General features: G+C 45.1%; 1 protein-coding gene across 1 annotated transcript; it reads left to right on the plus strand.

Moving 5' to 3' along the window:
• Nucleotides 1-15,723: 15,723 nt before the first annotated feature.
• LOC310771269 (cadherin-20-like) lies at nucleotides 15,724-60,077 on the plus strand (the record flags this gene model as incomplete). The annotated part of the gene is made up of 11 exons (XM_083631897.1): nucleotides 15,724-15,948; nucleotides 21,459-21,753; nucleotides 22,007-22,126; nucleotides 29,521-29,688; nucleotides 35,094-35,281; nucleotides 36,273-36,526; nucleotides 44,278-44,414; nucleotides 49,802-49,923; nucleotides 50,512-50,629; nucleotides 53,635-53,886; nucleotides 59,062-60,077. 11 exons carry the CDS (start codon nucleotides 15,724-15,726, stop codon nucleotides 59,583-59,585), a joined length of 2,403 nt encoding a protein of 800 aa, XP_083488023.1. The 3' UTR covers nucleotides 59,586-60,077.
• Between the last annotated feature and the right edge of the window lie 12,012 nt (nucleotides 60,078-72,089).

The raw sequence follows: 72,089 nt of genomic DNA on the forward strand, positions 1-72,089 counted from the left end.
TATTGCCTCAAAACCAAAGTCCGGCAACACGCAGAACACAACTGTATCCAATCTATTTGTACGGCGGGTGTAAGCCTTTGTGACGAGGCCCGAGGGGAGTTGTTTTGCGGACGTCTACCACCATAACAAACTGAGTAGAAAAGGAAGAGAGGCCCTTCCATGAGCCCCATACGTTCAATTTGTTCTGCCAATTACAATCCCCTGCTCTGCCACAGTGATGGAAGCCACTGTTCAATGAGCTTGAATGCCACCTTACCGCAGCCCACCCCAACAAAGAGGGAGCCCCTGCATTCTCCCCCCTTTTTTTTTGACTGGGGCTCCAGTCAAGCATTGGCTGACAGATTGGCTGGGGCACTAACCAGTCAGGTCTTCAAAGAGACAAAGAGGATGGGGAGGGCAGGGGGGCGGGGGAGCTGGTGGCGAAGAAGAATGGCCTGCCAAATGAGAAAGAAGACATATTGAAAGGGACAGAGAGGGAGAAGGGGGGGGGGGGGGGGGGGGGACATATTGAACCGATGGAGAGAACAACCTTTGGACCATCTGGCTGGAGGGGCCACAACTGCCTTCATCTGTATTTTTAGAGCCATACAACACTCCAAATGACTGTGTCATACAGTACAACACTTCAAACAACTGTGTCATACAACACTCCATATGACTGTGTCATACAGTACAACACTTCAAACAACTGTGTCATACAACACTCCATATGACTGTGTCATACAGTACAACACTTCAAACGACTGTCATACAACACTCCATATGACTGTGTCATACAGTACAACACTTCAAACGACTGTCATACAACACTCCATATGACTGTGTCATACAGTACAACACTTCAAACGACTGTCATACAACACTCCAAATGACTGTGTCATACAACACTCCAAATGACTGTCATACAACACTCCAAATGACTGTGTCATACAGTACAACACTTCAAACGACTGTCATACAACACTCCATATGACTGTGTCATACAGTACAACACTTCAAACGACTGTCATACAACACTCCATATGACTGTGTCATACAGTACAACACTTCAAATGACTGTCATACAACACTCCAAATGACTGTGTCATACAGTACAACACTTCAAATGACTGTCATACAACACTCCAAATGACTGTGTCATACAGTACAACACTTCAAATGACTGTCATACAACACTCCATATGACTGTGTCATACAGTACAACACTTCAAATGACTGTCATACAACACTCCAAATGACTGTGTCATACAGTACAACACTTCAAATGACTGTCATACAACACTCCAAATGACTGTGTCATACAGTACAACACTTCAAATGACTGTCATACAACACTCCATATGACTGTGTCATACAGTACAACACTTCAAACGACTATCATACAACACTCCATATGACTGTGTCATACAGTACAACACTTCAAATGACTGTCATACAACACTCCAAATGACTGTGTCATACAGTACAACACTTCAAACGACTGTCATACAACACTCCATATGACTGTGTCATACAGTACAACACTTCAAACGACTGTCATACAACACTCCATATGACTGTGTCATACAGTACAACACTTCAAATGACTGTCATACAACACTCCAAATTACTGTGTCATACAACACTCCAAATGACTGTCATACATACAACACTCCAAATGACTGTGTCATACAACACTCCAAACGACTGTCATACAACACTCCATATGACTGTGTCATACAGTACAACACTTCAAACGACTGTCATACAACACTCCATATGACTGTGTCATACAGTACAACACTTCAAATGACTGTCATACAACACTCCAAATGACTGTGTCATACAGTACAACACTTCAAACGACTGTCATACAACACTCCATATGACTGTGTCATACAGTACAACACTTCAAACGACTGTCATACAACACTCCATATGACTGTGTCATACAGTACAACACTTCAAATGACTGTCATACAACACTCCAAATTACTGTGATACAACACTCCAAATGACTGTCATACATACAACACTCCAAATGACTGTGTCATACAACACTCCATATGACTGTGTCATACAGTACAACACTTCAAACGACTGTCATACAACACTCCATATGACTGTGTCATACAGTACAACACTTCAAATGACTGTCATACAACACTCCAAATGACTGTGTCATACAGTACAACACTTCAAACGACTGTCATACAACACTCCATATGACTGTGTCATACAGTACAACACTTCAAACGACTGTCATACAACACTCCATATGACTGTGTCATACAGTACAACACTTCAAATGACTGTCATACAACACTCCAAATTACTGTGTCATACAACACTCCAAATGACTGTCATACATACAACACTCCAAATGACTGTGTCATATAACACTCCAAACGACTGTCATACAACACTCCATATGACTGTGTCATACAGTACAACACTTCAAACGACTGTCATACAACACTCCATATGACTGTGTCATACAGTACAACACTTCAAATGACTGTCATACAACACTCCAAATGACTGTGTCATACAGTACAACACTTCAAACGACTGTCATACAACACTCCATATGACTGTGTCATACAGTACAACACTTCAAACGACTGTCATACAACACTCCATATGACTGTGTCATACAGTACAACACTTCAAATGACTGTCATACAACACTCCAAATTACTGTGATACAACACTCCAAATGACTGTCATACAACACTCCAAATGACTGTCATACATACAACACTCCAAATGACTGTGTCATACAACACTCCAAATGACTGTGTCATACAACACTCCAAATGACTGTGTCATACAGTACAACACTTCAAACGACTGTCATACAACACTCCATATGACTGTGTCATACAGTACAACACTTCAAATGACTGTCATACAACACTCCAAATGACTGTGTCATACAGTACAACACTCCAAATGACTGTCATACAACACTCCAAATGACTGTGTCATACAGTACAACACTTCAAATGACTGTCATACAACACTCCAAATGACTGTGTCATACAGTACAACACTTCAAATGACTGTCATACAACACTCCATATGACTGTGTCATACAGTACAACACTTCAAATGACTGTGTCATACATACAACACTTCAAATGACTGTGTCATACAACACTCCAAATGACTGTGTCATACATACAACACTTCAAATGACTGTGTCATACATACAACACTTCAAATGACTGTGTCATACAACACTCCAAATGACTGTGTCATACATACAACACTTCAAATGACTGTGTCATACAACACTCCAAATGACTGTGTCATACAGTACAACACTCCAAATGACTGTGTCATACAACACTCCAAATGACTGTGTCATACAGTACAACACTTCAAATGACTGTGTCATACAACACTCCAAATGATGGTGTCATACAACACTCCAAATGACTGTGTCATACATACAACACTTCAAATGACTGTGTCATACAACACTCCAAATGATGGTGTCATACAACACTCCAAATGACTGTGTCATACATACAACACTTCAAATGACTGTGTCATACAACACTCCAAATGATGGTGTCATACAACACTCTAAATGACTGTGTCATACAGTACAACACTGTCATACAACACTTCAAATGACTGTGTCATACAACACTCCAAATGATGGTGTCATACAACACTCTAAATGACTGTGTCATACAGTACAACACTGTCATACAACACTTCAAATGACTGTGTCATACAACACTCCAAATGATGGTGTCATACAACACTCTAAATGACTGTGTCATACAGTACAACACTGTCATACAACACTTCAAATGACTGTACAGTACAACACTTCAAATGACTGTCATACAACACTCCAAAAGGGAAGTCAACAAACCAATGGGTGACATCACGGTGTGTCACGCTCTGTCTGTATTTATTATACAGTCTTACAGTCTCTCTTTAGAATATAAATAATATGGAAACAGCTCATAATATGTAATGAAACAAAAATGAAAAATATCCCTGACCAGCGGTCTAGAACCCTTCTTGCTTGTGTGTAATATATTCTCATTTCTATCTAAACGTGCTTGACTACATCTCCCATAGATTTCACGTCCCTCCACTCTTCCACTGTTGATGAGAAACACGCAAGAGGCTCGACTCTGAAAAGCCTCTTTTTGCTGCATTAATTCCATGATTGCCTAAAACGAAACACTGCTATTCCTCCTCTGATCAGTCGCCCTCCGCTCTAAACAGGGATCAGCTTTCCATGACCGCGGCTAATCGTTCCGCCGTGCGCCTTGTGTGTATTGGCACGCACCTAATTTCTCAGGATCTTTTCGCCAATTTGGAAAACTAATTGCTTTGACTCTGACTGGGCAGGCAGTGAAATATAATGTCGCTTTAGCTGCATCCTTTAAAGCTCTCTCTCTATACAGATGCAGCCGTGTACGACGCCGGCTCATTAACATGCATTAGGGCAGCTTCAAAAAAGCCTGAGAGGGAAGGTGATATTTTATTTCTTTATTTATATATTTTTAGCATTTTCTACTTGGCCGGTCAGTGATCCAAGGGCCCCCCCCCCCCCCCCCCCCACACACACACACACACACACGCACACACACACACACACTCTCCTGTCACACACCCTGCTTCCCCACCACATGGTCACTGTATTCACTTGCAAATACCGTGAGATGAAGTCAGTGGCTTTTGTGGTGCGTGCAAGAGCCTTTCCCTCCACTCTCCCCTCGCTCTCCCCCCTCCCTATGGCTGACTTTGCCCTCCATACTCCTCTCTCTCTCTCTACATCTCTCTCCATGTCACTCTCTCTCTCCATCTCTCCACATCTCTCTCTCTCTCTCTCTCTCTCTCTCTCTCCATCTCTCTCCATGTCCCTCTCTCTTTATCCCCTCCTGTCTATTTTCAGCCCGATCCTGCCCAACCTCTCTCTCTCTCTTTTGATTTGTCTACCCCCCTCATCTAATTTCACCGTTTCCCCCCTCTCTCTCTCTCTCTTCATCTGCCTATGTCTCTCTCCCATGCTCCTTCCCATGCCTCAGGTTGTAGATTGCTGGATTACGATGGAGCCTGTGGGGAGGCCGTCCCACTGACTGTGCAGAGAGGGGGTAATGGGTCCTTTAGTCTGATTGGGTCCCCAGCTATAGGCGACACCAGGGATGAGGGTGTGCAGACAGCTAGGAGAACCAGAGAGAGAGAGAGAGAGAGAGAGAGCAAGAGTGTGTGTGTGTGTGAGAGAACTTTCCAAAGACAGTGAGGGAGCATGGACTCAAGGTGACTTTGGGGAAGCTGATGCACTGCAGGCACCCGCTCTCACAACTTTTACAAGGGAAATTTTGCGAGCGTACGGGGGAAAGAAGATAAGAAGAACGAGAGCGAAAGAGGAATTTAAAGTTACAGAGGGAAAAAGGTAAGGTGTGGAATTTTGAAAAATCCTTGACTTTCACCCGCATGCGGCCATGTTTTGAAACTGTGAGTGCCAGTGAGAAAGGCCAATAATGCTTTCAAACTGTTAGCAGGAAAGTGAGGATGATTTAAGGGTGACTGGGGATTTGTCAACTGTAACTAACTGAGCATTGAAAGGCTGTGTGTGTGTGTGTGTGTGTGTGTGTGTGTGTGTGTGTGTGTGTGTGTGTGTGTGTGTGTGTGTGTGTGTGTGTGTGTGTGTGTGTGTGTGTGTGTGTGTGTGTGTGCAGCTTGAGTGGAGATGGAAAGCAGTGAGATGAATAAGGCATGAGGTGTGTGCTCTGTCATTACTGCACAAAATCAATAGCTCAGTGACAGTCTTGGGCTGGCTAATTGATAAACAATGTTAACACAAAACATATACCTATATATTCTGTGCGCCTGGCTGTCAAAAGTAGGTGGGAGTGAATGAGAGAGGGTTTGTCACACATACAAAAAAAAACACGTTTGTGAACACCAGCTCACAGGCTCAAAGCGTGGCTCAGATTCCCCGCACGTCTGCACCGTCGCTACTTCAAACACGCTAAAGGAGAGGAATGCCGATCTGCTTTTAGGGACTTGTGTTTGGCATTCAGGCCCCATCCCTCAGACAGCGCCAAGGTGCTAATTTCTCAAGATGAGGACAGATTCTTTCTCTCTCTCTCTTTTCTTCTTCCAAGCCCATTAAGCTGTCACCCGTCTTGCACGTTGGGGTCGGCAAATAAGATGTTAGATGGACGAGTGCGCTCTCAACGGGGGCACTCAGGCTTTCTGGAAGTTTTCAGCCAGTGAATTAAGGATCTTCTGGATGACGAGTAGTTAGTGGATGGGTTAAATGCAGAGGACACTTTTCACCGGCCACCGTCAGCATGAGTGTGTTGTGGCCGCATGCATGTATTGTGGTGTTCGTGTGACAATAAAAGACGGGCTTGTCCGTTACGAGAGAGAGTTTTTTTTTTTTTAGCCGCGCTGTCTCCGTATAGCGACGGCGTCTCCCAGGGTCTTCTGTGTTGAGCCACATTCCTTTGCGGCAGTGAATAGGAGTGTAATGGAGTGTGTAGGAGAGCCTATGGAGAGTGGGATCCTCCAGTAGCGGGTAAATAAGCCCACTGCTCCTTCCCCAAAACAATCTTGCGCTTCTCAAATTGGAGATTGTGAGTTAAGAGATTATAATCTGAACGGAGCCCGCTGTCCCCGAGACCCCTGCGGTTTAATTTGCGACAGAGTGACACTGATTGCAAACTTTTCCAGATGAGGCTTATGCATGGTGACATCATCTCCATGCACCAGTGGCTGGGATCAATGCCAGTTTGTGTGATTTAATTTCTCCATAAATGACAAGGCTCCTTTTATGGCCTCCGCCAAGCAATGAATGAACTAAATGTGCATGGGGGGAGGGGGGGGGGGCGAGCGAGCAAGAGGCAAAGCAGGCAGAGAGAGAGAGAGAGAGAGAGAGAGAGAGAGAGAGAGGAGCGAGTGCCAGCCAGTTAATATGAGACAATGACACTGAGATTAAAAAAGACAGAGCAGCAGAAGATAGAATTACATTGTTGCAGATAAGGACGAGGAATAAAAGTGGAATAAAAACAAAACCGTTCTTGGTAGCACACAAGTGTTGGACAAGTTAGTTACTTATTACTGATTACTCATTTAAAAGCAATACAATTACTTGACTTATTACCTGATTTAAAAAGTAATTAGTTATGTTACTCATTACGTTACTGTATTATTTTCACCCTCTTCTGAAAAAGTAACATACAACCTGTTTAGCCACGCAGCTCCTTTTAGAACTGAATCCAGTTTATTGGAACAATAATTAACCACAGGAGAACAATCATACAAACTGCATACTTTACATACATATATTTATTTGCCTACCTAGGACAAAAAACTAATCATGTTCTGGCAATGCAGTAGCCTCACATAGCCTGGAGAAAGTAGTGCAGTAAATTTAAGTTACTTAAATTAGTAACTGTATAATTACTGGTTGGGAATTGTAATTCCTTACATTACTGGGGAAAGTATTATAATACTAAGTTACTGCCAACACTATTTGCAGATATAAGGACGAGGGATACAAGCAGGATAAATGAAGAAAAAACGTTTTTGGTAGCACACAAGCAAGTAGAACAGCAGCAGCCAGGAGCATCAAAGCGACCACGGGCCTCTGAAGCCAGCTGTGGCCCCTGGTCGGTCGACAGAGCCCAGGCCGAGGGGAGGGAGGGACGCTAATTAAAAACACCTTACAGTAAAGCAGCCGCGAGGAGGGAGACGCGCGGTGAGCCGCCGCAAAAAGGACCGAGCGAGGGTGGGGGGGGGGGGGGGGTCGACCACAATTAGAGAGCATGGCAGAGGCCGGTTCAAAGCCCGCCCCATGCCTGCTCTGTCCTGGGGGGTTAGGGGAATGAGGACACACACACAAGCGTGCGCTGTACACACACAGAACTCTATCCTCACACCCGCACACAAACAAACTGTGTGATGTTGAGAGAGTTAGGGCAGAATACACACCTCCTTTAGCCCCAGACCGCCATCTCTCTGTGAACTGGCTGAGGGAACTGGGTCCTCGCTGCAAGCGGAGAAGGTACGCTTTGTTGTGGGATTCAGAAGACTTTTACTGCATCTTCAGACACATAACAGACCAGAGGCCATGCTGGGGGAGCGGTCTGCTTGTTAGAAGTTAGAGCAGTAGGGTCAATCATGAATAAATCAGTAAATAACCATTCGAAAGATTTTAAATTTCTGCTTTGCTGAGGAGCGCAGCATGTGATGCTGGGCGCTAAGCATGAGAATGGAGGTTAAATTTAGCAGTGGTATTTAAGAAAAACCTTCTAGGCATCACAGAAGCACTTGTAATATTGTAAGCCAGTTTTCTCAAAAATAAAGAGTTTCTTTACTGTAAAGGGGGTCCACCCGCTATGCCGACCACCCGCAGTGCCGACAGCCCGCAATGCTGACGTTAGGTTTAGGCGTGGGGGGTGGGAGAGGTTAGGTTTAGGGTTAGGGTCTGGGGGAGGTTAGGTTTAGACGTGAGAGGTTAGGTTTAGGCGTGGGGGGTGGGGTGGGAGGGGTTAGGGTTAGGGTCTGGGGGAGGTTAGGTTTAGACGTGAGAGGTTAGGTTTAGGCGTGGGGGGTGGGAGGTGGGAGGGGTTAGGGTCTGGGGGAGGTTAGGTTTAGGCGTGGGAGCTGGGTGAGGTTAGCTCCAGCCAGTCCACCGACGCGCTGCACGCCGCCTCGCTCAGCTGGTTCTGCTTGCAGGCTATCGGCATTGCGAGCTGTCGGCACATGGACGGGGCACCCTGTAAAGTGCAATCGATGCGACCCTCGCCTACGTCAGAGATGCCAAGCGCCTTCGTGGTGGCCGCATTTTCCACCGTGCAAAATCAATTGTGGTTAACAAATTGGCCGTGACGTTTCGCCCTGCCAGGAGGGGGACATGGGAGCCCGAGTCGTCGGCCCCCTTTTTCACGGGTCCACCCATTTTTGAGGGTCCTTCTCGGGGGTCTAGGGGGCCTCTTTCAGAGCTAGGTGAGTGGACCATACAGACATGACCACTGTGAAATTAAGCCTTAATAACACTCCACATAGCACTTAGAAAGGGTGGGATAGGGGCTAGTCCATACTAATGCACCACCCACTAAGGTGGCTATTAGTAACGCCACTCAATGGAGGGGTTTTTAATTTACCAAAAGGTCATTTGTGTCTTATCTAGAATGGAGCTTTTAATTTTTAGTAACACTTTACCTCTCAATGGCTTTGTTTTGTGTGTTTCAATCATTGGCCAAGTATGCAACATACATGTAGGCCAGGATTTTTACTTTGGTTAAAAGCCCCAGCTCCCCTTTAGTATATTCATTCATTCATACATACCTCTGTTATCTCCGGCTTGGTCGGGCGTCCATACAGGCATGACTGGCTGTGTCTGGGGGTGGGAAGCCGGATTGGCGGTACTGTATGTGCCGCTGCACTAGCATCTCCTCTGCTTGGTCGGGGTGGAAGGGAAAGCGTGGGAATAGCGTGATCCTGCCACATGCTATGTCCTGCCGGTGAAGCTCCCTGCTGTCAGGTGAAAAGAAGTGACTGGCAACTTCGCATGTGTCAGAGGAAGCGTTTATATTTATTAAGCATTCTAAGTACACCAGCAATGCTGCAATGATACTGATACTTGCAATAAGGAGTATGGTTTGTACATGACATGAGTAATTCTATGGGTTAATACACTGGAATAAGGCCATGTGAATGTCAGAGCTTGAACTGACTGGTTAGTCTGTTGTACTGTAGTCTGTTTGAACTGACTGGTTAGTCTGTTGTACTGTAGTCTGTTTGAACTGACTGGTTAGTCTGTTGTACTGTAGTCTGTTTGAACTGACTGGTTAGTCTGTTGTACTGTAGTCTGTTTGAACTGACTGGTTAGTCTGTTGTACTGTAGTCTGTTTGAACTGACTGGTTAGTCTGTTGTACTGTAGTCTGTTTGAACTGACTGGTTAGTCTGTTGTACTGTAGTCTGTTTGAACTGACTGGTTAGTCTGTTGTACTGTAGTCTGTTTGAACTGACTGGTTAGTCTGTTGTACTGTAGTCTGTTTGGATCTGGTGAGTCTGTTGTACTGTAGTCTGTTTTGATCTGGTGAGTCTGTTGTACTGTAGTCTGTTTTGATCTGGTTAGTCTGTTGTACTGTAGTCTGTTTTGATCTGGTTAGTCTGTTGTACTGTAGTCTGTTTTGATCTGGTTAGTCTGTTGTACTGTAGTCTGTTTGGATCTGGTTAGTCTGTTGTACTGTATGTACCGGTAGTCTGTTTTGATCTGGTTAGTCTGTTGTACTGTATGTAGTCTGTTTGGATCTGGTGAGTCTGTTGTGCTGTAGTCTGTTTGGATCTGGTTAGTCTGTTGTACTGTATGTACCGGTAGTCTGTTTTGATCTGGTTAGTCTGTTGTACTGTATGTAGTCTGTTTTGATCTGGTTAGTCTGTTGTACTGTAGTCTGTTTGGATCTGGTGAGTCTGTTGTACTGTAGTCTGTTTGGATCTGGTTAGTCTGTTGTACTGTATGTAGTCTGTTTTGATCTGGTTAGTCTGTTGTACTGTATGTAGTCTGTTTTGATCTGGTTAGTCTGTTGTACTGTATGTAGTCTGTTTTGATCTGGTTAGTCTGTTGTACTGTATGTAGTCTGTTTGGATCTGGTGAGTCTGTTGTACTGTAGTCTGTTTTGATCTGGTTAGTCTGTTGTACTGTAGTCTGTTTGGATCTGGTGAGTCTGTTGTACTGTAGTCTGTTTGGATCTGGTGAGTCTGTTGTACTGTAGTCTGTTTGGATCAGTTGTGGTCAGTGGGCTTTGGGGCCTGTCATGTTTGTTTGCCTCTCTTAAGCACAGCAGTTTGATACAGTCTGTTGTTGTCAGATAGCGGCTAATGGAGCAGCAGGTGCACTTGGAATAAGATGATACAACAATATAGCCCGCCATTTTGTTACAGCAGCTGCTCCCCTCGACACTCACTGTCTCTTTCAATGTCTGTCTCTTCCTCTCAACAAACACCTTTTTTACAGACTTTTTTTCTTTTAAAAACACAAAAAACCAGTGTTTCCTTGTCAACAAGTTAAATTGTGTTATTTTCCCCTGAACACAAAGGCAGATTTTCAATTGTTGTGGGGGGGTGGGGGGGGTGAGCAGACTATCAGCTCGGTGGGAAAATACCTCTTGGTCTTAAGTCTGGCAAAGCCTTCTCATATGATGACCTCTCCACTCTCCACCTCTCTCCTTCATCCCTTCATCTCTGCATCCCGCTCAGAGAGGGCAGCCTGTGTGGCAAATGCCAGCTGCTTTTTCTTTGGACAAGTGAATGCCATAGGATTAGCAGGGGGAAGATTGTGTGGATTGTTTTGCCAACACAATTATGTAGCATGTCACCTCATTAGGCATGACAAAATGGAGCAAAATGCAGGGGTGCAAGGCGTGACCCCTGAGGGGGCGGAGCCGTGAGGGGGGCCCAGGAGGGGGGGGGGCGGGGATCAGGAGCTAATTTGACTTCATAATGGCAACGGGACCACTTGAATAGACAGAATAGAGGGGAGCAGCAGGGTCAAGTCTCACCCATCCTGCCAAGCCTACCTCCCTCAAGCTGGTCCCCAGTCTCGGGCCAGACACACACACACACACACACACACACACACACACACACACACACACACATGCGTACACACACAGTCTCAGCCCAGCCTCCCGCTGACAATGTGGCCACGCCCCGCACCCTTCACTGCCTTTTGTGCCTCTTCAACAATGATGAAGTGAGTTAGGCGATTCAGAGAGAAAGTCCCCAGCAGCACAATGCTCGCTCTCTCTCTCACAAAACATAATAGAGTCAAAGAGTCTCTCTTTCTTCCGCTGAATATTTTGTCCGCAAGCTTTCCTCCCCTGCTAACAGACTCCTTTCTTTCCTCTCCCCCCTTTTCTCTCAGTTTTTTGCCTTTTGACCATAAATCTTACCCCCCCCCCCCCCCCCCCCCCCCCTCCCATGCCAGCTTGTTAATGCAGGCAGAGTGGGCAGATGCAGCCGTCCTGCTACATTAAAAACAGGATGCAGTGTATAGGTGCGTAGCCTGGTAAAACCATCATGATCACATGACCTCACATTCTGTTTCATTCTGCGGTCTGGCCTCCAGCCTGTCCAGAGCTATTTCAGTGGGCGGGACCACATGCCTTGACAGACAACTCCTTCAGCCAATCAGCATCACCAAATCCAATCCAAATCCATTTGGAAAAAGGGGGAATGTCTTCTCCGCCGAGAAACTTCTGCAATAGCTGCACTTACGGCTGTGTTTACTCTACTAGCATTAACATTACTGCTTTGGGAGCCGCCATACTGTTTTGCCTGCGGCATCCCTGATTGGCCGGTTACGTTGTCAACTGCGAGGCAGGGCCCTGATTGGCCTGTGCACTTTGTAATTTATGGAAATCAGGGGCGGGCTTGAGGCTAGACATATCTGCACAACAAAACAGAATATGTGAGTTCACATCATCACGATGGTTTACCAGGCTATGTGCTGCATATGAAGAGGTACTGACTCGCAAAAATCGATACGTAACCTTAAAAAGCATCCGCAGCTGGCGAGGAAACTCATGTGGAATTGACCCCGATGATCTTAAAGATTTCTGTGACGTTCATTTAAAAAAACACTGCAGGGGGAGTTAGTATTTAGAAACATGAAATCCGACATCCAGGCAATTCCACAGGCGTGTTGGAAACTAGGATAAGGGAGGAAGGGAAAAAACGCCTAGATTGCAGCCTTCCTTGCCAAAGCCCACTGTCTCATTGTACACTTGAGTGGTCCTGAGCGCTGTGCAAGGCTGGAGGGAACTTGTACAACATGGTCTGAGCAAAGCTTAGCAGGGGTGTTAACAGAAACATACAATCTGAGAACATCACACCCCCAGGCAATTTACAGGAGGTGTGTGTGAAGGAGCTGACCTCTCCTCTCACCTCCTCATGACAGGAAGAGACAGGGGGAGAGAGCCAGGGAAACTGCCTGCTGGTTACACTTTTCTGTTTGGAGCTGCAGCCGCTGCACTGCTTGGTATTTGCTTTGCATCCTCCTACGAGGTATCTGGGTCGTAATTAAATGAAATTGGCTGCTTCTCCCGTGTTGGAGGGAAAGGCGCTAACCACTGCAAAAGCCCCATCTTAACAACTAATTTAGTCTATTGTTGAGTACTAAACTCAGAATTTTCTTCAAATGAGTGAAAAATCTGACAATGCAGATCTTGTTTCAACAGCGTTGTAGAATCAAGTTTAATTTTCTTGATAATAGTGCAGTGATCTGCCTTATTCTGACTTTTTTCAAGTAGGGATGCACCAATCCGTCCGTTTTAGTCCCGATACCGATAACTGGGCTTTGGGCCAATATCGAGTACGATCCGATACCAGTGTTTAATTAATAAGCTGAATGCCTCACTGTGTGGAAGGCACTGCATGGGATCAATCTTTATGTGTAAGGCAACATCAGGCTTGGCTTAAACTTGACTTTCCTAACTTTGTAAAGCAAAATGTAACAAATAAAGACAAAGATATAAATGTACTGAATTGTTATTTATTAAAATAATGGTAGCCGATACCAGATTGGCCCATTGTCACTGATCCAGATATTTGAGTCTGCATCGCACTGATATGATATCAGTATCGGTGCATCTCTACTTTCAACAGATTGACACTCATTTCTATAAAATTCGTGAAACAAGTGAAACTGCACTGGAAACTGGAAATTGTGGAGTTATATGTCACAAGAGTTTTTCCTCTTGGTTTGAGAAAATCAACATTTAAAGGCTGAATATGAGACGAAGTGACTTCTTCAAATGGATGCTTTGTGCAGTGTGGTATCCAGGTGTGTTGTTCTCCTCTCCCCTTCCTCTCCTCTCCTCCCCTCTCCTCTTCTCTTCTCCTCTCCCCTTCCTCTCCTCCCCTCTTCTCCTCTCCCCTCCTCTCTTCTCCTCTCCCCTTCCTCTCCTCCCCTCTCCTCCTCTCCCCTACTCTCTTCTCCTCTCCCCTTCCTCTCCTCCCCTCTCCTCCTCTCTTCTCCTCTCCCTCTCCTCCTCTCCCCTCCTCTCTTCTCCTCTCCCCTTCCTCTCCTCCCCTCTCCTCCTCTCTTCTCCTCTCCTCCTCTCCCCTCCTCTCTTCTCCTCTCCCCTTCCTCTCCTCCTCTCCCCTCCTCTCTTCTCCTCTCCTCTCCCCTTCCTCTCCTCCCCTCTCCTCCTCTCCCCTACTCTCTTCTCCTCTCCTCCCCTCTCCTCCTCTCCCCTCCTCTCTTCTCATCTCCCCTTATTCTCCTCCCCTCCCCTGTCCTCTCCCCTCCTCTCTTCTCCTCTCCCCTTGCTCTCCTCCTCTCCCCTCCTCTCTTCTCCTCTCCCCTTCCTCTCCTCCTCTCCCCTCCTCTCTTCTCCTCTCCTCTCCCCTTCCTCTCCTCCCCTCTCCTCCTCTCCCCTCCTCTCTTCTCCTCTCCCCTTCCTCTCCTCCCCTCTCCTCCTCTCTTCTCCTCTCCTCCTCTCCCCTCCTCTCTTCTCCTCTCCCCTTCCTCTCCTCCTCTCCCCTCCTCTCTTCTCCTCTCCTCTCCCCTTCCTCTCCTCCCCTCTCCTCCTCTCCCCTACTCTCTTCTCCTCTCCTCCCCTCTCCTCCTCTCCCCTCCTCTCTTCTCATCTCCCCTTATTCTCCTCCCCTCCCCTGTCCTCTCCCCTCCTCTCTTCTCCTCTCCCCTTGCTCTCCTCCTCTCCCCTCCTCTCTTCTCCTCTCTCCTTCCTCTCCTCCTCTCCCCTCCTCTCTTCTCCTCTCCCCTTCCTCTCCTCCCCTCTCCTCCTCTCCCCTCCTCTCTTCTCCTCTCCCCTTCCTCTCCTCCTCTCTCCTCTCCCCTCCTCTCCCCGCCCTTGTCCTCTCCCCTCCTCTCTTCCTCTCCTCCTCTCCATGACCTCATCCACAGTATAAGAGGCGCCCCTCATTCCGGCCTGATAGGATGCACTCATCGTCTCTCAGCAGTGGAGAGCTAATCTGGTGCAGAGCAGAACAGAAGCAGGATGTGTGTCATCCACATCTCATCTAGACGGGAGCGCTGGATCTCACAAAAGGAGGCCGGCGTCATGTCTGTAATGACATTTAAATCTGAGTGATAGATAGAAATCTCCCCGTGTTACCTCCGGCTTGGTCGGGCATGCATGCAGGCACAATTGGCTGTGTCTGCGGGTGGGAAGCCAGATTAAGCGTATGTGTCCGTCGCTGCACTAGTGCCTCCTCTGGTTGGTCAGGGCGCCTGTTCGGGGGGAGGGAGGGGAACTGGGAGCGTGATCCTCCCATGCGCTACGCCCTGACGGTGAAACTCCGAAAGAAAGCTGGCGACTGCTCATGTATCGGAGGAAGCATGTGTGCTAGCCTACAACTCCTGTCTACAACGCTACAACACTGATATGAAGGCTCTGTGCTGAAACGCGTCTGTTGACGTTGGTGTCTGACTCAGTGGCATGATATTAAATAACAAAAAACACATTTTGAGTGCTGGCTCCTTCTTCTATTAGTCTAACAACTCTCCCCAGATCAGCAGAGGGGGTGGAGCAACAGCTTAGCAGGGGGAATTGTCCAAGTTACAATTGGCGAGAAAACGTGTGGGAAAGCCGAGAAAGAAGGAACAAAAAATCTCACCTCTCCTCTTCTTTCTTCCAGGACGCCATCGGGTACCAGACGATCCGAGAAGCAGGCAGCGCTGACCAGTCGTGAGGAAAGAAGGGGAAAAGGTCTCATCAAGTGTCACCATGAGAGAGCCACCGCGTCTCCGGGGAGTCGGCTGCACCTTGCTCTCTGCTGCCCTCTGCTTGCTGACCCTGTTGCCTCAAAGTCTCCTGGGGAAGGCCGCGGCGATGGAAGAGGGGGAAGCTGGCAGCTCAGTGCGGCTGCAGCGGGTGAAGCGAGGCTGGGTGTGGAACCAATTCTTTGTCCTGGAGGAGTACACCGGGCTGGAACCACTGTACATTGGGAAGGTCCGTGCACACTACTAGACATACATGAACATACACACACAAACAGAAACACGTGCATAAAGCTACACACGAAAGACCATCGATACCGTATAGATTTTCCTGGCCTTGTACAAGCGCAGCCCACTCTCCAGGTCGACCTTAGACCTTTTCACCTTGTGCTGCAGAAGAATTTCAACTCTCAACTAACTTGCAATGTTCTGCAGCAGAGACCTATCCAGCAGATCTATAGGGAAGCGCAATGGGCTAGGGGTTATCTGCAGCCTGGCCAGAGCTAAGAGCATAGTAGAAAGGAAAGGAAAGGATCGGGGGTGGACAGTCAATTGCAAGCTAGGCAAGCTCCACTGCCTGAAAAAATAAAAATCCCAATTTAATCCCTGGATGCACTGGCTCTATACCACCATAGCCCCCCTTCTGTCCGCTTTGATCGGCAGCCAGACAATAATGATTGAGTTAATTGAGTCGAACCGTGGCTTCACTCAGTCAAGGCCTCTCCACAGAGGTAGATGGCACATCTACACACAACTGACATGTTGTGAAAAGACAGAACAGGCAGCGGGGAACACTCACAAAGGAAAAGACAGAGAACAGGCAGCGGGGGACACTCACAAAGGACTGCTTTGATCGCTCAGCCGCTTAAGTGGATTGAACATTTGATCGATAATCATAAACTCGGTCATCGCCGGCCGTAAGACACAACAATCCAGCAAACTGCAACAACAAGGTCTCTAAAACAATGCTTTTAGGTCTGTGTAGGTAAAGTGTAAGTCAGTGGTTCTCAAAGTGGGGTCCGAGGATCCCCAGGGGTCCTTGAGGGGGTTCCAGGGGGTCTCTATAATTCCATCCATAAGTAACACAATGACAGAATGTATGACTGTTTTGGTCACAGGTTTCATGCACTTTCTGTAATAAAACATCTAAAAACAAAAGTCTTATCGGATGGGCGACCCTGGGAGAAAATCATATCAAATGGGGGTCTGTGGTCTAATTTGTGAAAAAGTTAGTAAAAGTTTGAGAACCACTGGTCTAAGTGACAAAGCGGTCACATTTATGTGGTGCATTGTATGCATACATGTCAGATTTGAAATATAATAACTTCAATACGTGTCTTTTTATCACCTAATGACTAATAGCCTTCCACTGCGCTGAACTGAATCCATCAAACACCCTGTCAAAACGTGGATGTAAGCTCTCCCAATGCCCACATGTGAGGCCATTAAAATACTTTCTTTTCCCAAATGCCTGCAAATATGCTTTCCTAATCTGGAAATGTGTCTAAGAGGCTCTGATTCCAGACTTTGATTGAATTTGCTGTAGCCTTAATACTCTACACTGACTTTAAAATGCTGCTGTGGTAATCCCCTGATCCTCCGAAAATTCCCTTTGGGGATGTTACAAACCTGCCTAATTAGTGTTATGGAATAATTTTTTACTGCCAGGACTCGGGAATACAGAGGGAATGCTACATTCCCAGAAGTCATGTGTTCTGACTGGGGCGAATAATAACAAGTCCTAAGAGAGTGGAGCTATTGCAGCACATCTCTTGCAAAAACTGAACCGCATCGGTAGCATGAAAAATATCCACTGCAAAAAACATCCATCTTAACAAGTCATTAGTCTCATATTCAGCCTTCAAACCTTATTTTTGTTAAACTAAGAGAAAAGAGGTGAGCTAATTCCACTTGTTTCCACTGCAGTCTCAGGAAAGTTTAGAAATGAGTGTCATATTTTGAAACAAGTTCTTTACACAGTGACACTTGATTCTACAGAATTCTTGAAACAAATTGATTTGCATTGGAAACAAGTGAAACTAACCCCATTGGAAGATGTTTTCACTTATTTTAAGAACATTATAATTTTGGACTCAATCATGCACTAAACCAGTGGGGTCTGTCAGCAGGGACAGGGGTCCTTGAGGGGGGTGGGGTCCAGGGGGTCCCCAGCAAAAATTGGGGATAGTTTATTTTCTCTATAATACCATGCATAAGTAAGATGATGACAGAATGTATGACTATTTTGGTCACAGGTTTCATACACTTTCTGTAATAAAACATCTAAAAGCAAAAATCTTATGGGGACCATGGGACAAAATCGTATCAGATTGGGGTCTGTGGTCTAATATCCGTTTAGGGGTCCTTAACATGAAAAAGTTTGAGAACCACTGAACCACTAACGACTTGTGAAGATGGCGATTCTTTTTGCAGCGTCCGCCTTACCTCACCCACCTCTCCCTCTTCCCCATTTAGTGTTCCACCATTGACTTATTCTCAAGCGAGCACACACACACACACACACACTACCACCCCTACGCCCTCATCCCTCCAAGCCCTGAGTGAAATGAGTGATTCTGACAGGCCAGGCTACTAGCCAGAGAGCCACTCAGGACAGGAGGCATTGTTGGATATGACAGGGCACATAGAGAGAGATGTAGCCTGCCCCCTCTGTGCTAGCTGTTTCTCTCTCTCCAGCTCACCCTATACCTCGCCTTCCCTCTGCTGAGGCGCTGCAGACTTAGTATTCTGAGCCTTTGGGGACATCGGGGAGGCGGGCCGCCTGGGCTTTGGGCCGGGGCCGAGACCGAGCAGGTATAATTGATAGCCTGGGTGTCAAAGCACCTCCTTTCATTGGCTCGGGTGGAAAGGAGAGATCAGTGGAGGAGAAAGAGGATGAGGAGGAGAGGGATCGGCCTGAGATATATCACCACGAGACATGGGGCTGAAACCCACAATGGGCTGTTGATTAAAAAATCTATTCTGGGCTGAGCTGAGCTGAACCCAGAAGAAGCTTCGCAGGAGCGAGTGCAGGTGGGCACGTTGTCCAAAGAGATAGGAAAAGCTGTATATTGTCTGCTTCTCTGCAATGACAGCAGCTAAACTATCAGCGGAATAACAACAACGGCTGCTGTAGCTGCAAAGTTTCAGCAGCTCGACAACTTTAGCTTCGTCATTTCTCTCCTAGTTGCCGGGGACGAGGAAAGAAGTCTCGGCTCCCAGACGATTGGAGATCTCCGCCTACCAATCGTCTGGGAACTTCTTGTCAAAAATAGTAGTTTGAACGGCTGTGAGAAGGCCAATAACCAAACTCCATACTACGCCCCTTTGTCAAGTTACCCCCCATTATCCTCTGTAGTGAAACAAACTGGGGATACATTGGATCACTTTGTAACACGGAGAGAACTTTTTAAAACATTGAGAATGGATGTCCCGAGAAACATTAGGCTACATGATTCTGTTTTACCGTTTACAAGCACACGACTTCTGCATGTTACCGCCCCTTCTGCACGAAGGGCTGCCCTAAATTGGTTCTGCGATGCAGGTCTTTGTTTAAACTCTCAAATCGTTTCCTCCCAGTTTCAACAACAAAAGCTTTGGAGAAAGTTCTCAGTCTACTCTCTGTATAGTTGATCGGCGCAGATAGAGACTGGGACCTGAGTATACCAGGGACAAAGAAAGGAGCAATCTGAAGTACCTTGAAAGAAGAGTGTTTTAGAGTGGGCATTTTTTTTATAGTGGGCGGGGGGTTCGCGCGTGCAGCAGTGAGGGCTCGCTGTGCGCCTGTTGACTATGAGACCGACATCAATGTGGAGATTTAATTCCGCTCTGCCAGTGAAGGCAGCACATGCTCGTCATCATAGACACACCCTCTAAGGACAACATGAGGAGTGATTGCAGATCACGTGCTCATCATCATAGACACACCCTCTAAGGACAACATGAGGAGTGATTGCAGATCACGTGCTCATCATCATAGACACACCCTCTAAGGACAACATGAGGAGTGATTGCAGATCACGTGCTCATCATCATAGACACACCCTCTAAGGACAACATGAGGAGTGATTGCAGATCACGTGCTCATCATCATAGACACACCCTCTAAGGACAACATGAGGAGTGATTGCACATCACGTGCTCATCATCATAGACACACCCTCTAAGGACAACATGAGGAGTGATTGCACATCAACAGGCTGGTGTTTGTACTTCCAGGACACAAAGGACCTCTGATTGCACTGCAGGGTCCATGGCAACAACGAAAAGAATCAGGGAGCATGCTAAGATTAGATCTCTGCTCACAGCTATTAAGTTACACATGAGCACACATCACCTTTTTTGCAGAGTTAACTCACCCGTTGGTCCAATTAGGAAGGCATTTCATGACAATATGAATCCGTATCTGGGCAATATGTAATATATATTTCATATAAATAAATGTCCATTTTGCTGCCATTTACATGTAGCACTGATTGGCAACTCTATCCGCCTTATTTTTGAATGCCCCGCTGTAAAATGATTATGGGTGCAAGGTCCGGTCTAGAATGTGACTGACTTTCCACACTATAATAGCAGCTGGTTGTTAACGTTACTAACAGAGGGCGCTGGTACTGAGCGCATTTCCTCGTCAAACTCAACGGTGAAAAAGTTGGCTTGTCACAAAGAAATAACACTCGTTTGATGACTTATTTAAGAGAATGTAATTATGATATCTATCACATCCGCTAACCTGTTGCTCTTTGGTCTAAATTGTGTTTAGGGGTCCTTGACATGAAAAGAACCACTGCTCTAAACAACCGGTGTCACAAAGCTCTTTCCCAGGAAAAGTCCTCTAGTGCACAGGAAGTGATGCGCAGCAACAACAGCAGTGTGTTTGGAACACAGAAGAAGAACTGGGTAGTTATCATGAGCAGTGATTATACTGTAGCCACCATGGCTGAACAGAGAGAAGAGAAACTCAAACTGCACCCAAAAGAAAATCCAAGCTCCGCCCACACTGTTTGATTGACAGATGGCGTAGAAACACCACAGTGAAGAGTGTATGGCCCAATTCCAATCCGTCCCCTTACTGACTCACCCCCTTAGAGGCGCGTTCACGTGAAGGGAGTGAGGGCTTAGGGATGTCCCACGGTGAAATCGCAAAGTGAATGAATGAGGGCTCGGAGTGAGCCCTTTCTGCCCGCTTAACGTAAGGGAGCAGCTGTGGCCACTTACGGAAAGGGAATTGCCCACAATGCACAGCGTTGTGACGTATAAAACGGGGTTAGTCGCCAAGATAAATAGCCAAAGTCACAACCACTTCCGGCCTAAGAATACGAACCAATTAAGGGATTTCATGTGTCATTTTATTTTCTATAGACATTTCGTAAAATGCTAATAAGAATATTTTTACTTGGGAAAACCAAATTCGGCTATATTTAGATTCAGACTATATAACATTTGATGGGGAGAAATGCGGAGATTGAATTTCACCAGCCACTGTCAGCATGTGTGTGTGTGGGTGGGTGTGTGTGGCTGGCTGCATGTATGTGTTGTGGTTGTGTGGCAAATAAAGACAGGTTTGTCCATCCAGTTCTTCTTCTTCTAACATTTCACTGTGACCAAAACTAAACAAAAAAAAAATCAACCCAAATCTCACAGATAACCACTTTAAGAGATCATGAATAATGCATTTCAGGTGATGACTTTCATTTTCTGAAATGGTTTTTCAATTGTCCCTCTGTGCCCCTCGGCCCACAGCTGCACTCAGACATGGACAAAGGCGACGGCTCCATCAAGTACATCCTGTCGGGCGAGGGGGCGGGCACAACCTTCACCATCGACGACAGCACGGGGGACATCCACGCCATCCAGAGGCTGGACCGGGAAGTGAAGGCCCAGTACGCCCTGCGTGCCCAGGCACGCAACCGCCTCACGGACCGCCCTCTGGAGCCTGAGTCAGAGTTCATCGTCAAGATCCAGGACATCAATGACAATGAGCCCAGGTTCCTGGATGGACCCTACCAGGCCACCGTACCCGAGATGTCCAAAATAGGTAAGTGGAGGGGAGGAAGACAGACAGACAGACAGACAGACAGACAAATCCATATAACAGATAAAGGTACAAATGGACAGAGCATAATAAAACGTTGGTATGTTACGTTTCTGCAATCCACGGATAGCTACGTAGTTTCTGAACCAAAAATACCTCACATATCACGTGTATATTTACACCAAATAAATAAATCTGTCATCTTCTCTCTGTCTTTCTCCCCTCATTTTGTCTCTCTCCTCCCAACTTTCCCAAGGAACATCTGTGATCCAGCTAACTGCCACAGATGCTGATGACCCCACATATGGCAACAGTGCGCGTGTGGTCTACAGCATCCTGGAGGGACAGCCTTACTTCTCAGTGGACGCCAAGACCGGTAAGCTTGCTGCACACCCCAAAAGCTGATGGACCCCAAAACCACTCCCAACTGTAAACCTGTAAAACCTCTGTCATCTGTAACCAGGGAAACAAACTTGTAGTGGCAGATGGAATCCAAACTTTACTAGCCACTTGAATCACTTTATCAGCTAAATATGGTTTTGAAATAGAGAGCCGCAGGGATGACGTATTTTTGTAGTCAGAACGCGGAAGTCCCGGACTTCCTGGTTCTTCACTGTTTCTGTCTATGGGATTTTTGAATGGGTTTTTACCGCGATGCTTCAAATACGGTCTCTGGGCAACGCAAGATTAATCAAACGTGAACCAGAGTTCCGTCGGATAATCTTCACACATGAGGACCACTTTCATGAGTTTTGTAGATTGTTGTCTTTAGTGTCTTATAAGCCCATGCGGGCTGGGCACCCTGTGTGCATGACACTTGAATAAAAATATCTATCTATCTATCTATGTAGCATAAATGCGAGCCCTATAAGTAAAAAGCTCGAGCTAAACTAATCCAGAACTACACACTGTCGCATAGGCTTCCACGTCACGTCAGCACTCAACCTGGACTTTTGTTGATGTGTGCACTGATTACCCCGGGCTGAACGGGACTGAACCAGGTGAGGAAAAGAGAATTTCCGTGTTCGTCCTTTGAAGTGGTGACGTTATTGACGTATATATCTCCATCGACTCAACAGTGTAGTCTCATTTAGCCGTTTGCTAGCTAGCCGCCCTTTTAACGGCCCGTAAAAGCTTCAAAACTCGTAAAAGTGGTCCTCGTGTGTGAAGATGATATTACTAAACACTGGTTCGTGTTTGATTAAGCCAGCGTTGCCCAGAGAGATTATTAGAAGCATCGCGTCAAAAACCCATTCAAAACTCCCATAGGCAAAAGAACCAGGACTGTTAGCATCGATGATTTCCGGACTCGTTTCTGCGGCTCTCTATAGCTTTGAAGGAAAATTGATCCTGCCAAAGTGGCTGGGTAAATAGACCAACTCACCAGTTGGGTTGAAAGATATTGGCTTAAAATCAAATTGCGATTATTTAAGAGAATATTGCAGTTTCAAATTAAAATGTGATTCATTCATTCATTCACAAGTTTTTCATGTCATAGATTTTTAGAAATTTAAAATTGTTTAAAGAAAACAAGTAGGCTACAGATCCTGTACAGGACTGACTGACTCACCCGAAAATTACTCCTAATTACTAGTTACTAGAGTATACTAGTACTAGAGTATGATGAAAGGTTTTGATTCATGTACCAAAGATTACTTGCAGCTCTAAAACACCTTGTTCAGAAATCCTCTGCAATTTGGAAACAGGGTTACCACGTGTCTGGAAAGTACTTGAAAGTGCTTGAATTTAAAATATATATATTTAAGGACTTGAAAGTGCTTAGATTTATACTGTAAAGAGGTCCTTAAAAGTGCTTGGATTTAGCCTACTTGAATCTCTGAGTTTGAGCATTGTGCGCTCCGTCATCTCAAAATTCACCGATGATGCCATTTTATCCATCTGGAATACTGGGCCAAGCTTACCCATTCTTCCTATCTACAGTATCACTCTCTGCGTAGGCTACAAGCATACAGCTACAGTATTTGCTGAGCGATGCACTGTGTCATTGGCTCTTGTGCTCTCTCGTAGGCAGTCTTAGCTCAAATTATGTGGCTGGTCGCCTTGGTAACCATTGTTTTAACACGTATTACACTCATGTGAACATCTCTGTGGATTATTGGCCCGTAATTTTGAAATGATTTGTCATTGAAAAGTGCTTGTGTTAATTTCCCAGGCCGTAACACAGTCCACGCTTTAGGCCTCTGTGTGTGTACCAGGCTCTGTCCACGCCGTAACACAGTCCATGTTGTAGGCCTCTGTGTGTACCAGGCTGTGTCCACGCTGTAACACACCTGTGTGTACCAGGCTGTGTCCACGCTGTAACACAGTCCACACTTTAGGCCTCTGTGTGTACCAGGCTCTGTCCACGCCGTAACACAGTCCATGTTGTAGGCCTCTGTGTGTACCAGGCTGTGTCCACGGCGTAACACAGTCCACGCTTTAGGCCTCTGTGTGTGTGTGTACCAGGCTGTGTCCACGCCGTAACACAGTCCATGTTGTAGGCCTCTGTGTGTACCAGGCTGTGTCCACGGCGTAACACAGTCCACGCTTTAGGCCTCTGTGTGTGTGTGTACCAGGCTCTGTCCACGCCGTAACACAGTCCATGTTGTAGGCCTCTGTGTGTACCAGGCTGTGTCCACGGCGTAACACAGTCCACGCTTTAGGCCTCTGTGTGTATGTGTACCAGGCTCTGTCCACGCCGTAACACAGTCCATGTTGTAGGCCCCTGTGTGTACCAGGCTGTGTCCACGGCGTAACACAGTCCACACTTTAGGCCTCTGTGTGTACCAGGCTGTGTCCACGCTGTAACACAGTGCATGCTTCAGCCCCTGTGTGTACCAGGCTGTGTCCATGCTGTAACACAGTCCACACTTTAGGCCTCTGTGTGTACCAGGCTGTGTCCATGCTGTAACACAGTGCATGCTTCAGCCCCTGTGTGTACCAGGCTGTGTCCACGCCGTAACACAGTGCATGCTTCAGCCCCTGTGTGTACCAGGCTGTGTCCACACTGTAACACAGTGCATGCTTCAGCCCCTGTGTGTCACAGGCTGTGTCCACGCTGTAACACAGTGCATGCTTCAGCCCCTGTGTGTACCAGGCTGTGTCCACGCCGTAACACAGTGCATGCTTCAGCCCCTGTGTGTCCAGGCTGTGTCCACGCTGTAACACAGTGCATGCTTCAGCCCCTGTGTGTACCAGGCTGTGTCCACGCCGTAACACAGTGCATGCTTCAGCCCCTGTGTGTCCAGGCTGTGTCCACGCTGTAACACAGTGCATGCTTCAGCCCCTGTGTGTACCAGGCTGTGTCCACGCCGTAACACAGTGCATGCTTCAGCCCCTGTGTGTCCAGGCTGTGTCCACGCTGTAACACAGTGCATGCTTCAGCCCCTGTGTGTCACAGGCTGTGTCCACGCTGTAACACAGTGCATGCTTCAGCCCCTGTGTGTACCAGGCTGTGTCCACGCCGTAACACAGTGCATGCTTCAGCCCCTGTGTGTCCAGGCTGTGTCCACGCTGTAACACAGTGCATGCTTCAGCCCCTGTGTGTACCAGGCTGTGTCCACGCCGTAACACAGTGCATGCTTCAGCCCCTGTGTGTCCAGGCTGTGTCCACGCTGTAACACAGTGCATGCTTCAGCCCCTGTGTGTACCAGGCTGTGTCCACGCTGTAACACAGTGCATGCTTCAGCCCCTGTGTGTCCAGGCTGTGTCCACACTGTAACACAGTGCATGCTTCAGCCCCTGTGTGTCCAGGCTGTGTCCACGCTGTAACACAGTGCATGCTTCAGCCCCTGTGTGTACCAGGCTGTGTCCACACTGTAACACAGTGCATGCTTCAGCCCCTGTGTGTACCAGGCTGTGTCCACGCTGTAACACAGTGCATGCTTCAGCCCCTGTGTGTACCAGGCTGTGTCCACGCTGTAACACAGTGCATGCTTCAGCCCCTGTGTGTAGCAGGGAAGTGCCCTGCATGGCTCCTGTTTGAAGTGCGGGACTCTTCTTGTTAAAAGTTTAAATATTTCTCACTTCTGGCTCCCGGTGCTCTGAGCATTAAAACACACAAAGATCTAACTGTGTGACCTTTCCATTGAAAATAGCTAGAGAAAGAGGCAGACAGCTCTATCTGTGAAACACTCTTAACCAAAAAACTGCAGCGTGCTCCTGGCGGCGCGGGGGGCAGGCGGCTAGGGGGCCGTACTGTAGCAGAAAGCTCACAGGTTCGATCCATCAAAATGTGTCCATTAGCTATGTGTCTTGTCAGTGTTCTTCAGCAAAATTAAGCTTTTACCTGCTAAATGTCTAAAACATGAACTTCTAAAGGCCCAATTATACTCAACGTTTAAGACGGAGACGGAGACGGACAGAGCCTTCTGTCCGTACTCTGCGTTAATTTCGTCCGTTTTCTGTCCGTCATCTGAAAGCTTACGGATACGCATGAAACGGAGGAAAACCACATACACACTCATACATTTGACTCTCTACTGCCCACTGGTGGATGTATTGCTTAACATGATACCAACGTGAAAGACGCATGGAAGTATGTGGGCAGTGACGATTACACCGTTTGAAACGGACGCCCTTATTTACGGATGAAAATGGAGTATAATTGGGCCTTAATTGGGCATTTACAACACCAACAACTCAAGGCACCAGTTCCCATCAAGCCATTTATTTAGTAACACCCCGAAACATGGGCTGTTTACCACAGCAGATGTGCCCGTAAACGGCATCAAAACATGAAGGAAGTGGTAAAACCGTAAAACCCGCCTTTTGTTTAAAGGGGCCATATTATGCATTTCTTAATTTTGTATCATATATATGTTGTTACAATCTTGGATGGTCATATTAAACATGGGCTAAGCTTCAAATAAATATGTGAAAGTGTTTTAATGTTACCCCCATGAACCCCCCCTCGCGCCTATGAACTCTCGTAGACGAGATGACATGGATTTATGCTGATTTTGTGCGAGAACCATAGTTCTAGTGACGTCAGTAAGGACTTGTTACCATGGTGATGCCAACTTTGCCAAGCTTAGCCCGGGCCCGCGGCGCGAGCGCCCTGCCCCTCCCTTACCTGTTCTGACATTCCAGTAGACTGCCGCGACAGTGTGGGATTTCTGCATTCTGGCCTCATTTCAATCTAGTATTAAACATACTATTGGTTCATGTTGGAATAAAAATACTGCTTTTATCGATAAATATGCACCATTACTACTACAAAATGAAAAAATAATTTTGAAAAAGACCGAAATAACAACTTAAATCGATCTCTGTTTAGAGGGGGGAAATCAGCGTCAGGCTGCTTGGAGGAAAACGGCACACCAAACAAATCGTCACTCCTCGCCTTTGATCTCCAAGGCTGTGAGGAGTGAGGACGCTGTGTCTGCTGCAGCCAAACGTGCAGTGTCCCCTCCGTCTCCCTCTCCCTCTCTCTCCGTCTCTCTCTCTCTCTCTCTCTCTCTCTCTCTCTGCTGTTTTTGTTTGCAGTGGTTCTCAACGTGGGGTCCGGGTCCTCTGTCTGGGCAGAGGTTTGCGCAAACAGATTTTCACCCCGCTGCTCGCCTGGAGTATTTCGGAGGGTGGGGGTTCTTAAAGGGACAGGACCTAAACAGAGCGTTTCAGACAGAGGCTGAACTGAAGCGGGCAGTGAGAGCCAGTACAAGATAAACTGAGTTTTTTAAACTATGAATGATGCAATAAGTTACTCTACTGGAGGTCAACAATAAAATAATAATACATTATGTTAGCAAAATATGGGCCCTTTAATATGATTGGCTGCCTGGATCATCAACAGTATCGTTTTTGGCCCTCTGTAAGGTAAACAGATCATGGTAAATGGTCAATAGTAAATGGACTGCATTCATATAGCGCTTTTATCCAAAGTGCTTTACAATGTGCCTACATTCACCCATTCACACACCGAAGGCGGCAAGCTGCCACGCAGGGTGCTGGCACAGCCATCGGGAGCAATTTGGGCTTCAGTGTCTTGCCCAAGGACACTTTGACATGCGAACTGGAGGAGCCGGGGATCGAACCACCGACCTTCTTTCTGATTGGTGGATGACCCGCTCTACCTCCTGAGCCACAGCCGCCCCAGATCACTCAACATTATACTCGATATGATCATGGAAAAAGATATAACCAAATTGTCAAAATCATATCTAACAATAACAATAGGGTCAGACTTGGGTACTAGAGACAACATCTCATCATCAAATGGGGGTCTGTGGCCCTAATGTGGACTAAATGGGGGCATTGATATGGAAAAGATTGAGAATCACTGATCTAAAGAACTCTTTCTGTCATTAGGTTCACCTAGAGTATAATCTTAATATAATCAATATTCTAAATAGAACAGAATACAAGACATACAATTCATGTTTTTCTCAACAACAATATACTGTATACCTTTGCTTTGAAACCCAAAGGTTAATAGACCCCTTATACAGCTGTCAACATTGGAGCTGCGCGCGCATCCTGTAGGCAAAAAGCCGTGAGCCCAGCATTGACAGACACAGAGAGCTGTGTAAAAGCCCCGCTGCCAGGACTGCTCTGTGCCCATCTGTGACACACAGTTAGATTTTAGTTTTAAAATGCAGTTCTCGGCTTACTACCACAGCTTATCGCCTAGTGATAAGCAATGTTATGCATCGCAATTAACGTTGGTTAATGGGATATGTCTTACAGACCCATACGCATTGGCACCGTCAATGGATAAAAGACAAGAAGAATTGGCCAAGCCTAGACTGGCCAGCAATACATAGCGTAGATAATTATTCTGTAACTTGCAAAGATATATTGTTATGTTGATAATGCACACAACTCAATAATGACATAATGTAACGTTACTTGGTTGTTAACTAACCGAGCGAATTGGCTGAGCAGCCTACAGCTACAGGCAGCTTACCTGATTATGAAATGAGCACTACAAAGTCGGGCATTTTTAATGATATCCCCGTTCCAATCAGTTCAACTCAATAATTACATTATTTAACGTTACTTGGTTGTTAACTAACCGAGCGATGTGGCTGTTACTAGCAGCCTACAGCTACAGCTTACCTGATATGAAATAAGCGAGCACTGCAAAGTCGGGCATTTTTAATGATTTCCTCTTTCGGCTTGCAACCAAAGACGCCTACGGTTAGCATTAAAAGGAGTATGAGTTGACGGGATTCGGTAAAACTTTAGTCCTTGCTTTGTTGATAGTGTAACAGACTGTTCAGTGTTGTGTTCTATTGCGTGTGTGCGAGGCTGTGTATGTTCCCTCGAGTTGCCGTAGAACAGGATATGTGGGGAGAAGCTTGTTATAACGTTACAGCCTGGCTCTATCGTTTATTATTTTATTAACCAAGTGTGAATAGGCGGACCCGAATACTCTGCTACAATAGCTTTCCGATTCTGGCATTCCACTGCACAACACGAAGACATGTCTAGCTCGTCTCGTTTTCCAGCCACTGGAAAACTACTTGCCAGGGCTGCGCAGAGTCTGTCTTTCTGCATCCGTCATGCGCATCGACACTGCGTGATGTGAGTGTGACGTAGTCGTATAAGGGGTCTATATATTGTGACTTGGGGTGACCAGGACCAAAAGACTTGTTGCGTAACACTCTTGCCCCCCCCTCTTTTTTTAACCTTTTGTCCAGTCCGCTGCAAGTGTTGACATTCCAGGAAACCATCGCTCTGACACATGACCCTAATCTGTGTCACCAGCTCCCAGGGCACTGACCTTTCATTAACCCTCCCTCTCTCTCTCTCTCTCCCTCTCCTCAGGCCTGGTGTGTGTGTCCCTGGCAGACATGAACCGGGAGACCAGGGAGAACTACACGGTGGTGATCCAGGCCAAGGACATGGGGGGTCAGCTGGGGGGGCTGGCGGGGACCACCACGATCAACATCACCCTCTCCGACATCAATGACAACCCGCCCATGTTCGACCAGAGTAAGAGACCAACCTCACTTCCCCTTTTGTGTTATTCTTGTTTGATTCAATGGCTGAAGAAGGGAACACAACTGAAGAGAGTAGCCTGCTAAAACCGTACTGATCACGTGAACTCACATTCTGTTTTGTTCTGCTTGATCACTCTGGCCTCCAGCCCGCCCCCAGCAATTTCCAGAAATTACAAAGTCCACGGGCCAATCAGGGACCTGCCTTGGATTTGACAATGAAACCAGCCACTCAGGGACGCCACTGGCAAAGCAGTAATGGCGGCTCCCAAATCAGTGAGCGGTAACATTAATGTTAGTAGAGTAAACAGTGGAGTTATTGCAGAAATAGACTCAATAACAACACTTAAACAAGAACAATAACAACACTTAAACAAGAACAAGAGTATAGGCTTATGTGCCAGTGGAGTTTCTCAGGGGAAAATATATTTTTGACATTCTTCCGAGTGGGTTTGGTTTGGATTTGGCGACGCCAATTGGCTGAAGGAGTTGTCTGTCAAGGCAAGTACTCCCGCCCACTCGAATCGATGTGGGCAGCTGGAAGTCCAGACTGATGCGTAACGTGAAACAGGATGTAAGGTGAGGTCATGTGATAAGGATAGTCTTACCAGGCTACAGATGTGGTCAAATGTGGGACATCTGCAACATCTGTATGACATTTTGGTTGGTGCTTTTATCCAAAGCGACACACGCACAGACAGCACCATGAAAGCCTGCTTTGTAAGTGTGGGTGGCCCAGCTGGGAGTCAAAGCCCTCACCTCCCCACAGACATTGCTGCTGTCAAGTTCTGCTCATATCTCTCTTCTCTGCAAATGTCCAACTCCCTGTCTGCATATCTTTGTCTCTCTCTTGTATTTAAACTGCCTTAATTTTGTCATCATTCTTGTTACGCTGATGATGGCTAAAAAGGCTGAAACGTGTATGTTTCTTTGCCCCATTAACAAGAAAGGTTGAGTGTCGTTTTTTTCCCCCTTTCTGACTCCCTGTCTCTGCCTCAGCCACCAGCCTCCATGCCGCCATCTCCCCCCGGCCGGCTTTATCCTTAAATTCCTCCAGTCGCCCCATGCTGTCTCTTTGATTACCCCCATGTCTGCTGCCCTCGTTAGCCTTTTCTCCAGGTCAAGCTGAGCTGTCCACGGACATCTCAGCCTGGTTAACGGGTGGCTCACCCCTAGACAAAGAAAACACCCGCCACCCACTCCCACTCCCATGCCTCCTCCCCCAATTAGTGGCATCACGTAGCCTGAGCTTGAATGGGATGTGAGGAGCTTGAGGGGATGTGAGGAGCTTGAGGGAGTCCCCTCTGACAGGCGCAGTGTGGGAGCATTTCGCTCACGACTGTGGGGAGAGCCACAAATTGGGCAGCTGTCACCTCGCTTTGAGGTTAATCGGCAGACGAAACTCAAGCTGACCCAGGAGACGGCAGATAACCTGATTGCCACGTTAGTTTAGGCCTGCCGGAGCAGAGAGGAGAGGAGAGTCTGTCCGGAGCACAGGAGCGGCTGTGGAGGGAGGGAAGAGATCTGGCTCCCTCTAGAGGACAGATGAGGAAAACTGAACATGGCATAACAGGAGGGATAACAAATTGATTCTGTGTGTTCATTTCCCCCCTCTCTCTCTCTCTCTCTCTCTCTCTCTCTCCGTCTGTCTGTCTCTTACTCGTCTCTCTTTTTCTCTCTCTCTCTGCCTCTCTTGCACAGTGTCACATTCTCTGTCTGTCTCTCACACACTCTCTTCCACTCTATTATTAGCATAGGAAACATATGTTTACATTGCCAAAGCAAGTGTGAAATAAAAAGAACTAATGTACGTACAGTTAAAGTTCTACTAGAATAAATGGTAATACTTTATAACAACATTCAGTCATAAGTCATTTATAAGCCTTTAGTTAATTATGAACTAATCACTTACAAAACATGAATATACATTTGTAGATGATTAATAAATGCTATGTTAACATATCACAATGTGTTGTAAGTCATCTATAAACTTTTAGTAAATGAAGTGTTCCTCACCTGTTATGAATGATGTGTAAATAATTTACAAATACTTTACAAGGCTTTCTGCATCCCCTAATCTAAAGTGTAAACCATTCATCACACATAAATGTGTTACATACAAGGGTAGCTCTGTCAAAATGCGGAAGTGCACTTAAACCTGCATTCTTTCGAATGGCCTGCAGGGGGCGACCCATTGGTCTGTGGACTTCTGTTTTTTGACAGCTCACGTATGGCATTTTGGCCATTGCCATCTTGGATCTTGACACAAGTCCAGGGGTTTGCCACAGAGCACGGCCTGCTATTGGTCCGTGATCAGCGAGCTGTGTGATCAGTGGACAAGCGACCTGTCAATCACACCCCAAAACATAGTCTGCAACTTCAACGTAGTCTGAAACTAGCGATTGAGACCATAAACACATTAGGAAAGTGTTTACTGAGGCCATACTTGAGGCTTCAAAACAGAAGTTCACAAACCAATGGCTCACCCCCTGCAGGCAAAGAGGACACTTCTGCATTGGCTTCAGTTTTGACAAACAGAGCTACCCCCTTGTATGTAACACATTTATGTGTCATGAATGGTTTACACTTTAGATTAGGGGATGCAGAAAGCCTTGTAAATGAATTGTAAATGATTTACACATAATTTACAACAGGTGAGGAACACTTCATTTACTAAAAGTTTATAGATGACTTACAACACATTTGTATATGTTAACATAACATTTATTAATCATCTACAAATGTATATTTATGTTTTTTAAATGGTTAGTTCATCATTAACTAAAGGCTTATAAATGACTTACAAATGAACATTATTATAAAGTGTTACCGAATAGATTAATGTGTAAACAGAGATGAGTAACATTGTAACATTGCAATCAAACATTTAGGCCATGTCCACACGGAGACGACTTTAGGTGTATCCGCTAAAGTTTTTTGTCATATAGCCGTTTCGTCCAGATGGAACCGCGTTCTGGGACTATACGTTCTGGCCGTATACGCTAATTTTTCAAAACGGGTCCCAGAGTGATTAAATCTGAAGACGCCACCCTTGCATTTCCGTGTTTACAACCCATACGCATCTTTCCTGAAACGATGACGCCATAGCCCCACCTCTCTCCACCAGCAACAATAACAATCATGGCAGTAACGTTCGTGCTACAGCAGTGGGGATCTTGCAGCAAAATATAATGCTCCTCTATTACCACCGTCAGCAACAAGTGGACACGGAGAACAGCGTGTAGCCTACAACATCCTCAGGGCTCCACACAGCTGACTCTTCCCATCCACCCCTCCCCTCCCTTCATCGGATATTTCCCAGAAGGCTTAGCGGCGGCTACATTTTTACAATAACACAAACAAAATCAGGCTTAACGTGTTAGATAGAAATTATATTTATTTTTAATACAACATGCAATTCTGGAATATTTTAATATTGGACAAAATGAAATGAAATGAAATCTAAACCCTGAGTGTAACCAACATACTCTCTTGCCCTATATATAGCCCTCGTAAATACAACGTGAATAGGGAAGTGAGAGGTTTGAGGAACACTCGGTTGCACTGTGATGTCTGTGATATCCGCTCGTGTCCACTCCAACAAGACTTTAGCTTACTTGACACGACTTTTTCCAATAAAAACACATTTATGCCATGAGTTTATATAATGTATATTTATGTTGCATCATTTAGCCTGTGCTGTGATGTGCAGGAGCGGCCAATACGCTGGGATGTGTTTGCAACATGTCTAAAGATCATGGAAGTGGATGATATCAGGAATGTCACCGATAGTTAACGTTCTATATTGTAGGCTACAGGGAGACCATCAGCCCTGCTGACAGCTCTGCATTTGCCTGTATAGGTTTCATCATTTTATTCATCGACATGGCAAACCTCCCCGCAAAGCCAAGGGTTTAAGCTGCTGCTACAGTGAGATACACATTATAGACTGTGCGCCCCTAGAGGTTGTATGCCATTATTGACGAGATTGTCTTTCTCTGTTATTCTACAGCGGTTTCAGTGGTTTCATGTGGATACACACATTTCTTGAAACGTTTCCATGTTTATGGAAAACTTTTCTGAAACGAAAAAAAAAAAGATAGCTTCCGTCTCCGTGTGGACATGGCCTTAAGCAATAGTTCACGACAGGCCGTGGTATAGGCTCATTATACCACACCTCGTGTTTCGACCGACGCTGGAGGCGGAGTCACGTCTGTGACCTAGTTCCGGTGTCCATGGTCAACGAGCTCCATTTGAAGTCAGCAACTTATGTAGGCTAGTTGGTTCAGGCTAGACTGCTGGGGCTGTAATGTAACATGTGACATCACATGATTTTAGATGGGTCAAAGTCATATTTCCAGTGTATCTTGCACATTCTATGGCCTAATTATTGTCATGTCATGGTGTCTTTGGGTCATTAATAAACAAAATGAATGCTGTTATTCTTCTATGTTTTTTTGGTACCGCTATTTTACATTGAAGTCAACAGCGAGTGGCTTGTGTTTTCCCCCTAAAAGGGGGACCATATTGCCGATCTGATGTTTCTTTGTTTATGTAAATCTTATTTGAAAGTAAAAAATAAATCAGCAAAATTTAATATTAGCCATTAAAACAGTTTTTCCTGGATTATACATTCATATTTTCTATCCAATCAACACATTTTGCAGTTCATAGCCTATAGCAGTGGTTCTCAAAGTGGGGTCTGGGAAACCCCAGGCATCCAAATGTACCACAATAACAGAATGTGTTATAGTCTACTACTGTAAGCTACTGAGAGGTCTAACCGAAGGTGCCCTGGTTGACGCGCTTGCTTTGCTGATGTTAACCATGATACCATCTGTTGTGTTTTGCGTTCAGGAACGATAAATGGTGTTCTTCGGTTGCGGGAAAAAACATCCATTTATAGATGGTTTTCACGAAATGGTGTTGCTAGTGAACAGTTTGGAACCTATGTCCTGTCAGTTGTACTAGCAAACACTGCAACAGGAAGTAAGCTGGGGGAAATTTAGAATGTTTATTTTGTCGAGTTTAAACGGTCTATTGCTCTAGTGCACAAAGTGAATACAGTCCATTTCCAATGTCCAATAAAAACAAAACAAAAGTTACAACACGAACACGACCAAACAAACATGCACCTCCACAGCAAAGTTACAGCATGACCAAACAAATGTTACCCCCACAGCACGACCAAAACGAAAAACCTTTGCCCTTCTGGGGTCACACATCTGACAAACAACAGTGACGTTGCTACCTGAGAACCACTGGCCTACAGGGCATAGTTTCCACATAGGATATGGAAGTTAAGAGGACCAGAGAATTGTTTGAACTCTGGGTTTATTATAATTACTTTTACTTACCTCTCTCTCTCTCTCTCCCCCCCTCCCTCCCTCTCTCTGTCAGGACTGTATCAGATGAGTGTCCCGGAGGCGGCCCCAGTGGGCTCGGTGGTTGGTCGTATCTGGGCGAAGGACCGGGACATCGGGCCCAACGCTGAGATGAAGTACAGCATCATCGACGGAGACGGCCGGGACACCTTCGACATCCGCACCGACCCCACCCACCTATTCGGCATCATCACCATCAAAAAGGTACCAAGCCTTTTAGCTTCTGAGAGCAGCCTGGTCGCCAGAATAAAATGTGGGCTTTGTACGTTTCTAAAATCCACGGATTATATGTAGAACATCAATGTTTTGGAACCAAAATTACATTGCAGATCAAGTTTCTATCTAGCTGGCCAGCCTCCCCTCCCTTCCGCGAGAGGAGTAAGGCGGCGCAGGTCTCCATTGTGGAATTGTGATGGGCGGCACTTAGCGGCAGTGCCCTTGGAAAATAGTTTCCAACAATCCAACTTGCCATTTTCAGCATGTAGCAACGAGCTAGCGTGTAGGTTTCTGCCGTTAGCTTGCTAGCTAGTTAGCGTTGTTGTTTTCACTGAGGCGGCAGGGCAATATTTACAGCGACACACAGGGAGGAGGGAGCACTGAAACAGTCGCTCCAATTGGGAGCAGCTGTAGAGCAGGGGAGGGCTTATCCCAGTAGCCTGTTTCCGTGCAGCCAGCCAGACGACTCTCACGGAAGGGAGGGGAGGCTGGCCAGCGAGACTACTATCTAGAATAGATAGATTTTAGGGTCTGCTATTGAAATAGCGTGGTGGCCAGTAACCAAGTTGTTTTACTTGCCTAAACCTAACCAAGTTGTTAAAATTGTTTTAGTTGCGTTTAACGTTGGAAAGGCAGTGAGGTTTTAAAATTAACCAGCGTTTTGTTTCAAATTGACGTTGAGATTGTAGCTACTATCCGTGGTTTGTAGAAACGTAAAATGCAAATGTGTTAGAAACGCAAAATGCAGACGTTTTGTTTCAAATTTATGTTACGATGAAATTGTACATATCCCTAGTTTCTGGACATTTAAAATGCCAAAGTGTTATGCTGGTGACTGAGTATAAGTCTTTTTTTGTTAGCACATAGGCTACTGTAGCAAAACGTGTCCTCTCTACAAACATCTATGCTTTGCTTTCTGTGAATTCATACCAACGCCTCACTCTGAATCCTTGGACCTGGGTTTGTGTTTGCCTACCAGCCGCTGGACTTTGAGAGCAAGCCCAGCTACACTCTGAAGGTGGAGGGTGCCAACATCCAAGTGGAGCCCTCTCTGCGGCACCGCGGACCCTTCAAGGATGTGACCATTGTGCATGTGAGCGTGGAGGACGTGGACGAGCCGCCAATGTTCGGCTCGCCCGCCTACCTCATCGAGCTGCCGGAGGATGCCGAGATCGGCACGGTGCTGAAGACGGTCTCCGCCAGGGACCCCGACGTCGCCAACAACACTGTGAGGTGAGGACATGCAAGCAACTATTTTGAGGTGGTAAAGCAGGAAGTAAAGCAGGTGCAAGCAATACCATAATGATGGTTCCATTCCATGTAGGTGTTCCACTGCCAGGGCCCTCATTAATGTTATTGGTTACAGCTGCTTTACTTCCTGCCTGTCAAAGTTGTATCTTTAGACTGTGTGCAGTGTCCCCACTTGAAAGAGACAGATGCATCTACTCCAAATACTTTTGCTGGATTCCACTCAAAGACAGTTTTTTCCTTTTCCACCTTTTATTTTGGCAACTTTGGAAGTTTAGTTTGACAGTTCCTTTTTTCCATTTGTCATTTCCTTTAGCCATTAGATGTAGACATTTCAGTTAACCATTCAGTTATCAGCTATCAGTCAGTCAGTTAGATTATCAGGTGAAAAACCTTTGAATAGAAAACAGAAAAGAAACAATATAAAATATGCTATTGCAACAGCAACAGACAAATATTATGCATCTGTAAATATTTCAAAGACATTAAGCATCAGCACTGTATTCCCACATTAAATGCAAATAGGTAATGCTCAGTTTTTATCCTTTAGCTTAGCATCAGGTGGTAATGTATTTTAATTTGATTTTAACACTATTTAAAACCATATTTATTTAACACACTATTAAATTTATTGAGTCATTTTAAACAACCATTTTAACCATGACTAATTAAAACCATCTGCAATTATTGCACTATTTTTATACTTTTTATCATAAAAATGTTTTCACCAGATTTGTGATCAAAGTACCTCCAAACAAATAACCAGCACCTTCTATCATCACCAATTATCTGTGCTTTTACCCAGACAAACATCATCAGATGTGCAAATAAAGTTACGACCCACAAACAATATACTGTCAATAAATAGCCCAGCTTGCGCCTGAAGACAGTTAACTTGATGAACCACGTAAGTTGGTCAGAGTGGCATTAATAGCAGCAGCGATCACACACGGAAAAGTCTCGTCTTCTTAACCCTTTATGTTCCTCCTCTTACCGGCTGCAATATTTTTTTTCCGGATGATGGCGAAGGCTGGAGGCACCCTCTCTGCCTGTGATTGGCCTAGCGTCAAACGTTCATCCAATCACATTCGCTTGGCTATCCTGCGTCTCTTTCTATAGTCTGTGGTCAGACTCAGTGGGTCAGACAGACAGCAGTTTCGCTTGCTAGCATGCATGAAAGACGCCACTGTATTGCTTACGGCTCGTGCACATCTACAATGGCAAAATCGCTTTTCCGCCTCGTCGCAGCATTTTGTGGGCGTGGAAACCAGCTTCCAGCTTGGAGCTGTAGCCTGTAGAAACGTTTTCAGGTCGAGGTACACAGGAGGGTGGGGGAAGGAAATGTGTAGGAAGAGCTGTCATTGGGTAGCTTTAACGAAAGGTTCCGCCCTAGTCCCGCCCCGCGAGCGTGAAGCCGCTTGGAGACAAGCCGCCTCTAGTCTGCGACAGCGAAACGCTGGGCGGTTCCAGCGGCAGGGGGCGCGAGGTTGAAATGGACCAATCAGACGCGGAAATAGACCAAGACAGCCTATCAAGATGCAGCGTCATACAGGCTTTCCCAGGAGGCATGCCGCCGAGCGTTTCATGGTGTGCACGAGCCGTTACGCGGTGTTTGTTTGCTCAGCTCTGTTTGCTCTGCTAGCGCGATGCTTGCTAGCTGGTGCTCATCACTTCCGGAGTGCTTTCACTGTGACACTCGTGTTTCCTTTTAAATGGTCCGTGCAGCAGGGCAGACGTTCCATCCAGTTTGCTGTCAGTCGGTGAACTCCTGTTGCTTGATTTATTTATCCACATTTGTATTTCCATTTTGAAAGCTTTTATTATTTTGCTCAGAGTCTCAATATATTTCCAGTTTGTCTTGACATTGCCTAACCACCTCATAGCAGTTGCTGTGAAAAGGGCCTAGTATGACAACCAGACGCAAAAACACGAACACTGATGCTGCCAGATGGTTTGTTACACAGAGTCATCTAGAACAGGTGCATTTAAAAAATACCTGCAAGTGATTGGTGACTGTCTAACACGGGCTCACTTCTCTCTGTCATCAAACCTAAATCCCGCCCGTAGCTGCCTCTGGATGCTGATTGGTCCAGCCCACTGCTAGGACAGAGTTAAACCAATAGCTTGCAGCACGACAAGATGGATTTCTCATGCATATAGCAAGGGTATATAAAAAAAAAAAGGTGGAAGCATATATTTTTTAAATCACACATAGCATCTAGACTGGTTCTTGTAAAGCAGCTGGCCACTGTTCCTGAAATGGAACTTACTGTGCACCTGTGATGTGGCCAGCTGGGACAAGCAACAGAACCAGCAACAAGTGATGTCACAGGTGGAGAACGTCCAGGAGTTCTTATTCTTATTTGCAATTGCGACCTGGCAGAAGGCCCAGCCTATGGACTGTCCCATATGGCTGCAGCTGTAATGTTAGAGTATGGCCAGATGGGGGCAGCATCACAACGTCCGCTCTCAGAACTGACAACCAACAGGCCAGGAGACACCAGCCCCCATTTATCACCATCTGTGCTAGAGGAGAAGAGAAGGAAGGCCATGATGGGAAGACTAATGACTACAGAGCTGAGGATGAGGAGGGCAGACATAATAATGTTGATAATAACCTGCACATTCTCAAGACCCAACAATTAGTCAGGATATTAGCAGTAGTTTCCCTTCTTCTCTCAATTAGGAACAGAACAGATGTTTGCGGTGCGGGTGGAGAGCGTGGAGGCTTGACGCTCCACACTGCACCTCTCTTAATCTAATTAGACATAAAGCGTTTAATTAGCCTATTAATCATGTGAGCCAATCAATGGCTGCTGCAGTCACACTGCAGCCGGCCCAGCTGGCCGTCTGACGACAGCCTCTGTTATGGCTAAACGTATGTAGGCTACACACTACACGATATGGATGTAGGTGATGTATGTACACACCACACGATATGGATGTAGGTGATGTCAACGTATGTTGGCTACACACTACACAATATGGATGTAGGTGATGTATGTGTACACACCACACGATATGGATGTAGGTGATGTCAACGTATGTTGGCTACACACTACACAATATGGATGTAGATTATGTAAACGTATGTAGGCAACACACTACACAATATGGATGTAGATGATGTAAACGTATGTTGGCTACACACTACACACTACACGATGTAGATTTTAACGTATGTCGGCTACACACTACACATCGATGTAGATTATGTAAACGTATGTTGGCTACACACTACACAATATGGATGTAGATGATGTAAACGTATGTAGGCAACACACTACACAATATGGATGTAGATGATGTAAACGTATGTAGGCAACACACTACACAATATGGATGTAGATGATGTAAACGTATGTTGGCTACACACTACACAATATGGATGTAGATGATGTACTGTACTGTTAATAAAGTATCTTGTATCTTGTACCTGTGTGTGTGTGCGTGTGCACGCACATAAAAGACACTGCATCAACTATGTCACACACACCACCGATGACATCACAATTGCTCGGTGTCATTGCCAGTTTGGAGTGGAAGCTTCTGATGGAGAAGCAACAGAACTAACCGCCGGAAGATAACGAGGCACCTTTAAAAAATAAATCAGCATTATGTCCTTTTGTTTCGTTATCGTAACTGCAGATAGCCTAATTAAGTTCTGTCTGGGAGCAACATCCCATCACCCTCAGAGACTATCACACTCTTTATAAACTAGTCGTGTCTTGTTTATTTTATTAGCGACCTTTATCACAAGCTTGTCTTCAAAAGGCTTTACATAGCATCACATACAGCGGCGCTTCTCAACATGGAGCCTGGGGACCACCGGGGGTCCGTGAGGGGGTTCCACGTGGTCCACCAGAAAATGTAATCAGCATCACTCATTTACAAGAAGTTAACACAATTAGAGAATGTAGAAGAATGAGCATTTTGGTCAGACAGTAGGTTGATACCTGCAAAACAGACAGTGATGCGATTCTGGACAAATCATATCTAATAATAAAAAATATTCTCAGATTTGGGTCAGAGAGACATCTCTTCAAATTGGGGTCCGTGGCTCTAATGGACTAAATTAGGATATGAAAAAAAAAAGCTGTACTAGTTTACAAATACACAGGCCAGTCAGTGTAGAGCGATCTGCTAATGGACGGTGAGCAGAGACTGCAGCTAACATCATCACAGTACAGACAGATAAGAACAACAAGCAGGAGGTGACCTGAGGAGAGAAAACCATACAGCAGACCTCTCTCCATCTCCCTCCTTCCCTCTCTCTCTCTCTCCCGCCCTCTCTCTAGCCTTCTCTCTCCCTCCCTCTCTCTCTCCCTCCCTGCCTCTCTCTAGCTGTCTCTCTCTCTCCCTCTCTCTCTCCCTCCCTGCCTCTCTCTAGCTGTCTCTCTCTCTCCCTCCCTGCCTCTCTCTAGCTGTCTCTCTCCCTCCCTCTCTCTCTCCCTCCCTGCCTCTCTCTAGCTGTCTCTCTCCCTCCCTGCCTCTCTCTAGCTGTCTCCCTCCCTCTCTCTCTCCCTCCCTGCCTCTCTCTAGCTGTCTCTCTCCCTCCCTGCCTCTCTCTAGCTGTCTCTCTCCCTCCCTCTCTCTCTCCCTCCCTGCCTCTCTCTAGCTGTCTCTCTCCCTCCCTGCCTCTCTCTAGCTGTCTCCCTCCCTCTCTCTCTCCCTCCCTGCCTCTCTCTAGCTGTCTCTCTCCCTCTCTGTATTTCTGTCTCATTTCCATTTTACATGATCTGCCCTCCTCTGAGAGTGTGGCTGGCAGACATAAGCAAACCCACACACACACACAGACAGTATTCACCTGCTATACTGTATGTCTTAAGCCGTTTTCCCACATGCGTACCTGAAAATTACCTGTAAGTCAATATCGGACATTTCACACACACACACACACACACACACACACACACACACACACACACACACACACACACACACACATACACACACACACACACACACACACACACACACACACACACACACACACGTAGCAGCCCTCTTGTTTGTGGAGGAGTGGTATTAATAGCGATCCTCAAGGAGATCCTTTGGGGGCAGTGGATGTGCCAGTCATGAATAGGTCTGTTCCCAAAACACACACTCTCTGCAAACAACACACACACACACACACACACACACACACACACACACACACACACACACACACACACACACACACACACACACACACACACACACACACACACACACACACACACACACACACACACACACACACACACACACACACACACACACACACACACACACACACCTTTACCAGCTCAGAAACAGAGTGTAGAGTTGGCTGCCATTGATAGCACCTTTTCACAGCAACCACTTTGAGGTGGTAAAGCAGGAAGTAAAGCAGGTGTAACCAATACCATTAATGATTGTTGCATTCCCTCTAGGTGTTCCAGTGCCAGGGCCTTCATTAATGTATTGGTTACTTCCTGCTGTACCAACTCAAAACGGTTGCTGTGAAAAGGGCCTATATACAGTAGGCCTGGGATGTCATGGTTCTACAAACAGCTTTCTGTGCAGTGCGCTGTGTGTCTGCCTGTCTGTGTGTGGTTCTCAGAGGGAGAGCGGCCCCTGGTGGCAGGAGAGGAGCCAGCATGGCACGCTGCGTCGGCTGTGCCGGCTTGACACAGGGACCAGATACTCTGATTGAGCCTTATCACGACCCAAGGACCCTAAAAGAGAAGGATAAAACAACACTCACAGACTTCGAATCTCACATTGCGGCCAGACTTGGGGGACAGTTCTATTGAGGTGGGCAGGGTAAGTCACTATAAACCATCGTGTATTGTTTCATCTTGGTTTGAAAAATGCTTCCACCAGATTAAAGAAAACACATTACATGACTGATGCCCCTTTCGGTCATGTATGATGTAGTTACTGTCACTAATCTAGCTCTATTTTGACCCAAACAGGGGCTTGAGTTGAGCTATATGCAGCTGCTGCACAGAGCCATGATCTGTTTGGAGACCAATAATAAGGAAAACAAATGTGCACATTCACATAAAAAGAAACATCAGTCAACATCACATAATTGTCTTTAATTGTCTTGTCTTTAGCATTTTCCAATCAAAGGTGAAACATCACAGATATGATGGTTTATAGTGGGACTTACCCTGCCCGCCCCATTCACTTCAATAGAACTGGCCCCAAATGCAAAACTTGAACGCTGTGACGTGAGATTTGATGTCTTATCCTTCTTTTTTAGGGTCCTTGTCACGACCGAGGATGAGCCACTTCTTCTTATTGTGCCTTCAAAACCTACCTGCCTGCCAGCCAGCCGCCTTATCCAGAGATGGGAAGTAACGAAGTACAAATACTTCGTTACTGTACTTAAGTAGATTTTTCGAGTATCTGTACTTTACTTGAGTATTTAATTTTCTGACGACTTTTTACTTTTACTCGTTACATTTTAACACAAGTATCTGTACTTTTACTTGTGTACATTTTCAAAACAGGTTCGTTACTTTTGTTTAAATGCACGAGAATGTAATTTAAAAACGAGTAGAAACGGGAGAACGGAGCAGAAGTATATAGACGAGTTTCCCAGCGCTGCTGATAAAAGCTCATTCCAGCTCCGCCAATAGTATGACTTGGCACTCCTCCAGGGCGTGGACAAAGAAGCACAAAGAAGAGAAACACGGATTTTCTCTGAGGGGAGACACACGCAGACATTAGGAGCCGTGCAGACAGCCAGCACTTATTAGCGCTCGTCTTTTTGCAATTCATTCTCTATAAGTACGCGCTTAGTGCGCATCTCTTTCAAGAAGCATTTCATCGCGTTTAAAAGCTGGTGGTGTTTTTTTTAGCGCAGCGCTCTGGGCGCTGAAAGCTGAGGAAAGTTTAACAGGAAAAGCGCCTTGCTCCTCTTCACTCCTCCCACCTCGAGTCTTCTCCCAGGAGAGGAGGATTTTCATCTCGCTGCTTCCAGAGTTAGCGTTCTTTTTTAAATAACCGCATGGCCCCTTATGGTGTTGTTCTAACACATACTGTACATTCAGTTTGTGCACTGTCAACATTCAGCTAATATGGAATATGGTGGTGTTCTAACACCAGAGACAGTTCTGTCTTAATAATAAACCTTGAATTTGTGAATGTGATCAACCTGTGGACATTCAGTTCCTTATCCATTAGGTATCAGTATCATATCAGTCTTGAGTATTGTGATTCTGCACTTTGTAAGGGACACCTTGTATCCAGCAGTTAAACTTGTCTAACTATTTGCACATTCATATATCATGGACATATTAATGAGGGAGGACTAGATATGATTTTAATGGGGGTTTTTTGTGTGGAAAAACCATAGCACACTATTTAAAGTAGAGTTTTAAGATGTGTAAAACATTTGTAGGGGATCTTTTATCCTCAAATTATATTCTATGATGTGAGGTTCAGTCATTCAGAAAGATACGGTAAAAATACTTTTACTTTTACTCGTTGGGTACATTTCAGAGCCTGTACTTTTTTACTTTTACTTGAGTAAAATAATTGAATCAGTACTTCTACTTTTACCAGAGTAGTTTTTTACACAAGTAACTGTACTTCTACTCAAGTACAGAATGTCAGTACTTTTCCCATCTCTGGCCTTATCACACAGATACACATGTCTGTGTGTACGCCACCCTGAGCCAGGATTAGAAGCTCCACAACACACACTCTATTCATGGGAATCTGTGATATTGAACACAGAGCATCTTTTGTGTCACCAGGTATTCCATCGAGAGGTCCAGTGACCCTGGGAAGTACTTCTACATCGAAATCACTTCGGGGTCGCTGATGACGCTGAGGGCGCTGGACCGCGAGGAGATTGCCTGGCATAACATCACTGTCCTCGCCATGGAGATGAGTACGTCATATATACACACGCGCGCGCACACACACACATGCTCATGATCATAACAATGATAGCAGTGGTGGGTAGAGTACTGAAAATCAAGGGATCAAGGATACTTTATTTGTCACTTGCACAGAAATACAGAGTAAAACATGCAGTGAAATGAAATGGGATATGTCTATACACTGTGCAAGGGGGTGGGGGAAAGGTGGTTCCTCCTCTGGTCGTTAAGGGCGCCTGTTCGGACGGAGGGGAACTGGTTGGAATAGCGTGAACCTCCCACGTGCTATGTCCTACCGGTGAAGCTTCCCCTGTCAGGTGAAAAGAAGCGGCTGGCTAACTGCCCATGTCTCGGAGGAAGCATGGAGCCAGTTTCGGCTCTCCCCAGATCGGCAGAGGGTGGAGCAGCAACTAGGATAAATAAATTAAATTAGCACTAAAGGGGGATAAAAATGGGATAAAAAATCGGGGGGGAAATATAAAAAAAAGGGGGGGGGGACAATAAAAGACACAAGAGAGTAAAAGACATAAAGTGCTATGCATAAAGTGCAATATAGTATCGTACAGTATCCTGCAATAAATAAATACATCTAATTAAAAAGGCAGTAGCCTAGCACGGCCTACATAAGTTTAAAAAGGAACATTAAAAAATAAAATAATACAAAATAGAATAAAATACTGTTACGTGGTCCTACTGCTACTAGTGGCTTGCGTTTAGCCAATCTACTGTATACTCAAGTAAAAGTACAATTACCTACTCCAGTAAAATCAATAAAGTACCTGGTTAATACATAACCTATACAACTGAGATATGAAGTTTGCCCATTCTGAGAAAAGACCTGAAATAGTACCAGATGTATAAATAACACATTATGCTCACACAAATACAAAACTGACTCTTTTTTGGGACGGAAGTTGCATGGAATGTGGAGCAGTAAATGTCCTGAGGACCTGCACACAGCTGGTAGCACTGTGGGCCCAGAAAGTCACCTTGATTTGTTTGTCTCTTTGCTAGACACACCTAAAAGGGAGAGGGTAATTTAATTAATGACTAATTAAATAACATCCCGCACCGTAGCTAATTAAACATAGGAGGGAAACAACAGAGAGGGCAGAGGTGGGACAGGGACAGACGAACACACAGAGAAACAAGTGATAGAGAAACTGAGAAATAAGAGAGGAGATACAATTAGTTCAAAGTTGATTGATTCATTGTATCAAATAGGCAACATTAAAATAATCTAAAAATAACCTAAGAACCAAATAAACCATTATTTTGTTCACTCACTCACCATGGAGGAAGTAATTTACCCACATTAGTGTAATCGAATGGGAGCATACCTATGTTCCCCGGGTCCTATATTCCCCGGGTCCTATGTTCCCCGTTTTTGTGGGACCGGGGAACATAGAACCCTTTCTATGAAAAAGGGTCCTATGTTCCCCGCTTTTCCCAAATAGGGTCCTATGTTCCCTTTTTTAAATATTATGTGTGTTGTCTGCGCCTTCATCCCTATTACGACATGCCTCTATGGGGCGGAGCACATTAAACCCAATAAAGCTTGACATTGTATGCTTTAACATAGCCTACATGCCCGCAACAGCGGGGCTTACAAGCATTAACACATGTAGGCTAAGAGGAGAAAAATACTATTTCTTAGGTTTAAAGGCCCGCTCATGTGCTCCGCCCCATAGAGGCATGTCGTAATAGGGATGAAGGCGCAGACAACACTCACATATTAAAAAAAGGCCTGGTAATCCCCGAGACAGAACTCAGAAATGATGGTGGGAAAAAAATGACCTAGTCGGCAGGCCCTTTCCAAATGTTACGGAGAGTGTTGTCTTTTGATTGAATCACGCGATCATATGAGGTAGGCTGTTTTTGGCATTTCGGGAGACACATCGGACCAGGGAACATAGCGGGGAACATAGGACCCTATTTGGGAAAAGCGGGGAACATAGGACCCTTTTTCATAGAAAGGGTTCTATGTTCCCCGGTCCCACAAAAACGGGGAACACAGGACCCGGGGAACATAGGACCCGGGGAACATAGGGATGACCCCTAATCGAATAGTGAACTGTAGGTTTTTGGTACGGTACTTTTCCAAGTTTTTTTGGTGTTCGCTTCATTTCAAATCACGTCCATTGCAAATTACAAATTCTAGTGCAATGCGCTCTGTAAGCATCCAACCAGTTCAGAAACAAGACAATCATAATTATGCAGTATATTTTGTTATATTTTGTAACTAAAAGGACCTAGTTTAAACTCTCTGTCTCTCCTCTCATCTTTTTAGCATTTTACGATCTATGGTTGCCTACAGCTTTTGTAAATAAGTTACCCTCACTCTGAGTAGCGTACATTTTAAATGGGTCACGTTTTACTAGGCTTTCACAATCGAATCGAAATTCACAATATGAAGTAGCCTACTTCCGTTTCCAAATTGCAAGTGGATGCAAGCATCTTATCAGAGTGGTGACTCCTGAACATGGCATTCTGCTGTTTAGCCCAATTTCTGTATTCAAACAGCAAATCTTAAGCAACAACATTTCAGTTCCTCCTTTGCTAAAATATTGAAAACTCTCTGTCTGTAACCTACATTTTACTTTCACACTTTTCACACCAGTAATTTTACTGTTACCCAAGTCAAACTTCAGCAAAGTAACTGCGCTTCTACTTGATTTTTGATATTTCCCACTCCCAGATATACAGTACCACACACTAATTCTATAAACACACACACACACACACACACACACACAGCTCCATGTGCACACATGCCGACGCAGGCAGAAAAGCAGCGCTGCATGCCGCTTCGACCTACAGAGCCAAAGTCAGGCTATTGATTGATTGACCATTTGATGAAACCTGAGAAAGTAGTTACTGCCCACTAATTGCGTTTCTATTGCCTATTACACAGCTGGTTAAGGTATGCAAATTGCTGATTGGTAATGGAGAATAAATGAATTGTAATGTTAGCGGGGGAGAGGCGTAACGTGCTGCAGGCTCACTGTAAACCAGGGGAAGATGGAGAGAGGCACAGACAAAGCATCCATCCAGTCTGTCTCTGGATCTGCCAGGGTCCCCAAGGCTCCTTAAAATCCTGAAACGTTTGTGAATTGTAGAAAAAAAGCAGGGCCTTGACATTTTTTGAAAATAGACATGGGTCATTAAAAGTGCTTGAATTTATATATTTTGTGCAAGAATAGAAATTGAACTTCTTTTGATATCTCTTTTGTTTTTACTTAGTGTGTAGCACAGTTGAGAAGTGACACATTCAAGCCTCTCTCTCTCTTTAATTGTTGTCTGTGAGCTTCTGTAAAGCTGCTAGTTCTCATTATAAAAATTATCAGTGTTCAGCAACAGTAACAGTAATTAACCTTGAGCTGTGTCTCAAACTATCCAAACTATATGTGACCTGCTCTGACAAAATCAGTCACATTGACCCCGAAACACATTTTGAGTTTTATACTGTTGCAAAGAGGAGAGTGTAAGCTTTCTGGTGATATCGAAATTATCTTTGTCCTCCAAAGATGGAGTCAAGTCAAGTCAAGTTTATTTGTATAGCCCTAATTCACAAGCATGTCGCAGAGGGCTTCACAGAAAATCTGTCTAGCTAATTCTAGCTGACACAACAGTAGCAAATTACAGTAGTAATGATAACACATTGAACAATTGATAGAGAAATATAGAAAATATAGAAATATAGGAGAGAGCAGAGGAGAGAGCAGGGGAGGGGAGAGGGAGAGCGGGGAGATGTGGGGGAGGAGAGAGCAGGAAAGTGATGAGGTGGGGAGGGAATGGGAAATGTTGGGGAGTAGAGGAGGTGGGGAACGAGCAGGGGAAGGGGGAAAGAGGAGAGAGCAGGAGGGGGGGAGAGTGGAGGGATGTGGGGGAGGAGAGAGCATCGAAAGGGAGGAGGTGGGGAGGGAATGGGAAATGTGGGGGAGGAGAGAACAGGGAATGAGAGGTGGGGAAGGAGCAGGGGAAGGGGGAAAGAGAAATAGAATGGGTGCCATGCTTTAGAATGGAATGGATGCCATGCTTTAGAATAGTGGGAGGGAGAGTTCAGGAAGGGGAGGAGGTGGGGAGGGAGAGCAGGGGGAGTATGAGAGAGTATGTGAACAGGGAAAGGAGGGGATACCATGCTTTAGAGTAGAATGAGTGGCATGCTTTAGAGTGTGAGAGAGGAGAGAGCAGGAAAAGGGGGGAGAAAATCTGACTACTCTAGACATTAACCGGAACTAACTAGAACACAGGGAATCTAGCTAGTCTACAGCCTAGTCTGGCCTGTCCTATTCTGCTCTAGTCTGATTTTAGCCTGAACACTATAACAGGTCTACAGCCTACAGTTAGGCTGTAGCTAATCTATCGCCTAACCTAAGCTATTCTACCCTACCGGCAACCCTCGATCAGTGATGGAGAGCACCGATGCTTTAAGTGTTCGTAAGTTCAGGGAATACTAGCTAATTAGCTAGGTGAAAAAGGGGTAAAAAGATTGGGAGTTCCATGAGGGTGATCTGAGGGATCCATGAGTCCGCATTGGTGACATCGACCAAGAGGAGAGATGGGTCGGATGGGTCGGTGGTGATGATGAGGCCAGGTGAAGGGGGGGAGGGTGTCAGGCAGGCGAGGGAGTAGTGGGTAGATGGGCCAGAGTGACGACAGGTGGCCAGGACGATTAGCTAGGTGAAAAGGGGGAAAGTCATCAGGAGTTCCACGAGGGTGATCTGAGGGATCATGTGTCTGCATTGGTGGCATCGACCGGGAAGAGAGGAGGGGAGGATAGGGGTCGGTGGTGATGATGAGGTCGGGGAAGGGGGGAAGGCATCAGGCAGGCGAGGGAGTAGTGTGTAGATGGTCCAGAGTGACGACAGGTGGCTGGGACGATGACGATGAGGGCTGCGGCGGCGGCTGAGTGAGATGCATCCCGTTATGTCTTGACTGTTTCCAAACTATGTTTTTGAGAAAAAGGTTTGACAAAGTAAGGTAGTTCTGCTTGTCACCCTATGAGCTTCAAAACTATATTTACTGCTCAATTTTCACAATACTCTTTACACAGAATGAAAGCCCAGGCTTTATTTTACTAAAATCTGGTGAAACCCCAAAACAGCCAAAATCAATATTTCTCATAAAATCATGTTTCTATACAAACGGTTTGTGACTGATTTTGTCACATATGTCCTTGAATTTGAGGGAATTGGGCCCAGAAAGTCCTTGAAAAGTCCTCGAATTTGATGTTTAAGAAGGTGGCAACCTTGATCTGGTGCCTTCTGACCTGTGTGTGTGTGTGTGTGTGTGTGTGTGTGTGTGTGTGTGTGTGTGTGTGTGTGTGTGTGTGTGTGTGTGTGTGTGTGTGTGTGTGTGTGTGTGTGTGTGTGTGTGTGTGTGTGTGTGCTCACAGATAACCCCACGCAGATCACGAGCGTGTCAGTGGCGGTGAAGGTCCTGGATGTGAACGATAATCCCCCCTCGCTGACGCAGTACTTCGAGGCTTATGTGTGTGAAAACGCCAAGGCAGGACAGGTGAGGAGGCTCAAAACGGCTTTACTTACAACGTTTTGCATCACAGCATAGAGAGGGTTACGATTACAGTTACAGTAAGACATTTTAGGTATTTGAGTGACACTATCATTCAGAGCAACTTATTATACTTTATTTAATAATAATCTTAACACTCCTAAACCAGAAAATGTAGCAACATCTTAGAAAAATCAAGTCCCATTCATTGTCAGTGTGGTGCAACACCAGATAGCTTCTTCTTTCTTGCTCTGGCGAAGACTTTCTCGGCTACACAAATTTAGAATAAACTCCCCAAATTGTACAAATGACAAAGGAATAACATGAAATCCTTCGAGGGCAATTTTGAAAAGTTTACTTACAAAATAAATCCATCCCAAAATGTAAGAGTAAAGTTTAGATGGGTCTATTTTATTGTTATGATGACATGTTATAACCTTTGCTCGCAAAATAATATTGTTTTCAAAAGTATATACAGCAGCTATGTTTTTGTTTTTGACTGAGTATTGACTAAGTTTAGGAAGTCATTTTTGTTTCTCCAAAATGGTTGAATGCAATGTGTGAACTCATCCTGTCCCCCTGGCTGTTATCCAGCTGATCCAGACGGTGACGGCGGTGGATCCAGATGAGCCACTGGGCGGACAACACTTCTACTACAGCCTGGCCCCAGATGCCGTCAACAACCCCAACTTCACCCTGAGAGACAACGAAGGTAGACAGCCCCTTAACTTCACCCTGAGAGACAACCAAGGTAGACAATCCCCCAACTTCACCCTGAGAGACAACGAAGGTAGACAGCCCCTTAACTTCACCCTGAGAGACAACCAAGGTAGACAGTCCCTTAACTTCACCCTGAGAGACAACCAAGGTAGACAATCCCCCAACTTCACCCTGAGAGACAACCAAGGTAGACAGTCCCCAAAACTTCACCCTGAGAGACAACCAAGGTAGACAGTCCCTTAACTTCACCCTGAGAGACAACCAAGGTAGACAATCCCCCAACTTCACCCTGAGAGACAACCAAGGTAGACAGTCCCCAAAACTTCACCCTGAGAGACAACCAAGGTAGACAGTCCCTTAACTTCACCCTGAGAGACAACCAAGGTAGACAATCCCCCAACTTCACCCTGAGAGACAACCAAGGTAGACAGTCCCCAAAACTTCACCCTGAGAGACAACCAAGGTAGACAGTCCCCCAAACCTAAACCTGAGAGACAACCAAGGTAGACAGTCCCCCAAACCTAAACCTGAGAGACAACCAAGGTAGACAGTCCCCCAAACCTAAACCTGAGAGACAACCAAGGTAGACAGCCCAACTATCCTCTGACAGACAGACAACGAAGGTAGACAGTCCCCCAACTTCACTGTGACAGACAACCAAGCTAGACAGCCTAACTTCACCGTGAAACCAAGGTAGACAATCCCCCAACTTCACCCTGAGAGACAACCAAAGCAGACAGTCCAACCAACTTCACCCTGAGAGACAACCAAGGTAGACAGTCCCCCAACTTCACCCTGAGAGACAACCAAGGTAGACAGTCGCACACAACTTCACCCTGAGAGACAACCAAGGTAGACAGTGCCCCCCAACTTCACCCTGAGAGACAACCAAGGTAGACAGTCCCACACAACTTCACCCTGGGAGACAACCAACGTAGACAGTCCCTTAACTTCACCCTGGGAGACAACCAAGGTAGACAGTCCCCCCCCTCAACTTCACCCTGAGAGACAACCAAGATAGACAGCCCCCCCAACTTCACCCTGAGAGACAACCAAGGTAGATAGTCCCCCAACTTCACCCTGAGAGACAACCAAGGTAGACAATCCTCCCAACTTCACCCTGACAGACAACCAAGGTAGACAGTCCCCCAACTTCACCCTGAGAGACAGCCAAGGTAGACAATCCCTCCAACTTCACCCTGAGAGACAACCAAGGTAGACAGGCCAACTTCACCCTGAGAGACAACCAAGGTAGACAGTCCCCCCAACTTCACCCTGAGAGACGTAGACAGTCTCCCCCAACTTCACCCTGAGAGACAACCAAGCTAGACAGTCCAACTTCACCCTGAGAGACAACCAAGCTAGACAGTCCAACTTCACCCTGAGAGACAACCAAGGTAAACAGCCCCCCCCCCCAACTTCACCCTGAGAGACAACCAAGATAGACAGTCCCCCCAACTTCACCCTGAGAGACAACCAAGGTAGACAGTCCCCCCAACTTCACCCTGAGAGACAACCAAGGTAGACAGTCCCCCCAACTTCACCCTGAGAGACAACCAAGGTAGACAGTAGGGCTGGGTCGGTTTGAAAATTTTAAAACCGGTTCGATATTGCCGTCTAAACCGGATCGAACCGGTATACCGATTTTCTTTGTAATTAAAAAGATTTTCTTTTCTTTCTTTCTTTTTTTTTTTTTTTTTTAAGCAGGGCTCCCGAGTGTGGCCCATAACTGTCTGTAGTGCAACTTCAGTCCACCTGATAGCGATAATACACCTCTAAGCTGGTATTGTCAACCAGCAATGATACTGAATAAAAAGAAGCAGGACACCCGTATAACAAACACACCCTGTATTTATTTCTCATAACTATTCAGCTCAACTTTTCTTCTAAACATCAAAATAATAAATGAAATAAGACTTCTGCCTATAGTGCAACTTGAGAAAAGGCTAATAAAAACACAAGCAGTGCAATCAGAATGGATTGGCTTACAGCTGAGCTGCCTTATAAACTTCAAAACTCACAAATTCACACAATATAGGGCCTAGGCATGGGTCGGTTTGAACATTTTGAAACCGGTTCGATATTCCCCCAAAAAACGTATCAAAGCGGCTGCAGTTGGTGGCGATAATGCACCTCTAAGCTGGTATGCTGCCAACCAGCACGAACACTGAATACAAATAAGCAGAACCTTTTAACTGTAACAACACACTGTTTTTATTTCTCATAACTATTCAGCTTAACTTTTCTTCAAACATCAACATAATAAACAAAATAAGACTTTTGCCTACTAGTGCAACTTGAGAAGAGGCTAATATGAACAATAGTGCAATCAGAATGGACTGGCAAAAAAAAAAAAAAAAAAAAAAAAAACGTTTTTTTTTTCTTTTTTCGGTTCGCACGTGATCAAACCGGTTTGGGCTCGTATACCGAACCGAACCGGTAAAACCGGAAATCGACCCATGCCTAGTAGACAGTCCCCCCAACTTCACCCTGAGAGACAACCAAGGTAGACAGTCCCCCCAACTTCACCCTGAGAGACGTAGACAGTCTCCCCCAACTTCACCCTGAGAGACAACCAAGCTAGACAGTCCAACTTCACCCTGAGAGACAGCCAAGGTAGACAGTCCAACTTCTACCTCCATGCTGTTCCTCATAGTAGCTCTGGGAAGTAGGGCAAAAATGAATGCAAGGTCAATGGGGTCATGCTCCTGTATGTACAAGCTGACTGAGGCTCACTAAAATTTCATCCACAGTGCACACAAAGTTAAATTCTGTGAGCTTCAGTCAGCTGGTACATACAGGAGCATGACCTCATTGACCGTGGAATCGTTTTTGCCCAACTTTCCAGAGCTACTATGAGAAACAGCATGGAATGTGCTGAGAAAGAACTCTACCAATCCACATTGGTAAGTAGCAAAATAGGGCTAGACTTTAAAACATGTGAACTATCCCTCTAAAAACAAAGCTAACCTCTGCTTGAACCGTGCGTTCCTCCAGACAACACGGCGTGGATCCTGACGCAGCGTGGGGGCTGGTCCCAGCAGGAGCAGCCCGTCTATTACCTGCCCTTGGTCATCTCTGACAGGGAGCCCCCGGTGCAGAGCAGCTCCAGCACACTGACCGTGCGTGTGTGCAGCTGTGACCAGCATGGGGACGTCATGTCCTGCAGCGCCCAAGCCTATAGCCTGCCTGCCAGCCTCAGCAGAGGAGCCCTGATCGCCATCCTGGCCTGCATCTTCGTCCTGCTGGGTGAGCTACTGCAATGTCTTCATTCTGATGGCAGCTGGGGAGAGAGGAGCCAGCACCAAATATATTGTTGCTCTCTGGCTAAAACCTCATGGGCTCTATCGTTGGATTGGCCTATAAGCTGCGCCCAGCGCCCGGCGCAGCGCAGATTAGTTGGCGTGGACCAGCCCATTCGATATTTTGGTGTCGGCGCTACAGGCGGCCTTAATCATTATAACCACGCATTTTAAGCGTACAATTATGCACAATCTGGTCATTGGAGAAGTGCAGTAAACAAATCACAAGCTTCCCTTTTAAGCTCCAATTCCACGGAGCGATCCAGTCCGGTCAGAAAAGCCAAGCGCTCTGAGCTCACCCCCTCCCTTTCATCCCCGTCTGTCTGTCTCCATATATAGGCTATTATTCCATAATATTATGCTTCTCAAACCAAGATCAAAGTGAAAAGAATGTTCTAAACGCATTGGCTAGAAAAATATAGCCTATCCCTATGTCATGATGAGATTAGATTGGTGAAATGAATGATATCGTTTTCTCTCCCCTGATGCACAGGTAGGATGATGCACATAAATATAGCCTAGATTATGTAAAGTCATTGCAGAAATGTGTTTTTATTGTAAAACTAAATGTGAAGTAAGCCAAGTCTTATTGGAGCAACATCACAGTAGGAAGTCACAGTAGAACCGTGTTACGGCTGTCACTCATCTAAATCACGTTAAATCTGTGAGGGATATATATACCACCAGGATTACATATATGTTTCACATAGGGTTGGGTTGTGTTTTGATTTCGCGATTTTATTTTGTCCAATATTGAAATGTTCCACAATTGCATGTTGTATTAAGAGAAACATTATTTCGATCTACCACTTACCCTATTTAAGCTGATTTGGTTGCTATTAATTAGCAAACGGATTCGCCTCAATGCATACTGGGAGATTTCACATGTGTGGCTTTGTGCCTGTCTGATGCACGAGAGAGAGGGAGTGAGAGAGAGAGAGGCGGGACAGAGAGTGAGATGGCAGAGGAGAGCTCCGCGCAACCGGCGCACTGAATAGGCCTGGTTTTGAAAAGCGCTAAGCGCAAAATTAACGCCAGGGCGGAAGATATCATTAGGCCGGTATTTAAGGCCGAAACGCCCATTCTGGCCTATTCTGGCACTGCGCCATGCCTCTTTGGCGTAAAGCGCATTTCGGGGCCTAAAACCATGTTGCTATCTTTCCGAGGCAGGCGCAAGGCATGTTTTTTTACGTTTAATGCCAGTTTTTGCGCCTAAGGCCTGTACCAGGATAGGGCCCCATGGGCTCTATCGTTGCATCGGCCTATAAACTGCGCTTAGTGCCAGGCGCAGCCCAGATTAGTGGGTGTGGACCAGCGCACTCGATATTTTGGTGTCGGCGCAACAGGTGGCCTTAAGCATTATAACCACGCCTTTTAAGCGTAAAATTATGCACAATCTGCTCATTGGGGAAGTGCAGTAAACGAATCACAAGCTTCACTTTTAAGCTCCAATTCCATGGAGCGATCCAGTCCGGCTTCAGAAAAGCCGAGGGCTCTGATCTCCCCCCCTCCCTTTTATCCCCTCTGTCTGTCTCCATATATAGGCTATTATTCCATATTATTATGCTTCTCAAACCAATCTAACTGCAGTTTAAATACTGCAAGCATGTAAATACGCTACACTATAGCAAGATCAAAGTGAAAAGAATGTTCTAAACGCATCAGCTAGAAAAATATAGCCTATCGCTGTCATGATGAGATTAGATTGGTGAAAGTTTGTCCAGAATGATATCGTTTTGCTACCTTTTCTTCTCCCCTGCTGCACAGGTAGGATGATGCACATAAATATAGCCTACATTATGTAAAGTCATTGCATAAATGTGTTTTTATTGTAAAACTAAATGTGAAGTAGGGCCAATTTATTGGAGCGGACATCACAGTGACACACATGACAGTAGAACCGCGTTACACTGTCACTCATCTAAATCATGTTAAATCTGCAAGGGATATATATAGCCCCAAGATGACATGTATGTTTCACATAGGGTTGTGTTTTGATTTCGATGTTTTATTTCGTCCAATATTGAAATGTTCTACAATTGCAGGTTGTGTGTTAACATTACACATTATTTAGATCTACCTTTCTATCTATTTCGGCTCATTTGGTTGCTATTTATTATCGAAATGTATTAGCCCAATGCATGCTGGGAGATTTCACATTTGTGGCTTTGGTAGGGAAGCCAGGCAGTAAACATTTGTTTGGGCAGAATGATCTCGTTTTCTCTCGCCTTTTCTTCTCCCCCACTGCACAGGTAGGATGATGCAACAGCCTCTGAATGTCACAGGCTCAAAACTGTCATGTTATAAAAAACTGTCATGTTGTTATACTATGTACGGTATAACAACTTATTTTTTCTATCCGACTTGTGCCTGTCTGAGCGAGGGAGTGAGAGAGAGAGAGAGAGGGGGACAAACTGAGATCAGCAGAGCAGAAGCTGTGCGTGGAATATCTGCGGCGCACTGAATAAAGCCTGGTTTTCAAAAGCGCAAAGCGCTAAATTAACGCCAGGGGGGAAGATATCGTTAGGCCAGTATTTAAGGCCGAAACGCCCATTCTGGCCTATTCTGCCACTGCGCCACGCCTGTTTGGCGTACAGCGCATTTCTTCGCCTAAAACCATGTTGCTATCTGCCCGAGGCAGGCGCAAGGCGCGTTTTTTTGCGTTTAAGGCCAGTTTCTGCACCTAAGGCCTGTGGGAAAATAGAGCCCCATATCTCTAAAATGGAAACTTGTGTTGTCTTTAGCATGACCACCATGCAATTTTGAGTTTATCCAATGGGGTTTTGAAAGGATTTAATAAGGGTTTGAGAACCCATGGAGGAACTAATTAAATCCTTCAAATAAAGTTAAAACATTAAAGATTGCAGTAACTGATCATTATTATTAATATTCAACCATATTTAATTACTATTAATAAGAGCAATATTTGAAGTGTCTCAGTAATGAACTGCCACCATTTGAAAATGTGACACATATTCTTACAAAATGATTGCTGGCATTAAAGTAAAACTAATTTTGGCTTATTATTATTATTGATGTTATCAATTAATTAAAGACCTTTGTACATCAAGAAAAATGAACATTTAATAACATATCTGAAATACTTAAAAACATCACATAATTATTTTGCTGAAACGGATCAAGAACATTTTGGAACCAAACCTTCATCATTATGTCTGTTCAAAAGAGCGAGCTGGCGATCAATAGCGACGATGGTCTGCCAATATTCATTGCAAACTCTGGACCGGAGGGAGCGGATCGGCTTCTCCCTCGACATATAATATTGAATAAATATTGTTAAACCTCTTTCACCCTGCTGGTCCCATGGGTGGCTCCATCATTACAATGATGTTGTGTGGCCAAGCTTTGTTTCAAATTCTAGGCAAGATCCCAAAGTTTCCAAAGATACCAAATACATAGGGGATTGGGAAAGACTTGTTTTCCATCTGATGTAATGTAGCAACGTCTTGGGTTTGAATATTTCACTTAATCTACAGTAAGCAGCTACAGCTTCACTGAAGCGCTGGAACGAGCAGATGCATTATGGATGTGACATTGTCATACGCAGTATGGAAAACATATTTTCTTTTCTAACTTTGAAGCTACTTAAGGTGAAATATGAGGGGGGAATCAGAGCTCAAGGGGTTAAAACTCCCTAGCTGTTACCCTGCATATCTTAAAAGGATCAAGCACTGACTGGTCTGAGCGCAGTGAGCTCACGTGAAAAGCCAATTCACGACACACTGTCCCGATTCACCACACACTGTCTATATCTAGCTTACATTTCCACCAATCATTTTTCAAAGCACGCAATGTGTAATTAGATTTTTTTACACTGTTTTTCGTTTATTTTAAAATATAAACTTCACAGCGTCAAACCTAGCGCTAAATTAACTGCTGTCCCGGCTAACAAAGATGCCCTTCATAAAAAGACATGGATGTGACAGTAAAGTCAGTAAGATGACTTGTTTCTGTTCTGAAGGATTATTTCCTGGAGGAGACTTCCTGTGGTGTGAGCTGACTGACAGGATGCAGAGCGGAGCAGAACGCAGGAAAAACACTCAACTCAGCTCAATAAAATAAAGAGAAGACACAAACTGTGACCAAACCAAATGAAGGATCCATGTTTACTGTGTTGGATTCTATACGATGGATGGCTTTGTGTTTAGACTGTATAGTCATTAGCTGCCATTAGAGTGACCAGATTCCAACAAACCAAATGTGGGACAAATAGTATGTCTAATGCCCCTGCAAGTATCCAAAAAAGAAAATACATTTAGATCAAGTAACTTTACAAGGCATTAAAAGTGTTCATATGCACGTCCATACATTAAACAGAATTTCACTCAATGGCGTTCCTGCTCTTTATGCGACCGTGCCTATTTTCTCCATGCGTGGGTTTCCGCCGGGTCCTCCCGTTTCCTCCCACAGTCTAAAGATATGCTGTGTTTGTTTATCATAATGCATAATCTAGTAAAATGTGTAGTATGTATATGATGTACTGTAACCTATGTTGTGTGTATACTAGGCATCTCGCGCGCTACGCTCGCTAGCTCGGCCGCTGCGTGGCCTGGTCCGCCCTGCAGCTTGCCAAGCTGGCCTGCAGCTCACATACGCAGCTCGACCGCTGTGCGGGCTCACTTGCTCTTATGACATCACTGATGGTGTCACAACTTTGCATCACTGATGACATCACAATTGCTCTTATGACATCACTGATGATGTCACAATGCCTATGACATCATCATCAGTGATGTCACAATGCACAATTTTTCAAGTGACATCACTGATGTTTTGCTCTTATGACATCACTGATGACATCATCAGTCTTATGACATCACTGATGACACCATCACTGATGTCACAACTGCCTATGACATCAGTGGGACAAAAATTGAAACAGACAGAGATTGCCCACTTAATAGGATGACTGTGATATTATGTAAAGCCCTTTGAATGCTTGTGTGTGATAAGATAACTGAACTGTAAATGTGTTTTAAAAAGGAAAAGATCAGATTCCTTGAGTTGTTTTTTTAATGCTTTTCAGACTTTACAGAAAATCTCCGAGCTCCTGTCTGTCTCCATGCTGACTGGGTTTTCCTCCTCTGTCTCTCTCCTCCAGTGATGATCCTGCTCATGCTCTCCTTGCGGACGCACCGCAAGAAGCCCTACCTGTGCGACGAGGAGGAGAACGTGCATGAGAACATTGTGCGCTACGACGATGAGGGCGGTGGCGAGGAGGACACCGAGGCCTTTGACATTGCCGCCATGTGGAACCCCCACGAGGCGCACCCCCACCCGGGCAAACTGCGGCAGGACATGCTGCCCGAGATCGAGAGCCTGTCGCGCTACGTGCCCCAGGCCTGCGTGGTGGGCTGCGGCGGGGGTGCGGACAGTAACGTTCACGGCTACGTGCTAGCCAAGCTCCTGGAGGCCGACGTGGACGCCTGCGCGCCGCCCTATGACTCGCTGCAGACCTACGCCTACGAGGGAGAAGGCTCGGTGGCCGAGTCTCTTAGCTCGCTCCAGTCGGGGACGTCCAACACCGACCACGAGTACGACTACCTCAATGACTGGGGGCCCCGCTTCAAAAAGCTGGCTGAGATGTACGGCGTGCTGGAGACAAACAATTCTCCATTGTGGTAGGAGGGAACAATGGAACTTTGCCTTTCTTAGATCTGAGAAATGACAGCGACTGATAGACGAACACAAAAACACATTAGAGAAGCAGAGAGAAACAAAGAGATCAAGGCGTTTGATGGGTGTGCTCACTCCCACATCCCCCCACTGTAGCACTCGCGTTCCGCCCGAAGCCTCGCCCGATTCCCAGCCCAGAGGAGAGCGAGCCGGCGGTAAATCTCCACCCAAGGGAGGGGCTTCAGAGAGCGTCAGCGCCTCACGAGGCGTGCAAAGGAACCGGCTTCAAAGCACACGTTAGCTCCCCTGACTGCCCAGCCACAGGCACAGCCCTTTGCTTCAAAGGGTTGGGTGAAATATGGCAGAGATAAAACGGACTCCTCCAGTTACACACCGTACCACAGTGACAGGAGACACACTCTGAACTGCTGATCCCTGCTTAGTCTGGGATGAGCTTTGCTTCTTTATGACCCAAGCCAAACACAAGTTTGCTGTTGTTGTTGTTAGGGCTGAGTATCGTTTAAAAAATTGCAATAGCACTACCAATACCAGTAGTACCCTTAATGTGATACAGATACCGATACCAATAGATTACTTCATTTGATACCATTTTGGTGGCATCTCGGCACACTGAACTGCCAACTCATACCATCACATACACCACGCTCAACTTCGCCCCCACAACCTGTATGGGTTGTAGCTGCTGCAGTAGTGGGCCAATCACACGTCGCATTTTATTGAAGAACGCTTGCAGCGATTGGCTGCGAGCAAAACCATACAAGTCATTCTTTTCTAGATCTGTGTAGTAAAAGGATCGAATGCAGGTATCGTTTGACTGGAGAAGTTTTGATACTACTTGGTAGTACTGGGTTATTTCAGTGAGTACTGATACCCAGCCCTAGTGATGACTTTGTTGGAAAACTGCCATTTCTCCCCATGTGCTCCATATGTGGCTGTCTTAATTTATTCATTTTTGTTCCATGATGTGTTGTATTTATATTTTCGCTAACTTATTTAGGTACTTCAAACCAACGCTGTGCTTACTGTCACTGTAAGAGTGAGGAAATGTTTAAAAGGTCAAATGTATGCTGTAACATAAACAATGTAATGGTTTTCAGTATGTTTGAAAAAGACTTAGCATCTCCAAGTGTTTTATGACATGTAAAGGAGATGGCAACGCTGTAATCCCATGTGGATTTTGAAGGTTGATTTTGTTTTAACTGTATTATTAATTTTTGTATCATTTTGAACTCTTTTTATTGTAGCTGTTTACTTTTTTCTTAACCTGACGCTGCCAGATGGTTTGTTTTCACATAACCATATTGGAACGAGTCGTTCTGGAAACCGTTTCAAAGGGCAGGCACTTAAAAAAAAACTGGCAGGTGATTGGATGAACTATCTGTCTGTCACAGGCTCTCTCTCAGTGGCGTTGCACCAAAGCCTGCCTGTAGCTGCCTCATAGGATGCTGATTGGTGCGAACCACTGGTGGTTCAGGATTCAAACCAATAGATTGGAGCGTGGCAAGATGGATTTGTCGTGTGATTGTGACCTCATGATCTTGTGCGAATCCAGCTGCCTCACAAGGTGTACCCCTCCCCCCCCCCAAAAAAGCATAAAGCAGTTATGCGTCGATAAAGACAAGAGGGAAAGTATTGTGATGTAACCTGAGACGTGCAGCTCTGAGCAGATAGACCTGCATACCTCTCAACATCACAGACAGACCTGCATACCTCTCAACATCACACGCGTACTTCACCTGGATGAGCACACTTCACTTTCGTTTGGGATCCACCATCGTGCCAACCGAAGTCGGACAGCAGAGAGGCTCCATCCTGCCAGAGATACTGTGCTCCTTCCCAACCGCCCACATCATATCTCCCACCACACAACTGTGGCTTAATCCTCCAATCCTACACAGACTCGAGAGACATTGATCATCTGCATCAAGTGCCAAATGTAAAAAGGACATTTTGAGAAGAAAACATCCACAAAACAACACCAAAAACTAAAAATGAAATGAAAACAAAGGGATTTTCAAGTTGTGGGGGAAAACGAAGATAATTTTGGTAATTTGGTTGGGTTTACTTGAAATCTATGTGGTCAGTCATGCTACAGTGTGGTATGTGAATGTAGATATTTTTTGTATTCTTGGTAATAAAAATTGACAAAATATTGTTGTTCTTCTGTCCTTAAAATAGATGAGAATATAGTTTGCTGTATTCACAACACTGATGCAATGAGAAAGACAATCCTTTTGCAACATCTTGGTGGCAAAATTTTCAGCATAAAGTACCTCTTTTGGCACAACATTGTGCATTCCCCTGAAGCGTGACAGAAATGTAAGCCCTTCAAAAGATAAAGTAGCTATTTAAATTTGCAATCATATGCTGGATTGTCCTCCAAAGTGTTATTGCAGATGATTCACTTTTCATTACGGTTTCCCTCAAAGTCTTTAATTTGGTTGACTTATTTTGTTTTGCGGAGATAATGCTTAGCGTTGATTAAAAGCTCATCCCCGTCGCCGCCTGCCGTACCTGAGCCCGAAGCCTGGAGCACATCACACATCGTTCCATCTCACTGTTTTCATAATCATATTTATATGAGCAAATTACACATTTGCCAATAGAAATCAATCAATTATAAACAAGTGTCTCTTCTTAATTGCTTGTGTCAGTCAACAGCAGCCCAAATGATTGACAACACCCCAGACGGCAGAATAAAATCTTGGCAGTTACTACTACTCTACAAACGACAGATTCAACGTTTCTGAACCAAACATACGGTGCATATAAACATTTCAAATTTACCGACATTTTCCAACGGCTCTAACAACAGCAGACCCTGGCCCGGGGTGATGTCTTTCTTCAAGACTAGCCTTGACAGGCGAGACAGCTCCATGGCTATGCCCAGTCAGAGCCCTGTGAGTCTTCATTCAGCCAAGAGAGGTAGTCGGTGAACCGCCTGACGCCTGTTTGCTTTGAGTGTATTACTTGAAGGTGGTTGCTGGCACCTCCATTGTGGAACAGGTGCTGTGTGCCACTACGCAATAGACAACGTATTCACTGGGCCCCTGTTCTGATGGGCCCGTCTCGGCCCGGCCAGGGAGATGTCTTGTATCAATGTCAGTTGGTGGCCTGCAGGAGGCAGGTTTTTCGACATGAGTGGGATCTATCCTGTTACACCCAACCTTACATCTATCTGGTGAATAGGTGAGGTGTATTATGATATACAGTTTTTTTTTTTTACCCATATTTAACCAGGTTAATCCCAATGAGATCAAGGATCTCCTTTACAAGGGAAACCTGGCCAAGACAACTGCATAAAAAGTTACAGACAAAACAACAGGAACATAGAGCAGGAGTATCTCCCATTCACAGAACCAAGGTTACCACGTAACCAAACGTTTACGCCATCCATCCACCCCGACCACAGCGTCCTTACTGAGCAGCACCATGCTATTGTAAACTGCCAACATCGTATTCAGACGACCAGGTTGCCATGAAAGGACATCATACTGTAGGGGAGAGGAGAGGAAAAGCGAGCAAAGGGAGGACAAAGGCAAGGGAAGTGAGGAGAGAGGTCGAGGAAAAGATAATCTAAGCCATAACGTGCCCCATATTATATTTTCCACTGCGCAGAAATCCATATCCAATGGGAATTATAAGAAAGTCAAAACAAATAAAATAGAAATAACACTGCAATCATTGACTCTGGATTACCTGCTGGGTGGCAATCAAGAGTGAAATTGTATAGAAGATGGGTCTATAATATTCCCAGGAATTCAGGTTCCACTTAGGTGCGTTCCTATCCCATGCATACTGAGCAGAGAGCTCCAATTACACAGCGGTGACTTTGCCCTGATTCGCCATGCCTTGTCTTAACATTTAAAGACCCCCTAAAGTCATGGTTTAAGATTGATATCAAATGGTCTACTTTGGATAATAATTTGTATCCGATGGTTTTTCTAACAACAACAATAGTTAAAATATTTTGTTAAAATCCTTAAAATGACTTCCCCTCCTGCCTCGTTGAAAATTCCAAAGGAACCAATCAGGGTTATCTAGAACATAACTAGCCAATCACAGCATATAAACAAGGGCTTTAACTGCTGAATACTGGACGGGGATTGGCTCCAGTATCCGTGATGTCATGAATCATGCTTGTTGAAAATGGCCTTTTCAGTGAGCACAGAGAAACATATGTACATGTAAGTTACTACATAATGAACTATTTGTAATTAGACATGAACACCAATAATTACATTGGTGTTCATATGTAGTTAATGTGTAGTTAGGGACCTGTAAAATAAAGGGTTGCCAAACTTTCCACTTTCAGCAGACTGCACAGACATCATGCTGCACAGTGAAGCTCAAACATCCAACTGAAGGAGGTCTTTATTTTTCTTCAACAATGTCTCTCTATCCTGTGGGTTCAAATTAGGGCTGCACGATATTGGAAAAAACTGACATTGCGATATTCCCCGCCCATGCGATATATATTGCGATATGAAAAAATACAGATTTTCACCAGATTACCAGAATAGCTCTATTTGAAAGAAAATAATATTTCTAGAATGATTGGGATGATTTTGTAGAGGAGTCCATCTGATTTTGGAGGGGAAATTAGGTATTTTAATGTTTCTCAACCACTGGGCTGTGACCTACTGGTAGGCCTCAGAGCGTCATCTATCAGGGTGCATACACATTTTGACCAATGGATTTCCATGACTTACATACATGAAAAAGTGAGTTATGACATTCTACTTTAAAATGTCACTAGCCTATACTTCACTTAGTGTAATGCAGCCTTTAAAACCAGGGAAAGACAACATGTATGCTGTATCACCATATTACCATCCAACATCTAAGACCATATAGTCTCAAATCACAATATGGATATAAATTTGATATATTGCCCACCCCTAATATTGAGTGCCAGAATCTACCTCCCAATGATGCTATTTGCAGAAAAACATTAGATTTAATTGATTATAATCACTGCTTTCAACTTCTTTCGTTCTTCTAACGTTTCAATAAATCAACAATGAAACACCGCTGCCACTTCACACATGGTTACTTCACACACTTGGTCTGACCCCCCTCCAGAAATGACCAAGTGGTACGCTCCGCATTTGGGGAGTTCCGGTTTTTGAGCGCACGCAGGGCAGTACAGAGACGAGGATTCACATGCAGCCGACCGGTGACAAACAATTCATTCGTGAAAAGTAATAAATATACATTTAATTGCCCAGCTATGTCTATTGTCTTTTTTTTATTTTCACCGACATGTTTTGTGTAAATGAGTCGCTATGTATGATTACCTCTACCGTAACGTTACTGCTATCATCTGATGCATCATCAGACTGAGGGGGAGAAAGAGCTGCGGTGATACACGGTAGGGATGGGCATCGAATTTCGAATTTTCGAATAATCGTTGTTATTATCAAGGTCGACTTTTATTATTGAAATTCGAAATTCGAAATTCGAAAAAAAAAAAAAAAAAAAAATGATTTTTTTTTTTGTGTGAAATGTTGCATTGTCTCCCCTGATTCTAAGTATAGTCAAATCGCTTGGTTTGAGCAAGTAAAACAATTTTTATAAGCATTTTAAGCAAAGTTTATGGAAAAATGAATGGCGGATGAAATCCCATGAAGAGGGAGAGGGGGTGACTTTGGCACCCCTTTGGCACTCAGACCTGAGCCTACTAAATATTTAATGAACCACTCATGATTGTCAAAACTGTTTTTTATTTTCGAAAATGTCAATGTCATGTAACATGTTCTTTACTTCAGTGGTGCAATGCTTGTTTGAGCTAAAAATCCACAGCAGAAGCTTTTTATATTAATTAATAAAGCCGTAGACTTAGAATCAGGGGAGACAATGCAACATTTCACTCACAAAAAAAAAAAAAAAAAAAAAAACATTTTTAATTTTTTTTACATTTTTATTTTTATTTTCGAATTTCGAATTAAATTCGAATTTGGCCAGCGAATTTCGAATAGTGTTTTTGCTAGAAATGCCCATCCCTAATACACGGACAACTTCTCAGTAATCACTTTAGCCTTCGTGTCATAAGTTGCGGTCTTGCTTTTTGGTGTTTCAAGAGTAAATATCTCCACTCCACGGACATGTTGAGTTACAGCAGCCAGCCTGCTGTATACTAGTGCGCTGCAAGCTGTGGACAAGTCCGCCTCCGCAATCACATCGTTTACAGACAGGCTACTGTCAGCGGGGTCCACCCGCTATGCCGACCACCCGCAATGCCGACCTTAGGTTTAGGCGTGGGGGTGGGAGAGGTTAGGTTTTTGGTTAGGGTCTGGGGGAGGTTAGGTTTAGGCATGGCATGGGGGGAGGTTAGGTTTGGCGTGGGGGCTGGGAGAGGTTAGGTTTTGGGTTAGGGTCTGGGGGAGGTTAGGTTTAGGCATGGGGGGAGGTTAGGTTTGGCGTGGGGGCTCCACCAACACGCTGCACGCCGCCTCGCTCAGCTGGTTCTGCTTGTGGGCTATCGGCATTGCGACCTGTCGGCACAGCGGCCTGTCGGCACATAGACGCGGCACCACTGTCAGCAACGCAACATATTGCAAAAACAATTCAATTGAGCTCTCTGTGCATGTTTGTTGTGTTGAAGCTAAGCATTAAATGAGTGAGTACAGTAGCGGGGCGTCTCTCTCCTTTGAGAGAACCTCATTTCACTCAGTAGGCTACCCCTAAAGTGAGAGTTTATCAAGCAACATGACGAGTTAATTTGCTTTTGACATCGCACGTCCTGCGATGTGACTATCGCGCATGCGCACATTGCGATGACGATGTGTAAACGATATATCGTGCAGCCCTAGTTCAAATCAGGGCCAATATGTTTGAGTTGAATCAGAAAAGGTTGTACACATTGGCCCTGATTTGAACCCATAAAAATCACACTGCAAACAGCTAGGCTTCGGGGTTCATTTGTCGTGCGTTTCCTTCAGTTTCTGCTCACATCTGAGTGAGAGAGAAAAAACACTTCAGTTACGACTGAGGCTTAGGGCTTAATTATTCAACAAAACAAAAGCTGGAAGCATTATATTCTCTAAGTTAGCAGACGCCTCACACAGTCTCCTCAAAGACATGAAGGATCTGCGCTCCTCACTAGGGCTGCCACAAACTATTATTTTGATAGTCGACTAGTCACCGATTATTTTAACGATTAGTCGACTAATCGGATCATATCGCACAATTACTCAATCGCTCTGATTTAGCTATCATCAGCTTCTAAATTTAGCTTCAAGTTGTTTTAAGCATGTGCCAAATAAAAATAAAGACAAATATAGCCGCAAGCGGCAATGGCAAGGGTTCAAGCCTTGTGCATATTGAACACCTAATAGTCCTTGAGGCAAATTTGTAGAGCACGTTCAGGTGAACATGTGGAAAAAAGTTGCTTGAAAATTGGAGAAACAGCCTGGGAGTTACAAACGGGTGTGAAGTTACGGCATATTTTGTGTTAGGCCACGCCCACCTTTTACATCTGCGGCGCCCCCTTTTGGTCAAATTGCGAAATAGCATGTCAGAAATGCCATTCCAGATGAGGCTGAGAAGTTTGCAACCGATTATGCGAATGGACTTGATTTACAGCTATTACATGCTTACACCATAGACCCCGCCCAATTTCACCAATGATGACAAAACTTCTGATCTTGACTAGGACATATCTGCCAAGTTTCGCGTCATTGGACAAACAGGTGCGGAGTAACGGCCTTTTTTGTGTTAAGCCACGCCCATTTCAGGCGTTTATGGCGCCCCCTTTTGGTCGAATTGCACAAAACTTGACACACATGGTCGGGGATGGTCTCCGAAGATCCCCAACAAGTTTCGTGAAGATTCGTTAATCGGTCATGAAGTTATGACAATTTAGCTGAGAGGCCATGCCCTCTCACAACTTTAACGATTAATAACTCCGAAACGAAAGTAGATTTCAAAAATTCAAAAATCACGATTGTAGACCTTGTTCCATAGATGGTTCCTGGCGATTTTGGTGGAAATCGGTCAAACGGTCTAGGAGGAGATGTCAAAAATGTGTTTTCCAAACTTTTCAAAATATCTCAAAAATTTTCCAGACGGACCTTGAGGGTCCTTGAGGCAAATTTCTAAAAAAAAAGTTTGAAAATCGGACAAAGGGCGTGGAAGTTATGGCCTTTAATGTAAAACCTTTAATTATAGCGCCACCTTCAGGCCAATTCAAAAAGTGTATTGAGCAGCAATTAGCAAAAAATGCCAAATTTCAGGTCTCTGCCATTTACCAACTCACGGGAATTTGCATCGGGGCAGATGAACAACAAGAACAAGGACAAGAATAAACCTGCACAAAAACAATAGGGTTTCAGCCCCTTCAGGGCTTGAACCCCTAATTAATGATGATAATTCACTCAAAAATAATATTTTCATGAACTTTAAAGTTTAGAGCATGTAGCAGCATATTTATTTCTGGCATCAATGTACTTGCATGTAATAAATGTAAAATAGTGCAAATTGCAAAACTGCAAAATAGTACACATTGAAATTGAAAACATATAGTGCAATGAAATATGTACTATCCATTGAATGAATAATGCAAAATAAAATTAGGGCACTACTACGTGGAATGGAAATGGAATCAAAAACTATTCACTATGTATGCAACCAAAATATCAACAAAAATAAATTGTTTCAGTCTTCTCAGGCATCAAACACATTTTTAAAGGTCCCAATTCGTGCAGCTGTAACCTCTTAAAAACATGTGTCTCTGGTCCATAAAACATGATTCTGGATTAATTTGTCGAAAATATAGCAACCCCGTTTGTTGTGACGTTGTCCCTTCCTCATCTCGTTGCATCCCAAGAATGGTCTGTTTCTATAATATATTCAGAACTAACAGTTCCCATTGGCCGCTGAGGGAGAGCCCGCCCCAGGCTCCCAGCGGCCAATCAGATTAGCGTCTGTGGACCAGCATGCTAGGTTGTGTCCACAACTAACGTTAGCAACGAGCTATCGCTAACTTAACGGTTGCTACGCTAAAGAGGACATCTCAAAATGCCTAGACTTACCGAATGCACCTCCGCAGTTGCTGGATCAGGTACAGTTGGCGTCGCTCCAGCTAGAAGTGTTAATTTTGTGGCTATAGACAAAATGGTGCAGGTAGCTTGTGTGAGAGAGACGCGCGCAGTATGCTTGAGGACCATCGTGACGTCCCAATACCCCGTCTGGGGAACAGAGCGTTAGGGGGCGTGGCTTGAAGGAGACTGCAGGGGGAAGCTGGATAGGGACAAATCCAACTGTGGCAGTTCTGAGCTTGTGACCACTCATTACAGGGAGGGATGACAGCAGTATATATGCATTTACAAGTAAAAACAGCTTTTGCACGGAATGGGACCTTTAAATGTCGTAAGTAGAGTGCAAACTGCGGAGTAAAATGAGGTTTCCAGTATTCCCGTCAGCAACACATGAGCTTAATGTTGCTATGATGACAACGTTACAGCAGGCTTTTAACATTAATATCGTTAGCCAATAGCTAACGTTAGCAGCTAAAACTTAACGTTGCGGTTGGCAGTGAGCTAACAAGCTAATTAGCCTTCATCTGCATTCTCCTCAACGTGCTTCCTTTTGAGATGCTCGCGCATCATACTCGTGCTGCCATGATAAGAGAGTTCAGCTTATTTAGCAGATTTTGCACTTCACATTATTGTGGGTGAAATGCTCCCACACTTATGAGGACGGCTAGACATTTTTTCTGTGGAGAAAGCACTGGGAGCTGCTTGTTTTTCCGGTCACGGTGATGTCACGTTTTCCCCGGATGATCGGTACTGCGCATGTGCATCAAAGACAGGACGGAGACGCCTGGATGCCAAGCCAGCCAGTGAGACCATCACCGGCAGCAGCTTCGGGGGAAACAAAACAAAGTTTTTTTCTTTTTTTCAGCTAAAAAAAAACATGCGATGACGTCGATTACCAAATACGTCGGCGACGATTTTGGTCATCGACGTCGTCGTGACTAGTCGACTAATCGTGGCAGCCCTACTCCTCACCACAATCTCTTGTCAGGAGCATTTGCCAGCGTACTCCTGTCTCCGAGTCTCTAACCCCCACCCCCCCAAGCTTCCCTTTCCATACTCTTTGTCCTGTCCTGCCGCCTGAATTAAATCCATAGACTGTATAAAAATATGGACGTATAGCCATCGTGACATCACCCATTGGTTTGCGTGGACTGCCATTTTGAAGCAGAAGTTCACATTTTCACCGTCGCATCTTAGTTTTTTGTTGTTGCCAGAAGTGATGTAAATTTGGAAGAGAAGAGCCGCAGTCCCGCCTGCTATTGGTCCGTGATCGAGGTGCGTGATCACTGCACAGGCAACCTGTCAATCATGCCTCAATGCGCAGCCTGCTTTTCTATTTGACTCTACATGGGCCCATGATTTACTAAATGAACATCATGCTGTATTGAAGAAGACTTGAAACTAGTGATTGAGACCATAAACTCGTTAGGAAAGTGTTTGCAGTCATCAATCAAGTCATCAATCAAGTGAGAAGTAGGGTCATTTTAGTTTAGACTTACTGACGAAGGCTTGATGCCGAAACGCGTTGAAGTTGGTTTTTAAAGTCAAATACAATGCCATGAGAATAAAGGCATTTTAACTTTTTTTTAAGAGTGTCTTGGAGTCTTTTATATTTTAGGGTCATTTTCCCATTGACTTCTATACAATCTGACTTATCTTTGCTGAGTTATATAAAAATGCACCCACAGTATTGTGTGTCATAACTGATGTTTTCGAGGGGAAACTTTTAATACGTCTATAATGTTTTTTAATTAAATAGCTGCATAGTATACCTTTAATGTTAGGAAATGTGGCAATGTTTTCAAATTAACACTACGTTCAAATGTACGTTGGAAACGCTCCTGTGGTTAGAGGACTTGTTGAAATGTTGATATGAAATGTATTTCAGTCAGGACCACTTTAGTCAAAAACACAAGACCACTTAGATCAATTTAAATTGTTTAAGTCAGACACAGCATGAAAGGAGGAGCTGGGGAGGAGGTGGGTTGCAAACAGCTTGTAGATGAAGCAGCCATGTTAGGCAGCAGACTGAAGCAGAATTAAAGAGGGTGCCCTGTTTGAGTTGAGCCAATTGAATGCATCAGCTAAGCAGTCAGCTGATGTGGGCTGCGTTTGAGATCAGCTCCTAATCAGCTGTGTGCTGGGTTTAAGCTGGGCTTGACATTCGTGGCCTGCCTGAACTACCGCGGTGCTCGATTTTTGGTTCACAAACTTTGAGATTCAACGTATCTGTGGTTTGCAGATACGTAACATACCAACATCTCATTCTGGTGACTGGGCTGAAAGTATTATATTTAATTTCTCTATCATGTTTTTCATTCTTCCTGCAGTGTACACATGCCCCCGCCCTCTCTCTCTCTCTCTCTCTCTCTTACTGGCTCTCTCTCCCTCTCTCACATGCCTGCACAACACAGTTTGTCTCTCTCTAAAGGACTCCCTTTCCTCCCTATTTTTTCCTTCTCTCTGCTGGTCCCTCTCTGAGCCGGGCTCATCAGTGCAGTGATGGCTTATTTCAGCGTTATCTCTGTAAGCTGCAGCAGAACATGAGCGTCTCTGCTGTGTGAACACTGCGTCTCCTGAGCATCTCGCACAGCTTCACACCAAAGGAACTCTACTTCTTCCTTCACACTTGGCTGCGTACACTGGTAACATAGCCTGGATAAATTCACCCAAAAATGAAAATTCAGTCATTATCTACTCACCCCATGCCGATGGAAGGATCGGTGAAGTTTTTTAGTCGACAAAACAGTCCTCAGAGCAAAACACCATTGCAGCATAAATTCTCCTAAGCAATTGAAGTGAATGAACCAACTTTCAAACTACTGTATAATAAAAAATCACACCCATGTGTTGAAGTGAGCGGTGCAGGCAGCGCCGCTGCTGGCCATTTGGGTGCCCCAAGCGTATTTGTTTTCGTGATGCCCATCCTCGACGCAAGAAAAACTCACAAATGCAATCTTATACATACTAGGCATCTCACGCTTGATTCCTAGGCTCGCATACGCAGCTCGACCGCTGCGCAGCCTCGCCTGCGGTATTGGCATGCGCAACACATAATTGCACAACTTTGCATCACTGATGACATGACTTACTGATGACATCACAGTGATGTCACAATGTCTATGCCATCATCAGTGATGTCACAATTGCTTGAGTGTAACCAAAAACCACAATTGCTCAAGTGACATCACTGATGATGTCACAATGCCTATGACATCATCAGTGCCTATGACATCATCAGTCATGTCATAAGATCATAGGCATTTATACTAGGGGGGGCTGAGAAAAAAATGATGGAGGGGAGCGCGAATGAACAAGCAGGAATGACGGTGAGCAACTCTATGCAGTGCAGCACAGAGCTGTCCACGGTGCTGATCACCATGGCAACAGTAAACATTCAACGATGTAGAAGAAAGTGAAGGCGCGCACATATAGCCAAACTCAAATGTAT

The sequence above is a fragment of the Poromitra crassiceps genome (assembly GCF_964638095.1).
Source record: "Poromitra crassiceps genome assembly, chromosome: 2".
NCBI lineage: Eukaryota > Metazoa > Chordata > Actinopteri > Beryciformes > Melamphaidae > Poromitra > Poromitra crassiceps.